The following is a 72089-nucleotide window of genomic DNA, read 5'->3' as shown; positions in this document are numbered from 1 at the left end:
GGCCATCATCGCATCACCATCCCTGGGTTTAATGCATGCACGTTGCTTAGACAACACAGCCAAGACTCAATCTTGGCTTCAGTACTTAAAGCCGTGAGAAGAGACACCATCACTGTATTGCTCTCAACCTTCTGAAGGGACTAAGGCCATGTCAGCACGTTGCAACGTGTTACCTCATCACATGTGCACGACTCTGCCATCTCCAAAGGTGCCATGACAACATCCCTATTGCCACTTGCTACGAGCGTGCAACTCACCACAGTGCTACGATAGCCACCCCGTTGCCGCCTCACAGCAAGCACGCGACTTGACAAATCACCATGTTATAGGCCTCCTTGAGTAACAGGATTTGACGTCCTCATTGAGTCTAAGTAAGCCTTTACCTCAGCTTCAAACTGCTACAACGTGCTATCACGCCCCCAACTCTATTCATTGTCTGGAAAATCCTTTGTTTAGCCTATGTGTGGCTTGCATGTCCAACCCTGGTCATGCAACAACCTATCCCTCTTAGTATACCCCAAGAACTTAAGGAACACTCACCCAACAACCCCACATACCGCAACTATAAATGAGGAAAGGACTCACTGGTCCAATTTATTGGTTAGCATTTCATGCAACTCTCCCTTAATTTTCTCTCTCAGCCCCTTAACGTAGGAAAAGGTTTGAAGGGGTCCTTTATGCAAGACCGATATACACTTTGTATAAGTAATCCTTAACAGGTGGCCTAAGCCTTACAACAGGTAGCACCCTAGCCACCCGCTTAGCCCACACTGGTGCAGTAACTTCCCGCACATACTAAGGTCACTGGACCTATCTTGGTCACAAACCAACTTCCAACACGGACTGCCACCTCCAAGCAGCCCTTTGCATGTCACCCCCAACCTGTCAGCCTCAGGCTTGGCCTGTGCACGCAGCTTCCAAGTGTTGCAGGCCATCATCACATCATTGTCCCTAGGTCCACTGCATGTGTGTTGCTTGGGCAACACAACGTCGCAGGACATCATTGCATCACCGTCCCTGGGTTTAATGCATGCACATTGCTTAGACAACACGACCAAGTCCCAACCTTGGCTTCAATACTTAAGCCGTGAGAAGAAACAACATCATTGTACTGCTCTCGACCTTTCGAAGAGTCTAGGGCCATGTCAGCATGTTGCAGCATGCTACCTCATCACAAGCATATGACTCCTTCATCTCCGAAGGTGCCATGACAACATCCTTGTTGCCACTTGCTACAGGCGCCCAGCTCACCACATTGCTACAACAACCACCCTGTTGTTGCCCTACTACAAGTGTGCGGCTAACTGAATTACCATGTTATAGGCCTCCTTGACTAACAAAACTTGACATCCTCGTCTAATCTAAGTAAGCCCTTACCTCAACTTTGAACTGCCACAATGTGATATAACGCTCCCAACTATGCTTGTTGTTTGGCAAATCCTTTCACTTAACTAAAAATTCATGATAAAATCTAGGCTTATTGTGCCCACACAATCGATGATCCAAGATTCTCTCTACTTGCTTATTGAACTGCACTTGCACGTTCGGGGGCGTTCGAACAGGCCTCGCCCGCCCATGGTCCAGTAAGTCCTCATTATACAATTTAAGAAAATTTACATGTAATACTGGATGGGACTTAATTTGAGGGGGCAACACCAATTGGTAGGCCATGTTGCCCACTCTATGCACCACTTGGAAGTGCCCATCATACCTAGGCACCAACCCTCGATGTGCCATCTTCGCCCAGATCTTCTTTCAGATCTGAGGCATTAGCTTCAACATCACCTGATCTCCAAGAGCAAACTCGAGGGACCTCTGGTGTTGATCAGCCATCTTTTTTGTACGCTTGATGGAATAAGCTAGATGGTCTCTAGCCTTGCTTCTCTTCTTATGTTGTCTCTTGCAACTCACATCGCATCGGGACACCGTCCACCAATCACAAGTGCCATATCAAGCGGGGTGATAGGTTGTTGGCCTATGGCCAACTAAAAGGGACTGCTCCCAATATAATTGATGCATTGTAAATTATAGCAAAACTACGTCGTGTCCATCAAGTCTAGCCAATTTTTTGGTTGGCTGTGATAAAATGCTGCAAGTACTCCTCCATCTGTGGCTAGTAATAGGTTCAAAACAGGAGTGCCTGCATTCTGTCCTAGCCCAGATGACCCGCCCATTCACTATCATGCATATCTCACAACAATTCCTTTCTCAGACTTCCATTGAGAGGAACATAGACGCATTCCCCTTTGGCATAAAGAACATCCCTTAGCCAAAAACATCTGCATACACCTTCTTGCACTAACTGAACCAACCATTGAGTTATAGGGTCAGTCTATGTGTCCTCCCAAATGCGATGTAGCATCTCCTGCTACTCGCATAATTACAACAATATGTGATGCCTGATCGAGTGCATCGATCATTGTATTGGTCTTTCCCGCACCATGCACCAGAGTAAACTCACCTATTTGGGTGACAGGCATTTCTGTGTGGCAGAGTAGTTGTTTGCTACATTATCCATTTTTACTATGAACGGCTGCCCCCAACAAGTAGTGTCGCCATAAGCACATGCAATGCACTACATCAGTCCTTCTCATGGGTCAGGTACCTCCACTCTGTGTCACTGAGTTTTTTGCTCTCATATGTGATAAGTTGCCCTTCTTGTAACAACACTCCTCCAAGTGTTGTGTTTGAGGCATTAGTTTCCACCACCAAGGGCTTGGTGAAGTCAGGTAATTACAATACTGATTCCTCCATCAACACCCTTTTGAGGCTCTGAAAGGCCTTATTACAATGAGACGTCCACTTCCAGGATGATCCTTCCGCAACAAGTTCATCAATGGGTTGGCTATACAGGAGTATCCTTCTACAAACTGCTGTTAATAATTAGCCAGGCCCAAGAATGATCTTAACTCTGTAACTTTTGCCAGGACCGGCCATTCACTAATGGCCTGAACCTTCTGCATGTCCATCTCTATGCTCCCTTTACTCATGAAATGCCCCAAGAAAGGCACCCATTTTTGGGCAAACAAGCACTTTGTCTACTTTGGGAACAACCCATATTCCTTTAACTTTTTGAACGCAATCTGCAAATGCCTGCAATGTTCCCCTAGGGACTAACTATAGACAACTATGTCGTCTAAGTATACCACCATGAAGTCATCGATGTAGGATCAAAATATGCTATTCATCAAAGTGCAAAAGGTTGCCGAGGCGTTGGTTAGCCCAAACAACACTATAAAGAATTCATATCGCTCATACCGAGTAATACATGCAGTCTTTGGCTCATCACCCTCTGCGATATGCACTTGATAGTAACCTGAGATCAAGTCAAGCTTTGTGAAGTACCTTGTACCTCCCAACTGATCAAACTAATCTTTAATGTGATAAAGAGAATACTTGTTCTTCACTGTGAGCTTGTTCAAAGCTTGGTAGTCCATACACATCCACAATGTGCCATCCTTCTTCCTCTGAAACAACATCGGGGCACCAAAAGGGCTTTCGAAGGTCAGATGTCAGATGTATCCTGTGCGCAACAGTTCATCCAACTGCCTCCTGAGTTCCACCAACTCTGGAGGGGCCATTTAGTATGGGGCTTGGGCAGGGAGCCTCACACTGAGGACCAACTCAATGACATAGTTCACGTCTCTCCGAGGGGGCAGCACCTTAGGTAGTTCTGTAGGCATTATATTTGTGTATGCCTGCAACAACTCTTGCATCGGGGTAGGGACTTCGTCAGCCACCTCCTCCATACCAAGTTCTTGAATAGAGGCAAGGTACGCGACCTCACATTTTTATAGCCCGTCACGCAACTGAAGGCAGGATATCATGGGCATCTCCGGAATGGCACCACACACCAACTAGATCGAGTAGGGACATGTCTCCTCATTGAGCACCATCAACTTTAAGTGAGGATACATAATAGCCTTTGCCTGCAACAAGAACTCCATGCCTAAAATAACATCGAAGTCATCTAGGAGAGTGACAGTGAATTCGCGGAGTCCCATCCATGTGCCTATTGTCACATGCACATCATCTGCAAGCCCACTCAAAGTTGTTGTCTCTGCATTCACAGACTTGATCTGATTAGGGTGCTCCATCAGTTGCTTCCCCAATATCCGTATGGCCGTTTCTGCCACAAAATTGTGGGTTGCCCCACTATCCAACAAGTCCATTATAGGCTGATTATTGATGTGGGCTTCTACGAAGAACAACAACCTTGGGCAAATGCCAAGATTGTTGCTACCAAGCTACAACATGTTCACTAACTGCAGCGGGGCCATCCAACCCATGTTTGAGGGCAAGAATTGGTGCTTCAGTTCTTATTTCATCTCTGCCCATGAACCAATCAGAGGACGCAATGTTGTGACATCCTCTTTAAGCTTGGTCCTCCACCAAAGCTTTGCATTGCCATGCTTGCAACAATGACTTGATCTGGCTCGGGGGTATGGACAACTTTAAAATATTGTTTTGTATCCCATAAGTAGTTCTTCAACTCCTACGAGCTCCTTGCCTTGTGAAATCCCTTAGACCTCGAGACTTTCTGGCGTTGATCCATCCCGCCACCACTATCGGCCAATTGCTTTGACCTTCAAGATCCTCCTTGTTGGCCACCAAAAGGGACTCCATTGCAGCTACAAGACTAAGAGCATCAGTTATACGTTGGGTCGTTTCTAAGAATTGAGAAAGGAGAACAGCCATTGTTCCCTCCATCCGCTCAATCTAGGTCTTTACTTCTCTTAGTTCTGACATGTGCAACACTACAACCTGGTTCTAATACCAACTGCCACACGACTAATTTCTCTCTTAGCCTATATATGTGTGGCATGCACGTCCAACTCTGGTCATGTAGCAGCCTATCCCTCTTAGTATACCCCAAGAACTTAAGGAACACTTGCCCAAAAACCCCACAACACACAGTCACAAATGGGGAAAGGACTTACTGGTCCACTTTATTGCTTAGTACTTGGTGCAACTCACTCTCAATTTTTTCTCTCAGACCCCTTAACCCAGGAAAGGGTTTGAAAGTGTCTTTTATGCAAGGCTGATATATATACACTTTGTACATGCAATCCCCAACAGGTGGCCTAAGCCTTGCAACAGGTAAAACCCCATCAACCCGCTCAATCCACCCTTGTGCAGTAACTTTCGGCACAGGCTAAGGTCACTGGACCTACCTTAGCCATGAACCAGCTTCTAGCACAGACTGCCACCTCCAAGCAGCCACGTGCATGTCGCCCCCAGCCTGTTACCCTCAGGCTTGGCTTGTGCACGCAGCTTCCTTGTGCTACTGAACCAAGTGCCGTAGGCCATCATCGCATCATCGTCCTTGGGTCCATTGCATGGGCGTTGCTTGGGCAACACGACATCGTAGACCATCATTGCATCACCGTCCCTGGGTATGATGCATGTGCATTGCTTAGGCAACATGGCCGAGTCCCGACCTTGGCTTCAATACTTAGGCCGTGAGATGAAACACCATCATTGTAGTGCTCTCAACCTTTCAAAGGGAATAGGGCCATGTCAGAACATCACAGGGTGCTACCTCGTCACGGTTACACGACTCTGCCATCTCCGAAGGTGCGATGACAATGTCCTTGTTGCCACTTGCTGCAGGCGTGAAGCTCGCCAGAGTGCTACAATAGTCACCCCGCTGTTGACTCACCGCGGGTGCGCGGCTCACCCAATCACCACGTTACAGTTAGCTTATGGCATAAATGAGGTGACCCAGGGGTTTTAAGGGCGTCAATCTCTTCAGGGCCCCACCACATGAACCAAGGTTTTCCTCGATAAATATAAAAACTAAAAAACTTTTTTGTGGAACGAATTGGTTTGATGTGAAAGATTGTGGAGTGCAAAATGCAGATGTTGTTGTTCTTAACTTTATTTTAATGTACTTAGGAGGCCAAACTTACAAGTCATATAACAACATTTTGGGATGCAAATTGAGTATTTACCTAATCCTAATCCAACAAAACCAGAAATTGGCAAAAGAGGTGCTAGCTGGACATCAAAGATTAGGTTGTAATACTAGCTAGTAGCCAAACGAAGGCGAACACTAAAACCACAATGCGGGATGGGGTGACGAGAAAATCATATTTTCCCTTTTAAAGAAAGACATGAAAGGCATAAAGTTCCAACATGCTTACCAAAACAGGGTCTCATGAGTGGCTGAGAGGGTACAGTTAAAAAAAAGGGAAAAAGAAAAAGCCAAGACACGTTTGACGGCACACAATAAAGCAACACCTTATATTTTCGAAAATATAAATTGCAAATAGCCAGAAATGTCACACTCATGCACCATGTTCAGTCTATTGTATTTTTCAATTGGAAGGGCACAGTCCACACAATGTATCACCGTATTAGTTGGAGAAATTAAAGACGCCGATCAATTTGGAAGCTCGAAATTTTATGCTGCCTCTCACTTCTCGTCCATCTACAATTAATGCACCTTCGGTTGTTTAAAGCAGCAGATTCAGTTAAAAAGAAGAAGATATAGTAGCTTAGGTGACATCGGATTCTGTTAAAAATAAGAACGTAATTATCACAAAGCCCATATCTCTTGCAACTCAAGCACCTGTCATCACAGTCTTACAAAACAAGCAACATTATCGACCGACCCCCCTTTGGTCTCGAAAAATACAAAGTTCCGGGCTTTACCATGTCCCGTCTAGCGATACTTACACGAAACGTGGGCCGTGTTCATCCCGAATGCCTATGTACGGCTTATGCATCAACTCCAGAAAGAATCTCTGCATCATATTTTAGAATATCACACAACCCAATATATATATATATAAAAGAGAGAAGGGTGGGGACTCCAAAGGAGCCGTCCAGAAGGAGAAGGAAGGTAAGAGGGAGCAAGTGGGCGTAGGTGTCATAAGTAACTCCAAGCTCTAACATCCATCCGTCAACGTTCAAAATTAATTTTCAAAGACGAGATGATATTTTTTTTTATAAATTTAGTGGAAGCCTTAACAAAAAGAAAACTATCCATTTTCCCTCCATTTTAATATTGATTTCTTAAGATTTGATGGAGCGAAGTACGAAGATGATGCCCAAGTTCCACCATGCCCGCGAATGCCAAACGTCGGAGGAATTCGACAGCCGCAGCAGTGGCGCCATCACCACCACCACCACCAACAACAACAAGAGGAGGAAGCCCACTGTCGCAGATATCGGGCCTCCAGCCACCACCACTACCAACGATGGAGCAACGATCGAGGTGGCGCGAAAGCCCCGGGGCCGACCCGCAGGGTCGAAGAATAAGCCGAAGCCGCCCATCATCATCAGCCGGGACAGCGACAACGCCATGAGGCCGCACGTCCTCGAGGTCTCCAGCGGCTGCGACGTCGTCGAGGCAGTGGCGCAGCTCGTCGCCTCTGCGTCATGAGCGGCGCCGGCACCGTCGCAAACGTCACCATCCGCCAGCCCACCACCCTGGGCGGCACCGTCACTTTCCACGGCCGTTTCGACATCCACTCACTCTCCGCCACCTACCTCCCATCCACCTCCACTTCCTCCGCTGTTAAGTTTGTCTTTCCTTGTGCAACCTGAGTTGCTTTCCTTTTCTCCTTTTTGGAAAGATTAGCTTTCCTTTTCTTTATGCTTATCGCCTCTTATGGCTGGGCTATATTAAACCCTTTGTATTTGTTGTTCTTGATATGAAAAAGGATGCTCTCTGGTTGTACCGTGGATGTAAGCCATACTGGCTGAACCATGTAAAGTCTTCTTCTTTGCTTCTTTGCTGTGTTCTTTTATTTTACATGGTATCAGAGCTCTCAGGATTCCTGCACGTTTGGGTGATCTGCTGCTGTTCCAGATCATCATTGTGGAGACCTTCCAGCACCCGGATCTGATAGCAGACACTTCTGCGGATTCTTTTTTGTTGATTGCTGATGCCTTCCAGCACCCAGATCTGATTACAGGTTGCTGAATGAGAGAAGGCAGTCACGCTTCTTTTGTGTTTCAAAAGATCTCTGCAGATTTCTGATCGATGCTTCCAGCCAGAGTTGCTGCTGCATTCCCTGTTTGTGTTTGCCTCTTCGGAGTTCGCTGCTGCATATCCAAGAATAGTCGCCTGTTTTTTTTGCTACCAGTATTGTCCGAATAGTGGGTTCATATTGCTGAAATTTATCAGATCAGTTAGAAGGGCTGAAGCTTGTCAGATTAGTTAGAGGGGTTGTCATTTTTTTTATCATGGCGGATCGACACTATGAAAATCCTAGTCAGTCTTCATCCAGCACAATTGTTTTTGTGCACGAACAGGTCAGCCCTAGCTCCAAAATCACTTCTATATTATTAAATGGGACAAACTACATTGCTTGGTCTAAAGCCGTTTCACTCTATTTGAGTGGCAAATCTAAACTTGGCTTTATAAACGGGAAGATCACTAATACCGGTACCTTAGATTCAAAATATGATGAATGGAAATCCAATAATGACTTAGTTATGTCATGGTTACTTAACTTTATGGAACCAAAAATTGCTGAAGGTTTTTTGTTTCTTAATACTGCTGAAGATGTTTGGCGGTCAGCTAGTGAATTGTATGGAGAACAATATAATATTGGCCGAATATATCAATTATCTCAAGACATACATGATTTAAAAAAGGGTGATCTTCTTCTTAGTGAGTACTTTAGTAAAATGCGTATGATGTGGGATGAATTGGACTCCTATTCTCCCACTATCACTGATCTTAGGCTTCTCCATAAAGCCAAAGAGCAAGAACGCATTTTTCAATTACTCGCTGGCCTTGGATCTGATTTTGAACAAATGAGAAGCCAGATCCTTATGAATTTTGAGCTTCCTTCATTAAACTCTGTCTTTGCTACTCTTATGAGAGAAGAATCAAGAAGGAAGGTTATGAACCATGTCAGCAGGATTGAAACTCCTGATAAAACTGCCTTCAGTGTTAAAACAGAAGCCTTGAAAACTCTTGATGATCGTGGAAAGGCTAAAAACAAGAAATGGTTTTGCACTCATTGCAAAAAAGAGGGACACTCTCGTGAGAGATGTTGGGTTCTTCATGGTCGACCTGGCACTGAAAAGCAAAAATTGGTGCATGCTGCTATAGAACAAAGATCTGATAACACTCGGTCTTTAGACAAGATCTTTGATATTCTCCAATCTCTAAAAGATGGTCAGACCGGAACTGCTTTCTCCCATTCTGCCATAAGCTCTACAAATAAAGGTATGCCTTCTAACTCTTATGACACATGGATAATTGATAGTGGAGCTTCAGAACATATTGCAAAAAATGTTTCTCTTCTTGAAGATTTCAGTTATGATCATGGAAAGAGACTTGTTACTGTTGCCAATGGAAAAGTCGTTCAAGTGGAAGGGATTGGAAAAATCCATTTTTTTAACAATCAGACTATTTCCAAAGTTCTTTACATTCCTCAGTTTGCATCAAACTTGTTGTCTGTTGCCAGAATAGTTGAAGACTTCGATTGTACTGTCACCTTTTCTTCAACTAATGTTTTATTTCAGGACTGCAAGACGAGGAGGACGATTGGTGAAGGAAAAAAAGTTCATGGGCTTTATATTCTTGAGCAAAACTGTAGAGCGTTCATGTCAAGGGGAGAAGAGAGTAAATTATGGCATCTTCGTCTTGGACATCCATCCAATTATGCTCTTGAAAGCTTATTTTTTGGTCATAAGTTTGATTGCAATAATTGTGATATTTGTAGACTTGCAAAATTATCACGTCGTCCTTTTTCTACTTCAGAGACTGTTTCTTCTTGCATGTTTGAATTGATTCATTCTGATGTGTGGGGACCAGCCCCTATTGATTCATATTCTGGTTTTCGATACTACGTCACTTTTATAGATGATTTCTCCAAACTTACTTGGATTTTCTTGTTGAAAACAAAAAATGAAGTGCTTTCTAAATTCAGGGAGTTTTACAGGTTTGTTGAGACTCAATATGGGGCCAAGATTAAAGCTATTCGGTTTGATAATGGAACTGAATTTAAAAATCAGTTCTTTGAGTTTTTTGCAAAAGAAAATGGTATTGACCATCAATTTTCTGGTGTTGGGACACCTCAACAAAATGGAGTCGCCGAACGGAAAAATAGGCATTTGTTGGAAAAAACTCGAGCCTTACTTTTTCAAATGAATGTTCCTAAATACTACTGGAGTGATGATGTTCTTACTGCATGTTATCTAATCAACAGACTCCCTAGTAAACGTCTTAATGGAAAATCTCCGATGGAAATTCTCAAAGGAAGGAAATTGAGTCTTAGTCATCTTAAGACTTTTGGTTGTTCTGTGTTTGTATCTACCAGCCCATATAAAAATGACAAATTGACTCCCCGTGCTATTAAGTGCCTGTTTTTAGGATATTCTTCGTCCAAGAAAGGATATAAATGCTATGATGTTACTCATAGTCGTTTATATATCTCTAGAGATGTTAGTTTTGATGAAGTTGCTCCCTATTTTTCAGAAAACTTTGATGAAACCAAAAAACTTCATCAGGGGGAGAAAAATATATTTGATTCTATTGTCCTTCCTAATGTTAGCTCTTTTGATGATGTGATACCTGTTGAAGATAGCAACACTGAAGCTATAACTCACACTTAGCCACATACTCAGCCAAACCCTTTTGATGATGTGATACCTGTTGAAGCTAGCAACACTGAAGCTATAACTCATACTCAGCTAAGTGATATCCAAGCCACCCAGCCAAGTAACTCATTAAATCAGTCGGAGGAGCAATCTATAAGAAGATCTGAGAGGACTATTAGGCCACCAAGCTATCTTAGAGATTTTGTCACTTACATGACAACTGAGCATCCTATTGAAAAATGCATTGGCTACAACAATCTCTCAAAAAGGTATGTTGCTTTTCTTAGTTCTATTGTGCAAGAACCTAGCACTTTTAATGAGGCAAAAAGTCAAGATGTTTGGATTAAAGCTATGATGGAAGAATTATATGCCTTGAATAAAAATGAAACTTGGGAAATCTGCAAGCTACCCAAAGATAAAAAGGCTGTAGGATGTCGATGGGTATATAAAACAAAATATAAGAGTGATGGTACTATAAAGCGCTTTAAGGCTCGCCTAGTAGCCAAGGGATTTACTCAAACTTATGGTGTTGATTATGAAGAAACGTTTGCTCCAGTGGCCAAAATGAATAGTCTTCGGATTCTTTTGTCTGTGGCTTGCAATTATAATTGGAAAATGTTTCAGCTTGATGTTAAAAATGCTTTTCTTCAAGGAGATCTAGAAGAAGAAGTTTATATGCAGTTACCTCCTGGACACCCCCAAGAAGGAAATCCAGAACTTGCTTGCAAATTAAAAAAGGCTATCTATGGGTTAAAACAATCTCCACGAGCTTGGTATCTTAAACTCAATCTTGCTCTTGAGAAAAAAGGTTTCAAAAGGTATATTTCTGATAATTCTCTCTTTGTTCTTAAAAATCATCACAATCTCACTGTTGTATTGGTATATGTTGATGATATTATAATAACAGGAAATGATGAGGATGAAATTCTCAATACCAAGAGGTACCTTCATGAAGCCTTTGATATTAAAGACTTAGGAAAATTGAGGTACTTTCTTGGAATAGAAGTTGCCTACTCAAAAAGGGGAATCTTTCTATCTCAAAGAAAATATGCCTTGGATCTTCTCAAAGAAACAGGTAAAACTGGATCTAAGCCTGCCGATACTCCTATTGAGACTAATGTTAGGTTCGATACTGATGAAGAAAGTCTTTCAAAAAGAGATGTTGAACAATTTCAGAGGCTGGTAGGAAAGCTTATATATCTTACTATGACAAGACCTGATCTTGCTTATGCTGTCAGCGTTATTAGCCAATACATGCATGATCCAAAGCCATGCCATGTCAACGCTATTGATCGTATTCTCAGATACATCAAAAGTAGTCCTGGGCAAGGTATCCTCTATACCAAAAATAACCATCATAAAATTGAAGGCTATTCTAATGCCGACTGGGCAGGATCTTCAGACAGAAAGTCTACCACAGGATATTGTATTTTTGTTGGAGGAAATATTACTTGTTGGAAAAGCAAAAAACAAAACACGGTTTCAAGATCCAGCGCTGAGTCCGAATATCGTGCAATGGCCTCTACTACTTGTGAATTGATATGGACCAAGTCTCTTCTCACTGAATTAGGAGTTAGCATTGAATTGCCAATAAATATGTATTGTGATAACAAGTCTGCTATTCATATTGCTGCCAATCCAGTTTTTCATGAAAGAACGAAGCACATCGAGATTGACTGCCACTACATTAGAGAAAAAGTTCAAAAAGGAGAAATATGTACTCCATTTACCAAGAGTCAAGATCAGCTTGACGATGCTCTCACTAAGGGATTAAGTTGTGCTCAATTTAAAATCATGTTGAACAAGTGGGGTTGTTTTGATATATATTCCCCACTTGAGGGGGAGTGTTAAGTTTGTCTTTCCTTGTGCAACTTGAGTTGCTTTCCTTTTCTCTTTTTTGGAAAGATTAGCTTTCCTTTTCTTTATGCTTATCGCCTCTTATGGTTGGGCTATATTAAGCCCTTTGTATTTGTTGTTCTTGATATGAAAAAAGATTCTCTCTGGTTGTACCGTGGATGTAAGCCATACTGGCTGAACCACGTAAAGTCTTCTTCTTTGTTGTGTTCTTTTATTTTACATCCGCCCTCGCCAACAACGGCGGGTTCATGATATCTCTCGCCGGAGCTCATGGCCAGGTCGTCGGGGGCTCGGTTGTGGGGGCCTTGCTGGCCGCCGGTACGGTCGTGATCGTCGCTGCATCCTTCGCCAGCCCTTCTTATCACCATCTTCCGGTGGAGGACGAGATCTCCGAGCAGCGGATGCAAACGCCACCGACGAACAGTGGCGGTGGTAGCGCCACTGTGTCGGACACGCGTGCCATGCCGGTGTACACCGTTTCTCCGACACCCATGAGTTGCCATCTGACGTCTGACGTCTTGTGGGCACCTTCTGTTCGGCCACCACCACCTCCTTACTAGAGGACGACAGGAGAGAGAAAAAAAAAGGATTTTGGTGTTTGTAATATGTTTTTTTTTTTTCGTTTTTTCTTCCAAAATGCACAGAAATTGTGATTTTTTTTCTTTCAATACAGAAATTGTGACTTTTTTTTCCTTCCAAAATGCACAGAAATTGTGATTGATGATGATGATTATGCTTTTAATTGGTGTCAGGGTCGTAAGTGTGCAAGGGGAAGGGATCACGGGTTCATTGCCGTTTCTGTCTGAGGAATTCTGAGTGGATAAGAAGGCAATGAGGGAGTGAGTGGGTGTCAGGTTTCCGGTCGACGGAATTCAGAGCCCGAGCGTGGTTTCACGTCGCCGGAGAGCATGCCTCATTTGCTTCTTTTTTTCCCTCTCTCTCTCTCTCTCTCTCTCTCTCGGGAGTTTATTGAATAAGATGTACGATAGCTCCTGCAGACCCATGGACGGCTAGGATTTTGCAGAGATGCGCACGCGGGCACACTCGCTCTATCTCTCTTTTCCGTCTCACCTCTCTTTCTTTAGTGAGACGCATACTATCCAAATTCCAAAGACCGTACGTCTCTATCTGTCTGCATATGCATCGAAATGCATGCATTTTCCTTTTCCTCTCTCTCCCCTTTTCTTTTTATCCGTTTGTGGTGTACTTGAGATGTGAGTGTACAGTCTTCTGGTGGGAAATGGAATTGGATTCGTGACATTCTGCCATGTGTGTGTTAGTATACTGCAGCTTGCGGAGAATCGATGTGTTCACTATCTCGGTTTCTGCACCGTTGCCTGGTCTCGTTACCTCTTCTTTTTCATAAGAAAGTGAATTGAAGTACGCACGAGTTGGTGATTAAGGAGATCAAGGAAAGATAAAGGTAGTGATTAGTTTTGAACTTATTGCAATCTGATCCATTCTACTACTAGGATGGACGTCGATGCGATTGGTGTTGTACTTGGATATGGTTTGTTTTCGTTTGGTACTTGCATTCGCGATGTTATGGAACCAACAGCAATGGTTGATCAATTTGGGGGAATGGAAAGGGAAAGGCGGGGGTAAGTGATGAAGTGCAACCATGCCAACCAAGATTGTGAAGGCATTGATTATTAGTATGAGTCTAGTTGCTTTAGGTGACCACGGAAAAGATTATAACGACTGCATTTTGGTCCAAGACAGGGGGGAAACACTCGTTAAAATTGAAATTGCAAAAGTATGATTTGGTAATATTGATTCTTGCACCGAAGTAGTTCCAATGTCGTTCTTGGCGCATTCTTGCTTTTCCTCACGTGTTCTTTTTTTATAAGCAAAGTTGGGGTTTAGTCAGACCCCCACCAGTTATACAATGTAGCATTGGGTTTTGAACTTGCAATGTCCCATCACAAGGTGACACGCATTAAGAGCTCTTACCTAACAAGTGGAGCCCCCAGCTGGTTTTTCCTGGTGTGTTTGCGATAAAGTAAAAGATCATCTCGAGGGAAGGTGGATATAGAATACAATGTACCATTGGGTTTTGAACTTGCAATGTCCCATCACAAGGTGACATGCACTAATTAACAGCTCCGCTCCTACCAAACAAGCTGAGCCCCCCGCTTGTTTTTCCTCCGGTGTTTACGATAAAGTAAAAGATCATCTTGAGTGAAGGTGGATATAGAATACAAGCAATTCCTCTTTTTTTCTTTTGCTTCATCTTTTTTGTCAAGGCAACTGTCAGAGCGGTTCGTTACTGACTACTCGCAGGGCAGCTTTCGCCTCTTTCTAAGACTAGATGAAACATGGTCAAAAGAAGCTTTTAACTCTAGTTTTTCGAAGATGTAGAGAAGCTGGAAGATTTCAGTCATGGGGAGTTTAATGATGTTCTTAATGCATTACACTAAAACTTGTTTGTCATAGCTACAACAACCAAGCGATCAACCGCGAAGAAATTCTATCTGGTAATTCCTTGTTTTCGTTTACAAGAAATGAAAACATGATCAGCAGAACAACATGATCGAAAGGAACCAACTTTCACCCCTTACTGACACAAACAAACCGTATGCTATTGATATTGTGGATTACTGTCGTGCACGTGAGCGTATAGTGATCGAAACCACGATTATTGAAATAGCGCCTAGTTTGTTTGTTTGTTTGTTTGGAAAAACAGTAGCGCCTACTTAGTTACTACGCCATTCTTCCGAAAAACTATTGAACCGGTTGGTTATAAAAGTTTATTAAAAACGTTCTAGGAACCTACAGAAACATGAGAAAATGTTTTTAGAATCTCCATTAGCACTATTACCTTTTGACTGTGTAAATAAGAAACCAACTTTTTTTGGATTTCTCACCGGTTTTGAATTGGTTTATATGCTGCTATAGTGCCACTGCGTTATGGTATGTGATCAGTCACTCTGCACGAGAGAGAGAGAGAGAGAGAGAGAGAGAGAGAGAGAGAGAGAGAGAGAGAGAGAGAGAGAGAGAGAGAGAGAGAGATTCACCTTAAGTTGAACCAGTTATGAAACTGGCGTGGAACCGACCACGATTCAATGATGTCGTAACATTCTACTAATTGGTTTGACTTTATATCAACACTAAAATCCTGCAGCTGAATTGTTAGAACATAATCTTGAAACGGGTTTAAGATTAAAATTGCGAACAAGTTTTAGGCTCTTTTCGATAGCCTAGCATTGAGTTGGAAACAACATTTAGGCTCTGTTTGGGAGCCAGACATGGGAGGAGATGTGAGTGAAGACGATATTTAACGAGTGTAATTGATACCAAAGGTGTTTGGGGAGAGATGAGAATGGTATTGGGAGTGGAGGGCCATTCTCAACTACATATGCTACAAGGATATGTTGTTGACAACTCCAACCTCATCTCCCAAACACCTTCAATCAAGTGTTGCAGTTTATTTGACAAAGCTCAAAGGGATGTAGGATGAACTCGCTTTGTACGTCACACACTCAACGTGCTCTTGTGGCACTATGAAACAAGTTAATGACCTGCAACAACAATAAGGGCTGAATGATATTTATAGCTCAATTCGAAACCAACTCCTTATAAATTTGTTTCCATCGGTTGCTAGAGTATATGCTCTTGTCACTCGAGAAAAAAGGCAAAGGGGTCTGTGTGTACTACCACCCTCATTGAGTGAGCCTGTGATAATGGCTATTGTCATTGAGACCAGTCATGATGCAAACCACCCCGGGGATGGAAAAGGTGTAAATCAGCCCACAAATCAGAAAGATGGCTACATGAAACAACGATATCCTTGCCCTATGGCAAAGTATGAGCATTGAGGCAAGCTACGCCACATTAAAGCTTGACAAACAAGTTGTTTTGGATCCAAAACAGAGTAGAATTGAAATTTTGACCTGGCATTTTGACTTTTTCTTCCAAAAGCTCGAAAGTTTTAGAAGGTGTTATCTTCCAAATAAAATAAATTTGGGTCCAATTGTATGCTCATGGAAGGATTTTTGGCCAAAATAGTTATCTATCCAAGAGAGACCTTGATTTTTAGTTGAACCCTACTTAGAATGCATTTTTGACCTATTAAATTAGGTTTTTATGACTTGAGCTTAAAAAAACAGTTGAAGATAAAGTTATTGTTTTTCAAAAAACAAAACTTTACATTAAAAAAAGTTACATTTTGGGTGTTATGATAAAAAAACAAGAAAAGTTATCCAAAGCTTGCCATTTTGACCTATTTTGCCCAGGGAAATGTGTCTTGATACAAAACAAGTTACTTAAATCATAGAATTTTGAGTTTAAGCCTTCCAAAACCTTGGGATAAGCCTATTAGTCCTGTCAAAATTTATTTTCTTCTTCCCTAAGCATACCCCTTAAGATAAGCCTTATAGTTTCAGCTAATCACAAGTTGACATGCAGAAGGCCTAGCCAATCAGATTCAAGTTATTGTGCAACAATAGATCTGAGCATTTAAACCCATAATCCCATAAATTGATGATCCAACCCCACCAAAAAACTATAAATAGTGTCACTTCCTCTCATTTTATCCATCTAGAACTGAAGTGGGGAACCCTTATCACATTGAGAGTCTGGCTTAGCCTAGGTGCCCCCACTATATTGAGTTGTCTAGCCTACCTATTAGTTCTAGGTCCAGCCCTCGGGTCCACTCTATTGGACCTGAACCACCCAAAACATGTGCCTTGCAGATTGTGCGGTTGTCAAAACCAATCTTGAGAGGGCTACCTAAGCCCGTGAGTGTTGGTGGTGCCCTACACCATCAACCTCACCTCTTTTTAGGAGTCCAAGTTGAGGTACGTCATGATGCATGCCAAGAATTAGGGATGCACACGAGTCTTGTTCGAGCCAAGCTTGGCATGTATAAACTCAACTCACCCAAGCAAATATGTGTACAGGCTCGGTTCAAGCTCGACCCGAGCCTGAACCACTGGTGTTCAGAATCTGCTCGAGCTCATCCTAGGTTAGTGTTTTGCAGGATACACATAGGTCAGGCTCGAGCCAGGCCAAGCTGAGCTTGTACATGCTAAGCTCGAGTCAGTGTTTCACACTAAGCAAAACATATCAAACTAGCACAGGCTCGATCTAGGCTTAGCAAGGCACACACACACACAACATACCCATTGCCATCGACGGTGGCTTTCTTTTTCTTCTTCTTCCTTCTCCCTCTCTTTCTCCTTATTCTTTATCTTCCTCATCCTCCTTCCCGAGCGAGAAAGGGGAAAGGGGAAGAGAGAGTGCAACAAATGGGAGAGAAAGGAGGAGAGAGAGAGCAAGAAAGAGGAGAGAAAGGGAAAGAGAGAGAGAGAGAGGTAGGTAAGTGCGGCGGGTTAGGGTGGGGCGAGACAGGTTCAAAATGCCCAAAAAAACTTAATCAAGTTTTATTGAGCTCAGTACATCGATCGAGCTCAACTTGTTTGCTCGATCCGAGCCTTAGAACTAGTACAAGCTCGTCTCATTTACGCCACAAGCCTAGCTTGAGCCTGCTTGGCTAGTTGTGCATCTCTACCAAAAATTATAAGACAGAAATTTGCACCCTCTGAATCAATTTATCCTTACTCAGCATATAAGGAAATGTTGTATTCTTGAAAAATGGAACCCTTGTTTCTAGAGTCCAAGCCTAGATCCATTTTTAAATAACCACTCTTAAAGTCTATTTTAAAATTCTTTTAAAAAATATGGATCCACACTTATATGACAACTGATTACAATTCGCACAACAAAAATACAATTGCTATAAAGCAATTTACTCCTGATCAATTCAAGCAATTCATGTCCTTCATATCTCAAGGTAAACCCAAACCACAAGCCAATCTTGTAGGTAAACCTTCTGCCATTCTTTTTGCAATGTCATATGGGGTCGTCCACATAGGAGTGACTGACCACATGACCTTATTATCGACCTCCTTGACTCGAGTTCTACTTTTACTTGTTTGCTGGTAGGTCTGCTTGATGGTTTGTCTGCTCTTGTTACCCATGTTGGTAGTGTCTCATTAACCCCTATTATCCACCTGTCCCAAGTTTTATGCATTTCTAGTTTCAACTATAACTTGATTTTAGTTAGCAAACACACAAGAATTGAAATGCAATGTTATATTTAGCCAAGATTCTTGTGAAATTTAGGATCCACACAAAGCTGATGATTGGAATGGGTAAGATGCATCATAGCTTTTATATTCTTGAGACAAAGAATAAAGTTGACATCTTGTTGTCTAGTTCTGCTCATGCTTGGCATTTTCATCATGGCTATATATCGAACTCCAAACTTTGATTGATTTCAATAAAATTAATTCTAGTTTGTTTAATTTTCATTGTTTTATTTATCCTCTTGCCTGATAGTAATATTAGCACCATTGCAACTTTTCAACTCATACATTTTGACCTATGGAGAGGCTATCAAACACCATCATTGTCTAGTGAATACTGTTTTCTTACAATTGTTGGTGATTTTATTAGGTCAACTTGGGTATATTAACGTGATACAAATCCAAGACCAGTTCATTACTTTAAGGATTCATTGTCATAGTCAAAACACAGTTTCAAACCTAAATCCAAAAAATGAGGAGCAACAATGGTAGTGAATTCTTTTCTAATGAAATGCAGCTATAGTTTTGTAGTCACCAACATAGTTGTGTAAACTCCTCAACAAAATGGGGTAGTTGAACACAAACACCAGGACTTATGGCTCGTGCTCTTTGATTTGAAGCCAATGTTCCTATAAATTTTTAGAGATACTTTTCCTTGTGCATAGAATAACGTTACGTGGTTGTCTTTCCTTTACCCATAGATGAACCATCCCAAAGTATTGATCCAAATCTTGTTCAATCGTCCAATACCCACGACCATTTGGAAAATTGTGAGGACCAAATATATGATACTCATTCAACCCTTCTTGATCATTTTGAAAGTGGTGTACCTACCTCTCAAACTCCACCTGATGTTCAACTCAGACGATCAACGAGGCAACGATCTCAATCCACGTCTTAAAGAATATCAATATTACGTTACAGTTTGCTCACCGACATCGGCAAGTGAGAGTGTTGTGTTGGACATTTTGGGTTTTACGGGTCCAACCCGCAGTCTGACCCGGTTTGACACCCCTTTAGTGGGTCACGTAAGTGGCATGTTAATGGAGGTAGTGGGTGGGAGTTACGTGAATGTGGAGAGACCACATTCACGTAACTGCCCAATTCTCCATTATAAATATGGGATTAGGGGCTATGAAGATGATGAGAGTTCATAGCCATATCCTGCCCAAACTCACTTCTGCATTCAAGCTTAAGCAGAACAGGGTCCTGCTCACCGTCGACATAAGGCCTGGGCTCATTGTAGGCGTCGACCGGCTGAGGAGAACGCTGAATCACCTACACGATCAATGGCGAATCCATGTACGCTCCCTGTCTATTTATTTACACAGGGTATCGCCAACATTGGGTTATGGGCCCACAGTGCCGCGCATTCCTGCTGCGCGTGGCCGTGTAGGAAGTAACGGCGTTTTGGCGTCGGTGGAGTTGCCGTGTGGCGACAACCACCGATTAGCCGAAGACTGTCGCTATGAGGCGACAGTCATCACCGGCAAATGTCACCGGAAAAAGGGCGACATTACTTTCTCGTATTCACGGTTTCAGGCAAAACTTAAAAAAAAAAATGTTTTATACATGTGGCTGTTGGGCTGCAGGCCAGTTTTGTCGTCGCCGGGGCGTCTGCCGGTGATTCCAGCCGGTGCCAGCAAATAGGGCGTCGCCGTTGGGCGCCGTCAGTCGCCGGTGTGCTTTCGCCGGAAGATGTCGTCGACCGATGGCGAAAAGGGGTTTAAAACCCCATTTTTGATCTGCCCTGCTCCTTCAACCATCGGGCTGGGTTGATCGCCGTGGGGCGATTCGCCGTGGAGGGGCAGCCACTGGCCGGCGGCATCCTTGCTGATGTCGCCGGGGCTGCCGCCGGACTGGCAGGCGCTCCCATGCATTTCAGACATCGGACGACAACACCGTGGATCGTCGCCGTCGGGCGACGTCTTCTGTCGGGAGGGTTGTCGCCGGACCGACGTCACCGTGGGGTGACGCCGGTCGCCGGCAACCGGCTTCAGTCGCCATTACGGCGACGTGGGTCGCCGTGGAACCGAAAAGGGCGGAAACCCTTTTAGGTTTCCCTGAAATCTCAAACAGAAACCCATCGGGTTTCTGTTTAATTTCAATGTGGGGACCGGATCGGGTCCCGTGTGAAGACCCGATATCAGGCCCGATCCAAACCAGAAATGGATCGGGCCTGCTATTTTTTTTAGATCTAACCCGGACCCATAATGGGACCGGGTCTGGGTTTGATCCGAAAAAAGGTCGGGTCTCCATTTAATATCGGGTCCGGTCCGGATCCATTCTGGAATGGGTCCGATCCGGACCCTTTAAGAACCGGGTCGACCCAGGGTCCATAATGGACCGGGTCGAACCCGGAGTCCGTTATAGGACCGGGTCATACCCGGGTCCATGTTGGACCGGGTCATACCCGGGTCCATGTTGGACCGGGTCGAACCCGGTATTTGGTTTGAACCGGGTCATACCCGGGTCCATGTTGGACCGGGTCGAACCCGGTATCCGGTCTGAACCGGGCCGTACCCGGGTCCATGATGGACCGGGTCGAACCCGGTATCCATTTTGGACCGGGTCTAACCCGATATCTGTTTTGAACCGGGTCCGACCCGGGCCTGTTTCGGACCGGGTCTAACCTGGGTTTTGGTTCGGGCCGGGTCCGACCCGTATTAAGTATGGGTCGGGTCAGACCCGGATCCCATTTTAAACTGGGTTGGATCCATAAAAACAGGATCCAAACACTATTGAGACTGAATCGGATCAGGAACCTGATCCGACCCCTTTCGGAACCGGTTCGGAGCCATTTTTGACCGGTTCTTTCCAGTTTTTCACCGGTTCCGGGACGCTGAGACCCTGTTTTCATAGATTTAAAGAAATATAGGGATTTTGGCATACGGTTATAGGGTTTTATGAACTTTTGTTCATATTATGTATCGGTTTATAAGGTTCAGAACCGGTTCGGACCCTTAGATGACCGGTTCGGGGCGGTTTCTGACTGGTTCAGAGTGTTTTAAGACCGGTTCCTACATGAGGACCCTGGGTTTTACCCATATAAGCATGATTTTGTTATTTTTCATGCTTTATAAAGTATTTATTTTAAATAATGCATGACTTATGCATGTTAATTCATGTATTTTGCGTTGGTTAAGTTATGCATGATGATTTTAAGCATGAATTATGACTAAATTTATGACAATTAGTTTATGCATTTTTGTTGTAGTATAAACTGATATTAGGTCATGAATATACATGCATTAAAATGTGTGCATAGGTGTGCTCCATAATACGAATAAATTTTTCGGTAAAAGATTTTGATTAACCGATTCATTTAATCACCAAAGTGATCTGAGTCGTGTTAATTGCGGATTCTTTGAACCGTATTAAGATTCGTAATTATGATTGTGTGTGAATTTATGAAACATCGATTCTACCCAAAGGTAGGTCATTGTGTTCCAAATTTACACAAGGTGTGATAGTAGATATGCATTCCAGCCCATGAAGCATGTTCGTACCCAAATGTACAGTGTTGAATTGCCTCTGGATTCATGATCTACTAGTTTCACCAACTGAAGTCAATTCCTTGGGAATTGAAGAGACGGAGCAACCATGAGTATTATCGTTTTCACCAAAGTGAAACGATAATGGCTCAACTATGCTTGTCTCAGAAAAGGTGAAAATAAAGGGTCTCACTTTTACCTTTTCAACACGAGTCTCGTTTGAGCAATAATAGTAACATCTTTCCGTTTTTCGTTTCTTTTATCAGGTTCCTTCCATATCGACAGTTCTAGTAGTATCCCTATCTTAGACGGATCGAATTTTTTTGATTGGAAAGAAATTGTGTTGTTCACTTTGGGCTATATGGATTTAGATCTGGCCCTTAGAATTGATGAACCTCCCACTCTTACAGAGCAGAGTACAACTGATCAGAAGGCTGCCTCTGAGAAGTGGGAGCGCTCGAACAGACTTAGCCTGTTGCTTTTGCAATCTCGGGTGGCTAAGAACATTCGAGGCGCAATTCCTCACTGTAGGACTGTGAAGGAATTTCTGGGAGCCATTGAGGCTCAATTCGTCACTTCTAATAAGGCAAGGGCCAGTACCCTTATGTCCAAATTAGTGTCTATGAAATATGCTGGTGACAGTCACATCCGACAGCATATTTTGGAAATGAGGAATATTGCGACTCAACTGAATGACATGAAGTTCGTCATCTCTGACTCATTTTTAGTCCATTTGATCTTAACCTCGTTACCTACTGAGTATGGACCCTTCAAAATCTCCTACAACACACATAATGATGAGTGGTCTTTTAATGACCTCTTGAGTAAGTGTGTTGAGGAAGAGGAGAGATTGAAGGGTGAGAGGGTGCCAAGTGCACATATGACCTCTCATAAGGATAAACAGAGGTCGAGGCCAAAGAAAAGCTCATTAAAAAAGAAGAATCAGAAGAGGGCCACTGGGGAGAGTTTAAACTCTCAGGCGAAAGCCAAATCCCAGTTTGGTGGCCCTTCTATAAAGTGTTTCTTCTGCAAAAAGAAAGGGCATAAGAAGGTGGACTGTTTGAAGTTCAAGAAGTGGCTCGAAAATAAAGGTAATAAGTCATTCGTTTCTCATGAGTGCAATTTAATTCATGTTCCATTGCATAGTTGGTGGATTGATTCTGGTGCCACGGTGCACATTGCCAACTCTTTGCAGGCATTTCTGAACAAAAGGGAACCAACGGAGCATGAAAGAAGCATCTTCTCAGGAAATAAGATGCGTTCGCATGTCAAAAGCGTTGGGACCTGCAGAATTGTGTTGGAGTCAGGATTCATGTTGGATTTGGTCGATACATTTTATGTTCCATCTTATAGTCGAAGCCTAATTTCAATTTCAAAACTTGATAAGTTTGATTTTGTATTTAAATTTGAAAATTCTGAACTTATTATTATAAAAAAATTCAATGAATATAGGTTCTGCATATATGTGTGATGGTTTGTATCGATTAAGAACCAAACTCCAAATTCAAGAATCTCACTCTATTGAGAACACAATGATTGACAATAAACGTGGTCTAAAGGATGATCAATCCTATTTGCTTTGGCATCGGAGGTTAGGACATATCTCGAAAGAGAGAGTCCAAAGACTCGTAAAAGAGGGAATCCTTGGATCCCTTGATTTTACGAATATAGAGCCATGTGTTGACTGCATAAAGGCTAAGCAGTCTAACACATATAAGAAAGATGCCAAACGCAACAATGAAAAGTTAGAAATAGTGCATACGGATGTTTGCGGCCCTTTTTCACTGTGTTATACGGGTGAAAAGTATTTTGTCACCTTTATAGACGATTACTCACGGTATATGTATCTCTACTTATTATCTGAAAAATCAGAAGTCTTTCAGGTTTTTAAGGACTTCAAGAAAGAAGTAGAGAAACAAACCGGTGAAGTTATTAAGGTTGTCAGGTCAGATAGATGTGGCGAATATTATGGTCGTTTCACTGAGATGGGACAAAAGGAAGGTCCATTAGCGCGGTTTCTAAAAGAGGAAGGCATTGTACCTCAGTATACCATGTCTGGTAGTGCTTATCAGAATAGTGTAGCTGAGAGGAGAAACCGTACGCTTAAAGAAATGGTTCGAGCGATGTTGAATCACTCAAACCTTCCTTTAACCTTGTTGGGTGAAGCTCTTAGGACTGCAGTGCATATTTTGAATAAGGTTTCTACAAAAGCTGTTCAAAAGACTCCTTATGAGTTATGGTCAGGTAGAAAACCTTCTTTGTCATATATGCACATATGGGGATGTCCAGCAGAAGCTAAATTGTATAACCCACATATAAAAGCTTTTGATCCTAGGACAACTAGTGGTTTTTTCATTGGTTATCCAGAAAGATCGAAAGGCTTTAGGTTTTATTGTCCATCTCATACACCACAGATAGTGAAAACAGATAAAGCAAGATTTCTTGAAAATGGTTCTGTTGGGATAGATGCATCTCAAAATATTAATTTTGAGGAAATGCAGGATTCAGGTTTCTCACCTGCTAAGGATAATGACTCGACTTTCTCTATCATTGTTCCTTCGAGTAATGTAAGAGAAAGTCCAGTCAATGAACATCAATCCCAACTAGATCCGGTTGTTGATGAGGATATACAACAACAACAGGATACAGAAGCTCATTTTGAACCACCTGTAGCACCTGTATGAAGGTCCACCAGAATTAGGAAATCTGCTATCCATCCGGACTATGTGGTGTATTTACAAGAGTCAAATGATTTCATAGACATTGATGAAGATCCCTTCACATTTGCAGAAGCCATTGAAAGTGAAAGATCAACACATTCGATTAATGCCATGAAAGAAGAGCTTGACTCTATGGCAAAGAACCAAGTGTGGGATCTTATACCTCGACCTGATGGAGTTAGACCTGTTGGTTGTAAATGGGTTTACAAAACCAAAACAGACTCTAAAGGTCATGTGGAGAGGTACAAGGTTAGGCTTGTTGCAAAAGGTTTCACACAGATAGAGGGCATTGATTATAATGAGACTTTTTCTCCTGTCTCAACTAAAGATTCATTAAGAATAATCATGGCCCTCGTAGCTCATTTTGATTTAGAGCTGCATCAGATGAATGTGAAAACCGCCTTTCTGAATGGGGATCTGGATGAGGAGGTATACATGCAACAACCTCCTGGTTTCAGTATAGATGACTCAAATAACTTAGTTTGCAAATTGAATAAGTCAATTTATAGACTTAAACAGGCCTCCCGCCAGTGGTATAAGAAGTTCAATTAGGTAATAATGAACTTTGGATTCACTGAAAACATTGTTGATCAGTGTATTTACATTAAGACTAGTGGGAGTAAGTTCATAATTTTGGTTTTATATGTTGACGATATTCTTCTTACAACTGATGATTTGAGTCTTTTACATGAAACAAAAGATTTTCTTTCCTCTCATTTCGATATGAAAGACATGGGTGAGGCCACTTATGTCCTTGGAATCAAGATCCGTCGTAACAGAACTAAGGGTGTCCTTGGCCTATCTCATAAATCCTATATCCTTAAGGTTCTTAAAAGATATGGGATGGAGAATTGTTCTCCTAGTTCGGCACCTATAGTGAAAGAGGATAAATTGAGCTTAAAGGACTGTCCTCAGGATGATATTGCGAAAGCTCAGATGGATGTTGTCCCATATGCTAAAGCAGTTGGGAGTTTACAGTACGCGCAGACCTGCACTCGACCTGATATAGCATTTGTTGTGGGAATGCTTGGTAGATATCAGTCAAATCCAGGCATTGCGCACTGGAAGGCAGCAAAGAAGGTCATGCGTTATTTACAAGGAACGAAAGACTATATGTTGATCTACAGGGAAGCTGACCACCTAGAGGTCTTTGGATACTCTGATGCAGACTTAGGAGGGTGTATTGACAGTAGAAAATCCACTACTGGATATATTTTCCTTCTAGCGGGTGGTGTTGTCTCATGGAAAAGCGGAAAACAGTCTACCACTGCTGCTCATACCATGGAGGCGGAATTTATTGCTCTATACGAGACTTCGTCACAGGCCATTTGGATAAGGAACTTCATTATGGGTCTTGGTATAGTGGACTCTATTGAGAGACCACTAAAGATCTTTTGTGATAATGAAGCAGCCGTGTCTTTTTCAAATAACAACAAGAGCTCAACATCGTGTCGACACATGGAGTTAAAATATTTTGTTGTTAAGGAAAGGACTGAGAATCATCTGGTATGTATTGATACAATTGGGACGAAGGAAATGACTGCGGATCCCCTTACTAAAGGGCTAGCACCAGGATTGTATTCCCAACATGTAAAGGGGATGGGTCTTTTTGATTCCTTCTGATGTATGACAATACATTATGTAATCACATTTGTGTTTATGTTTTGATTCTCTAAAGTTTTGTGTTATTGTTGATTTTGCATAAAGAATCTCTCATATGGGTTAGAGAGAATAGCAGAATAACAATATTAAAGGACCAATAGAATAGGTGAGAGACCAACCTATTCATAAAGGTAATTTCTTTACATGCCTAAGCACTGAAGGTGAATTGTAGTGTAGTACAAGAAAATATGACATTTCATAAAGGGGTGTTCATATCCTTGACTCATACGATTCATCCTTGTGATAAAGGGTGGCATGTGAACCCACATGAAGAATTAAATCGAGATAACGGTATACACCTCGATTTAGTACACTTTTGGTGTCAATGGGTCAAGTGGGAGAATGTTGGACATTTTGGGTTTTACGGGTCCAACCCGCAGTCTGACCCGGTTTGACACCCCTTTAGTGGGTCACGTAAGTGGCTTGTTAATGGAGGTAGTGGGTGGGAGTTACGTGAATGTGGAGAGACCACATTCACGTAACTGCCCAATTCTCCATTATAAATATGGGATTAGGGGCTATGAAGATGATGAGAGTTCATAGTCATATCCTGCCCAAACTCACTTCTGCATTCAAGCTTAAGCAGAACAGGGTCCTGCTCACCGTCGACATAAGGCATGGGCTCATTGTAGGCGTCGACCGGCTGAGGAGAACGCCGAATCACCTACACGATCAATGGCGAATCCAGGTACGCTCCCTGTCTATTTATTTACACAGGGTATCGCCAACATGTTGTCCATAAAGGCACGAGATATCCTCTTGCATCAGTTATTAAAAAAAAAATCCGTCCCATCAAGCCTTCCTTGTAGCCATTACATTTACCTCTGAGCCACAATCCTGTAACCAAGCCATGAAACATTTGCATTGGAGGAAGGCTATGGCAACCAAAATTTGAGCCTTGGAAGAAAACAGAACTTGGATCATGACTAGGTTTCCCCCATGGAAATAACCTTTAGGTTGTAAACGGATATACAAGATCAAATACAGAGCTGATGGCTCCATAAAATGCCATAAAGCCCGATTGGCGACCAACGGGTATACACAAGTGGAGGGACTCAACTATCACAAGACTTTCATGAGAGTGTCTAAGCTGATTACCATTAGACGTCTTCTAGTTATTGTTGCCAAACAAAATTGGAGGTTACATCAATTCAAAATCAACAATGTTTTTCTTCATGGGACCTCAATGAAGAGGTTTACTTGAACGTACCCCTGGGTTTTCACGATAGAGGGAGCAATGGTTATGTCATCTAAATAAATCTCTTTATAGGCTAAAAAAATTACCATGTAATTGGTTCACAAAGTTCTCCAAAATTCTAAAAAGGGTTAGATTTATCAAGGCAGATTATTCATTGTTTTCAAAAAATCAACAAGGGATGCATCTTCATTTAGTATATATATGTATATGACATCATAATTGCTGGAAACAACTCTTCACAGATTGATCATTTGAAAGAATTTCTCACTGATGCATTCTGTATCGAAGATCATAGGGAGTTAAAATATTTTCTTGTGATAGAAGTGGCTGTTGGACATTTTGGGTTACGGGTTAAACCCACAGTCTGACCCGGTTTGACACCCTCTTAGTGGGTCACGTAAGTGGCTGAGTAATGGAGATAGTGGGTGGGATCCGGAGTTACGTGAATGTGGAGAGACCACATTCACGTAACTGCCCAATTCCTCTATTATATAAGGGGTTAGGGGTTACGAAGTTGATGAGTATTCGTAACATATCCCTGCCCAAATTCAGTTCTGCATTCAGGCTTAGCAGAACAGGGTCCTGCTCACCGTCAACATTAGGCCTGGGCTCATTGTGGGCGTCGACCGGCTGAGGAGAACGTCGAACCTCCTACACGATCAATGGCGAATCCAGTTACACTCCCTGTCATGTTGTTTTTACAGGGTTTCACCCAACATTGGGTTATGGGCCCACTGCTACCACGCATTCCCACTGCGTGTGGCTGTGTAGGCCATTTCGGCAATTTGGCATCGATGGAGTCGCCGTGGGGCGACAACCACCAATTAGCAGCAGACTTTCGCCATGGGGCGACAGTCTTCACCGGCAAATGTCACCGTAAAGGGCGACATTATATTCCCGGTTCAGGCAAACCTAAAAAAAAAAAAGAGGACCGGATCGGGTCCGGCGATGAGACCCGATGACAGACCTGATCCAAACCCTTTTGGGTGGATTGGGTCTGCTCTTCTACTTTTTGGATCTGACCCGGACCCATAAAGGTACCGGGTCTGGGTCTGATCCGGAAAGGATCGGGTCTTTCTATTGGATGGGGTTTGACCCGGGTCTATTTGGGACAGGGCCTAACCTGGGTCTGATTTTGGATCGGGTCCGATCCGAAACCATTAAGGACCGGGTCGGACCCAGGTCCGGTTTGGACCGGGTTGAACCGGGGATCCGGTTTGGACCGGGTCGAACCCAGATCCATTAAGAACCAAGTCTTACCCAGTTTTGTTATGGTCCGGGTCCGACCCGTATTAAGTATGGGTCGGGTCAGACCCGGATCCCATTTAAACCGAATTGGATCCATAAAAACAGGATCCAAACACTATTGAGACTGAATCGGATCAGGAACCTGATCCGACCCCTTCCGGAACTGGTTCAGAGTCGTTTTTGACAGGTTATTTCCAGTTTTTCACCGATTTCGAGATGCTGAGACCCTGTTTTCATAAATATAAAGAAATACAGGGATTTTGGCATACGGTTATAGGGTTTTATGAACTTTTTTTCATATTAAGTATTGGTTTATAAGGTTCAAAACTGGTTCAGACCCTTAGATGACCGGTTCAGTGCGATTTCAGACCGGTTCAGAGTGTTTTTAGATCGGTTCTTACATGAGGACCCTGAGTTTTACCCATATGAGCATGCTTTTGTTATTTTTCATGCTTTATAAAGTATTTATTTTGAATAATGCATGACTTATGCATGTTAATTCATGTATTTAGCGTTGGTTAAGTTATGCATGATGATTTTAAGCATGAATTATAACTAAATTTATGACAATTAGTTTATGCATTTTTTATTGAAGTATGAACTGATATTAAGTCATGAATATACATGCATTAAAATGTGTGCATGGCCGTGCTCCATAATACAAATAGGTTTTTCGGTAAAAGATTTTGATTGACTGATTCATGTAATCAACAAAGTGATCTGAATCGTGTTAATTAAGGTTTCTTTGGACCGTACTAAGATTCATAATTATGATTGTGTGTGAATTTATGAAACATTGATTCTACTCAAAGGTAGGTCGTTGTGTTCCAAATTTACACATGGTGTGATAGTAGATGTGCATTCCAGCCCATGAAGCATATTTGTACCCAAAGGTACAATGTTGAATTGCATCTGGATTCATGATCTACTAGTTTCACCAACTGAAGTCAATTCCTTGAGAATTGAAGAGTCGGAGCAATTATGAGTATTGTCGTTTTCACCAAAGTGAAACGTTAATGGCTCAACTAAGCTTGTCTCAGAAAAGATGAATAATAAAGGGTCTCATATTTACCTTTTCAATATAAATCTCGTATAGAGCGATTTATCCCCCACTCATACGGAGAATAGAACAACTATTTTGAAGGTTATCTATGAGAAGTGGGAGCGCTCAAAATGATGTCTATGAGAAGTGGGAGTATTCAATTAATCTTAGCCTGTTGCTTTTGCAATCTTGAGTGGCTTAGAATATTTGAGGTGTTATCTCTTACTGCAAGACAGTGAAAGAATTTCTGAAATTCATTGGGATAGAAATTATTAATTTTATACGAGATTTTATCTCAGGCCATTTGGATAAAGAACTTCATTATGGGTCTTGGTGTAGTGGACTCTATTGAGAGACCACTAAAGATCTTTTGTGACAATGAAGCAGTCGTGTCCTTTTCAAATAACAACAAGAGCTCAACATCGTGTCGACACATGGAGTTAAAATATTTTGTTGTTAAAGAAAGGACTGAGAATCATCTCGTATGTATTGATACAATTGGGACGAAGGAAATGACTGTGGATCCCCTTACTAAAGGGCTAGCACCGGAATTGTATTCCCAACATGTAAAGGGGATGGGTCTTTTTGATTCCTTCTGATGTATGACAATACATTATGTAATCACATTTGTGTTTATGTTTTGATTCTCTAAGGTTTTGAGTTATTGTTGATTTTGCATAAAGAATCTTTCATATGGGTTAGAGAGAATAGCAGAATAACAATATTAAAGGACCAATAGAATAGGTGTGAGACCAACCTATTCATAAAGGTAATTTCTTTACATGCCTAAGCACTGAAGGTGAATTGTTGAGTAGTACAAGAAAATATGACATTTCATAAAGGGGTGTTCATATCCTTGACTCATACGATTCATCCTTGTGATAAAGGGTGGCATGTGAACCCACATAAAGAATTAAATCGAGATAACGATATACACCTCGATTTAGTACCCTTTTGGTGTCAATGGGTCAAGTGGGAGAATGTTGGACATTTTGGGTTACGGGTCCAACCCACAGTCTGACCCGGTTTGACACCCTCTTAGTGGGTCACGTAAGTGGCTGAGTAATGGAGATAGTGGGTGGGAGTTACGTGAATGTGGAGAGACCACATTCACGTAACTGCCCAATTCCTCCATTATATAAGGGGTTAGGGGTTACGAAGTTGATGAGTATTCGTAACATATCCCTGCCCAAATTCAGTTATGCATTCAGGCTTAGCAGAACAGGGTCCTGCTCACCGTCGACATTAGGCCTGGGCTCATTGTGGGCGTCGACCGGCTGAGGAGAACGCCGAACCTCCTACACGATCAATGGCGAATCCAGGTACACTTCCTGTCATGTTGTTTTTACAGGGTTTCGCCCAACAGTGGCAAGATTGGCCAAAGGTATATTTTTGTTCCAATGCAAATATACTTTGGATATTTTGAATGAGCATGGATATTTAAGAGCACGCCTGTCAGAATTCTCCATCTAGCAGCACTTGAAATTGAACACTAAAGATGGTTAAACTTTTAATAGAATTTCCATATTCTACACCACAATTACCACAAGTATTCAAAGGAGATCATTAACTCAAAGTCAAATGAGTAACGCGCCAATCTGATACGTGCATCTCAATCTTTGGGATCCTTGGGATCTCATTTTCTAGTAGATTAGATATTTGGATTTATTCTCTGGTTGTCCTCCCTAAATTAAAGGGATTGTGAAGACGTGTATGTATATATGTGTCGTACCATTTGAATATAAAGCAATGAAGTCATTCCTTGTTTTCTCATTCTCTTGTTTCCGCGTGCTTGATATCTATTCTAACAGCTTCCCCTGACGATCATTCTCACTTGAGATTTTCAGCATTTATCTTCCTCGGTAGCCTTCCTTATTGATGGTGGTTCATCGTTCAGAAACTCACCGTTCAAATTTATAGTGAAACTGGTTTAGAGGGGAAAAATGTTAAGTATAAATGTAATTTTGACAACCAAGTGACGATTTCTGTTAGTTGCCTTGTTGCGCACATTGTGACCAACCTTAGCAGTAGCACGTGTCTGCCACATCGTAGCTAGGTCATTTTGCTTTTGTTTAGCCCATGTATAAGCCTTACTGAAAATCCTGCGTGGCTCAATGGGTCATTGTGGCCTTGTAATTAGCTTGGGAGGAGATGTGGTGCCATGAGCCCCTTACCAATGTGTGTCATGCTCTCACCCATGGATTGGGAGAACTTTTCATGAAAACTTTATGATTCTTTAGGTATTTTTCGGGTTCCTTTTATCCATGGGGGGGGGGGGGGTGTTAGCACCGTTAATACCTATAGAGGAGAACTCATTAGTAGGTAGAGCTCCCCTTGAAGGCTCACTTTCCAAGGCCGTCTCATCCTCATGCCATCTCACTGTGCCAACATGCCATGGCTTATAAGTGCTGCTTGGCTTGCTTATCAATAGAACTTGTTTCTTGGACATTATGTCTTCATCCCTTTCAGATTGTGTTGTACCTCGTGTGTGCTTCCTTGTATTGCTTATAGGTTGCACGTGCCTCGTTGGTTATTGCCTGCCACACTTGTGGCATCATGTGTGATCGTCCCTCTCGGGTTGTTGCTTTTCCATGAGCCTCACGCCTTGTTGGGCCTTCCAAGTGTTGCAGCATTGATTGGGTTCTCCGCTTCTACATGGTTGCCTTCGATAGTTGCTCCTTCAAGTCACTTCTGCTCAACGATGGTCGCTCATCGTCTGGCATTACTCCTGGAATTGCTCTAGCGTGCCACGCCTCCTCAAGGCTTGCCTAGCGCTCATCCTAGGCACCACGCGGTCTTCAGATAAAACCCATGGGTTACGATTACTACATCTTCTCACCCTTCCATGTCGCCATGTCAAATGATGAAGGATTTTAGCCTTTTAGGCAAAGCAAAAAGAAGAGAATCTCTAGCTCCTCCTCCTCTAGAGTGACTTCTCAAGGTTCCTAGCTCCCTCTGGTCCCCAAACTCTCTTTGCTATGTTCACGACATAGGCCTTGCTTGAAGGTTGCTTAATTTGGGTAAAAGCAGTCATTGCTCATATCAATGGCATTCTCAATGTGGTTGGAAAGACCATTGCCGACATCAAATTTTGGATGGTGACGTTCGACCTAGTGTCAATGCCTTTCGGACATGCAAGCTAGTACCCATTCGAGACCAAGTAAAGGAGTTGCTCTCCTTGCTCACTGTTCGGGCCTAATTGAGCGACCTCATGCCTCTCCTTGAAAAAGTGCCACAGTTTTGTGATCGTGTGGCCGAGTTGGAAGAAAATAACATTTCACTCTTTGCTACAACGGGTGCATTTGAATGTCTCCTCCAAGGTGGCCTTGCCAATAGAGGAGTTGTCATCCACCAAAAAGGTCACAGAAGAAAGTTTCGCCAACCCCAAAAGTATGCTAGGACTCAAAACACCAAGGAACTAGAGAAATTTATCTGGGAAGTGGAGCACTAGATCAAGGTCACTCAAATTCATGATGATGAACTTAAGATCGACACTGCCATGTCATTCTTCATGAGAGATGCCACTCTCTGGGTTGATTGAGATTGATACATGGGATGACTTCAAAGCCTAGTTGTGAGGTCACTTCCTACCCATGAATGTCAAAGCATGTACAAAGCTTATGTGCCTTCGTCACACTGGATCCATGCATGACTATGTGAAGGCATAATCCAGCCTTATGTTGGATATCCCTAACATGTCAGAGAAGGATCACTTATTTTACTTCATGCATGGTCTCCAACCTTGAGCGAGACAAGAAGTCCATAAACAACGCTCACCTAACATGGCAAGTGCCGTCACTGTCGCTGAACAACTCATTGACTACCACAAAAATGAATGTCAGAATTACAACCACAGTAGGTCTAGTGTGCCCTAGCATCATCATCATGACAAGCGTCTCCATGAGCGCGAAGGACCCAAACAAGAGGATGCCAAGCAAGATACCTACAACCCTCTTCATAGACATGATGACATTCATTGCCACAAGGGCAAGCACCACCACACAGGACATTTGCAACACCCTCCTTCCATGCCTTGACACATTTGTGATGCGATGCATTGGATAAGTCATTGACCCAATCATCTCGACCGCCGTGCTAATGTCAATGCAACTCAAATTAAAGAAGGAAATTGAGATGAAGAGTTGAAGATGGGAGCTCTTTAGATGCTCAATGCCATTAGGGGAGTCAAGCCTAACCCTCCTCTTGTAAGTATGTAGCTTATGTACCTTGATGTCTATATCAATGGCAAAACCACTATGGCTATGGTGGATACAACTGCTACCCACAATTTTGTCTCTCCCAACAAAGTTACATGCTTCGGCCCTAGGGCCAAAAGGAAGGAAAGTTGCATAAAAGCAATGAATTCAGAAGCCAAACCCATCCTCGATCATGCAAGGGATGTGGTGTAAGAATCATAAATTTTTTATCATTATTTAGATAAATAAAAGAGGATTCTACTACAATTTTTGAATTGTTAATTGCTTAGAACCGAATAAGAATCTAAAATATCAATTCAAGCAAAATTAAAGGCTTCGAGGAATTTAAAACTTGAAATTTAAGTTCGTAATTTAAAATCCATTTGGATTTGGATTTTTGGCTCTGGATCTTAGAAAGATTCGGAATCCATTATTAAATGTAGGTGGTTCCAGTATCTGGATTTGGATCATGAGAAGATTCAAAATCTATTAGAGAAAATAATTGGGTTTGGCATTTGGATCTGGATCTTAAGAGGATAAAAAATCCACTTTGGATTTGGATAAGGTATGGGTTTGATCCAAATAGAATTGGATCCAATATGGATCCAGAATCTAATAGGAATTATAGATTTTAGTTTTAATTAAATATTTTAACATTTAATATTAGATAATATATTTATTTCATATATCACTTAAGAACTAACAAACTATCTTAATGAATTTTATTTCTAAAGTTAATCTAAACTATTTAATACTAAAATTTTCAAATGACAAGGTAATAAACAAAGAAAAGAGAGCATAGTTGGTCGCCCCTCACTAGTGGGCCTCACTTTTAATAAATGATGACCCACGATTTTGGGGAGTAATGAGAAAAGGAGCAATTAAATAAAGGGGAAAAAAAGAGAAGAGACCCCATATGTGATGGGGCTCTCCCTCTCTCTTTTTCTCGATTTAATGAGCTCCTATAAATAGGGAGACTCATACTGATTATAATTCTCTCATTTCCCTCTAATTTCATCTCTCAATTCTCTCTCTTTATCATCTCTCTCTCTATCTCCAAACGACTGAGGAGATTTTGTTGGTTGGAGCTCAAAGGTTTGGAACCGTACACATGTCCGATCATTTGCTGGTTCGACCAACACTCGAGGTAGGATTCTTGGACCAAGGGATGTAGGCATTGGGCCAACATGTAAGTTCATACTGGTTCCATCCTCATATGCATATTGATATTGACTCCCATGTTGTGGGAAGCTGATGGCATATTAGGTACGAAAACCAAATCATGAGTATGTGATTCGAGTGTATGAAGGAGAACCTGATTGAGGGTCTCATAATATATTTTTATATATAATCCCTCTTCATGACCTCGTACTTGATACATTCTGTCATTCAGGAGAAGAGGCACCATACCCATACATACATATGTATTTTCCTCGTTTTGATTCAATCATTATTTGAGGAAAAAATCATATGTACGGATGTCTGGGATAAATGAATGAAAATCCTTAAAAAGCATTGTTCATGTGTTGCGGTTTATTTTTATTATGCATTTAGGTAATATTTCTTGTAGGATCCCCCCCCTTAATCAGTGAGTTCAATGGCATAATGCGTGGGTAAATTGAAGCCTCACTGAGTGCGTGTGATTCGATTTAAATAAAGGAACCAAATGAAAAAGGTTTTACTATTTGTGAACTGTCAATGTTGTATAATGTTATTGAGATTCGAAAATTGAAATAAAGTTTGATGCATGACTGTTATTTCAATATGTTAAATTTTGCATATTTGATTGGATTATTTTCTTGCTATGGTATCGAATTTAATCCAATCCCTTGATGGATTTATTTTTGTGTGTTTGAGTTCAAGAAAAAAAGCAGACAGACACTACAAGAAAAACTCTAATTAGCGACGAAAATTTGCGACGAATTTTTTTCGTCGCAAATTTGTGACAGATTAGCTAGAGAAAACTATCTGTCGCTAACATTCGAATTATTTGTGGAATTAGCAACAGACCAAATTCCGTCGTGCATTCATCGCGCATCCGTCGTGACTTAGCGATGGATTCGCGACGAAAACATTCTGTCTCAAACTTTGTCGCAACTTCGCGGTAGATCATCAGCATAATTTTTTTGTCGCTACTCAGTCATAAATTTGTGACGGATGCACGATGAAATTTTACAGTCGCTAATCCATCGCTAAATTTCTCGTAAATCCCTAATGCGAGCCCTTTTCCCCTTTTTGTTTCATTTGTCGTCCGCCCGCTACCCGTCGACCTTCTGTCGCTAATTGGCGACTAGAATTTTGCGATGAAAGTTAACCATCGGTAATCCATCGCTAAACTCTACAACGACAGATTGGCGACGGATTAAGGTCGTCGCTAATCCACAGATTTCTTGTAGTGAGACTAGGGTTTGTCGACCACCAGTCGGTTGCCTCTCATTGGTTGAGCAGCATGGCGCTGTACCCTGCTCAACCTAACAGACCCAGGCTGCTGCATTGAGTAGGGGCGGCAGCTGCTGCACCAGAATATGTGCAGCAAGCTAGGTTCAGGTTGAACCGGTCCACTTGCCTTGAAACTGGAGTGACTAGCAAGGTGAGCCACCTTGCTGGTGCCCCATATTTGGCTACAGTAGTCAACATGTCTGCCACAAGTCTGTCACAGACCCAACTGCAGTACAAGGGCAATGTAATATATATATATATATTACATTCGGGTTGAACTCAAAGAGAGAAATATAAGGGAAAAAGTCATTATTGGTTGTATTTGAATGGCAAAATACTTGAATAAGCATAAGTTTGATTAGATTCAAGTCCTGAATATTGGTTTTGGATGATAGTTATAATTCTAATAAGTTTGATCATCATTTCATGAGAGAATGTGCACATGGGTGTATTTTTGCAAACATGGCTCCATCAATGCTTTATGCTTAAATGAATGCATTATTTACATAAAAGGTTTGCGAAATACATATTTTGATAATTGTGATGTTTGAGTTGTCTGCAAATGCTCTGTGGTTTAAAGGACATGAATGGATTTCATTCACGGACTCTGTCCTATCAAATGTATGATTTACAGATGTGTCCTATTAAATGTATGATTTACAAATGTGTTCCATTGCAACGAATGTTTGCAAAGTCATGCTAAGACCCAAAGATGAGCATAACCTTTAGGGTGCCACACAAGCACTTGTGATAAATTTTTGGTAGACGTTTGAACATGACCAATGGGGTACAAATCATACGCCCAAGTTATTACATTAAATAACTACATACACACTATCACAAGCCTATTTCTTCAATAGGCCAATGCAGCGTGACGATCATTCCTTGCCATCGCAAGCCTTTTGGTCGTTGGATTGATGCTTGCGGAAGCTTAGATAACTCAGAGTGCAAGAGAGCGAAAGAAGAGAGAGAGAGAGAGAGAGAGAGAGAGAGAGAGAGAGAGAGAGAGAGAGAGAGAGAGAGAGAAATTGCAATCACTTGAAAGTAATCACACCAAGTAGTTTTTCACTTGGAACAAAAAGTTCTTTATGGCCTTGCTATCCCTTGAACCATTGAACTTTGTTGGCCTCGACACATCTATCTTTGATGTCCTATCATCATTTCTTTCATTTAGGGTTATTGTTTGTTGTAGAGTGTGGTTCTTCAACTGAAGCTCCCCTACTTCAGTCTGCAGGATGGTCACTATCGTAGTCAGTGAAGTAAATTATCCAATCAGCAAGTTCACCTGCTCTCGCATGCTCGACACCTCATTGTTCAGTCCTCCAAATGACTCAACTACGCGTGAAATCACTTTCTCATACAAAGTCACATCAGCCAGCAGTCTATTGACAGTCTCTGCCAACTGCTCATGGCCCTGAGGTGAACCCATCTCCTCAGCTTCGACAACTGCCTTACCTTTGGTGCTATGCAAGTTGTATTGAGGCGCCACGATGTCTTGCTCACAAATCACAACCTGTTGGTGCATCTCTCGACACCGACTCCAGAGTCCCTTCCTCAGCTCGAGAACGAACTCTGATACCACTTGTCATAAGCTTATTTGTTCAATAGGCCAGTGCAACGCGATGGTCCTTTCTTACAGTTACAAGCCTTTCGGTCGCTCGCTTGCCGCTTACAGAAGCTTAGATAACTCAGAGTGCAAGAGAGCGAAAGAAGAGAGAGGGATAAAAATTGCAATCACTTGACAACGAGAGTGAACAAAAGAAACCTCAACGCATTTGTATTCATTCATAATTTTGCTCACAGACTCATTACAGTTCAGATCCACGAGCTAACCCTTCAGGGTATTGATCAACCTGAACCAAAGTGCAAGGGTGGCCCAGAGAAAGTTACAAGTGACTCAACACTTACATCAAGACTCAACTAAAGCAAAATAGACTCTAGACACAACTGTACAAAGTAGGTCACAGAGGAACGCACACAAACCTATGTAAATGTTTGGCCACTTTAAACTTATTGGGGCATTCTCCCTTCACTCGTTGGTAAATACACCATGAGCTGACTTGATGGGTGATCTGAATATACCAAAAATAAATATAACATTATCAATTATACTCTTGGTATAGTCTGCATTATGACATTATATGCTATTATGTTGGTATTCTAGTATGGTACTAGGGTTCTCAAAACCTTGGTTTGCCCAAAAGAGGCTGGTACAAATAACCTGAATGAATTAAATTAAAAAAAAAGAAATTGATACCCATCCAGCAAAGGGCTACCTTAGAAAGGGTAGATGGTATAAACTTTGTTGGGTTATTATTGTTGAAATATACAATGTTTGTTATTATGCTACAAGTGACGATGACTCGATGGTCCTTCGCCCACAGAGTTAGGGTATCCACACTACTCAATCTTTGTCCTAAGCGAGTAAGTCTTGTAACTTCTACAGAAGTCTGATGTATCTTGTTTATTTCAGACTTTAGGGGGTTATCTCTCGGTCATTATATCGCCCATTTAAGAATCTAATTTAGATAGTCATTCAGGGTATTAAAACACTCATGCATAATAAACCCTCAAATGGTCTCATTTGTCTCGATGTATTTAAACTGCACATACCCACATGAAGTTAATAAAGTGAAACATAAATTTTAACTGTATAACTTTACCTTTCTGTAATTAATTGTTTGTGCATGTGCTTAATTATTTTGATGCACTATGATTGATTTAAATATGCTTTAAGACATGTTTTGATATTAATTATATTTGTCTTGTTATACTAAAATATTAAATTTAGTGTGCTCTTATATGCCTGGTACTTTTCTTATAGACTTTGAGAAGAGATTCTCTACTGAGACTCATGAAGTCTGACCCCCAATATTAACAATTTTACAGATCAGGATGAATGATCAAAAAGAATTGTTGCGGAAGGCTTGGCTGGAGTTGCAAAGATCACATATTTTCTTGTCGATCTGAGATTTTGTCTTGATTGTTCCAAACATTTACACTTAGTTTTGTTTTAATGGATGTAATAACGCTTTAAATTTCAATTGAATATTATTTATATCAGTACTTTTGTCAAATGCAAATTTATCTGTAATTGCTCAAGATTTTTCAACTTCACTTTGAATATTTTCACTGTGTTAAAAAAAATTGGCTTGAAAATTTGGATCAATTTTGGGGCATTACATGTGGTCATCCATATTGGCTCATAAAAAGACTCCACCAACTTCTCTGTGGTGCCCCTCGATGATTTTAAAGACATTTTTGGCATGGAATTCATACATGCCCATAAATTTGTTCTCAGGCTGCACTTGAATTCAGTGAGCATAATGGTTGAGACATCCCCATGCATGGTTCATCCTTACTCCTCGAGCAATTTCAAGTTGCCAATGATGTTGGCCATACAATTAAGGAAAGACCTCAAGAAAAGAGATAAGACCTTAGTGGCCATCAAAGAAGAAGATCAGTCTGTGCTAGAGGTTGATGTCCTTCCAAAACTCGCTCCCATCTTGAAGCGATTTCGCGATGTCATGCCCGTTGAACTTCCAAAGCAACTACCTCTGCGTCATGAAGTATACCATCATATTGAGTTGGCCCTTGGTTCCAAACCACTGGTTGTGATACCCTACCACATGACACTTCTAAAACTTAAAGAATTGCATTGCCAACTCAACAAAATGATTGAATTAGGTATCATTCTCCCCTCTAAAGCTCTTTTAAGTGCCCTCATGCTCTTTCACTTAAGCATGATGGGTCGAAGCATCTTTGCATGGATTACTAGACTCTTAACAAAATTACTGTGAAGAATAAATATTCCCTGTAACTTATCATAGACTTTTTTTACTAGCTTTTGAGTGTCCATATGTTCTCTAAACTCAGCCTTCAGTTCGGGTACTGGCAGGTCCGAATCACTGAAGGAGATGAAGCAAAGACCATATGCATTACTCGATACAATGCATACAAATTCTTGGTGATACCTTTTGGCCTAACGAATACGCCAACCACTTTATCAACTTTGATGAATAAGATCTTTTACTCGTATCTACAACAACAGTTTGGAGGAGCATGTTGAGCACTTGCGCATTGTCTTCCAGACCCTCCAAGATAATGACTTGTATATGAAGAAGAAAAAATGTTTGTTCGACATAAAAGATATTGGATTTTGAGGGATTTTGTTGGCAATGGTCAATTTCTTATAGACCCTCAAAAAATCAAAGACATCCAAGATTGTGAGGCCCCTACCAAGTTGAATGATATGCAGTCCTTCCTTGGTTTGACTAACTACTAGCATAGCTACTCCTCTCATCAATCTCACTAGAAAGGATCGAAAGTATGTTTGAACAACATATTGCTAGGCCACCATTAACAAACTCAAGGTTGTCTTCATGAGCGAGCCAATTTTTTATTGTTGAACCACTCAAAACCATTCGAGATGCATATTAATGCCTTAGACTTTACCACAGGTGGCATCCATATGACCCCATTGTGTTCGAAAGTCGAAAGTTGAATGACATAGAGTGTTGCTATTCCATGCACAAACGATATATGATAGATATAGTCTGCTACCTAAGTATTTGATGTCACTATCTATTGGGCTCAACCTTCGTGGTCCACACTGACAATGTGGCCACCCGTTACTTTCAGGCTTAGAGAAAGTTGAGCCCTAAGCAAGCGCAATGCAAGAGTTCCTTGCTGAATTTGATATCACTTTGCTTTACAAGCCAGAAGTACCAACTATCTTGTTGATGCACTCAATCGAAGGATCGAGCTACGACCCTATGTGAAGGAGTGCCCTCTCTTGTTCAAGAGAGGACTGAGCTACGACCCTATATGAAGGGGTGCCCTCTCTTGTTCCACTGAATCTGCGAGGATATGTGGTTTGGCTCCATGGTCCCTCAGCTGCACAAACTGATCTAGGTCGACAAAACCATGAAGGACATACTAGAGGATAGAGATCTTGAAGAATATGTGAATCTTTATCTCCAACTGGAGCTCATTGCAAAAGATCCTCATTAAAGAGTGTCATGACACCAAGTGGCTTGAGCACAATGGTCAACAACACACCCTCGCTCTCCTCAAAAGGGCTTATTACTGGTCCCACATGCACAACATTGAGAAGTATGTGAGGACTTGTCTCATTTGTCAACAAGACAATCCAACAATAAAAAATCTGGGGATCTCCTTCAGCCTCTATCAATCCCCATCATCAATGGCAAAGCATTTTCATAGACTTTATCCTTGCGCTCTCACTCATCGATGGATTCAATTTTATCTTCGTAGTGGTGGACATTTTCTCAAAGTATGCTATCTTCACTCATGCTCTACCTACATGCATGAGAGACCACACCACACACTTTTTCATAAAAAATGTGATCAAATATTCGTGATTACTAGAAAATATTGTCAGTGATTGCGACCCTTGCTTCATTCACTGATTTTGAATCAAGGTATTCAAGTTATTGGGGTCAAAACTCCATTTTCTCTATTGCATTCCACCCCGAGACAGATGGGCAAACCGAAAGAATCAACGCACTGTTGGAAGACTATTTGAAGCAACTTGTCAGCACCAACCAAAGAGATTGGATGCAACTGTTAGACATCGCTTAGTTCAGTTACAACTTGCAAAGAAGTGAGTCGACAAGCCATAACCCCTTTGAGTTCACTATCAGTTAGCAGCCATTGATGCCTCACACCTTGGTTGTCCGCTACTCAGACAAGACCTCCTTGCCCACCAATTTGTATGTAATTGGCAGGAGAGAGAACATAACTTACAAAAGAATTCTTGTAAAAAGTAGTCACGTGCATGAAGAAGTGGGCAGATACAAAGCCTCAACCTATGACTTTCGATGTTGGTGACCAAGTGATGGTGAAACTCAATGCAAAATGAATTTGTGCCTATCGTAAGCTACATAAGGGCCTCGTACGCAAGTGTGAAGGCCTTTTTGTTGTTGTGAAGAAGGTAGGCAACCTTGCCTACAAGTTAGATCTCCCCAGACACCTCAACTTGCATCCAATCTTTCATGCCAATCAACTCAAGCTTTATCGTGATGATGATGAGGACCCCAGCAGAAGCTAGTCGACACGCCCCCTAGCATCGCTCCGAACTACAAATGCATGATAAGTCAACTATATCCTCAACCATTACAAGAATTCATGTAGCGACTACAAAGAATTCCTTGTCAAGTGGAAAGACCTCCTTGAAGTAAAAAAAAAAAAAACTATGGAGAACAAAAAGAAGCTCTCCCAATTTTAGGTAAAGCTCGATGAGTTACCTCGATTAGCTGCAATAGTCATCGAGGGTGGCAAGGGAGAATGATGTGTACATTGTGCCCTATCATGGCACGTGTGTGCCACACTGTAGCTAGGTCATTTTGCTTTTCTTTAGCTCATGTATTAGCCTTACCGAAAGCCTTGCATGGTTCAATGGAACATTGTGACCTTGTAATTAGCATAGAGAGAGTTGTGGTGCCACGAGTCCCTTACCAATATGTGTCATGCTCTTACCATTGCCAGGGGAACCTCTCATAAAAAATTTATGGTTCTTCGAGTGTTTTTCGGGTTCCTTCGATCTATCAAGGAATAACACCTTTGATACTTATAGAGGGAACTCGTTGATAGGTATAGCTCTCCTCAAAGGCCCACTCTTCAAGACCGTCCCATCCTCGCACCATCTCATTGTGCCAACGTGCCATGTTTTATAAGTGTCTCTTGGCTTCTTTATCAATAGAACTTATTTCTTGGATATTGTGTCATCATCCCTTTCAGATTACATTGCTTGTTGGTGCCGCCTTGCACCTCATGTATAGTTGCTTGCAAGTTGCTTGTATCTTGTTGGTGATTGTCTGTCACATTGCTCGCCTTTGTGGCATTGCGTGTTGTCGTTCTTCCTAAGTTATTGCTTATCAATGAGCTTCACACTTCGTTGGGCCTCTCAAGTGTTATGGCACTGATTGGGCTTTTTGCTCTTATGAAGGAGCCTTCGATTGTCCTGGGCCGATCTTTCATAATAGGATATATGCAGTGCAGAGCTTTAATGAATGAAAAATGCATCGAGTGTAGGAATGTGTGGTATGTGTTTGTGTGATCGGTGACGTGCAGTGGTAGCACAACATGCGATATGCATCAGTATCATCGTTAGTGTATCGCTATGTGGCAGCACAAACGTGGAATATTGTTTGGTTATGCAGTGTCAACAGATTAGAGAATATTGTCTTTGGAGATTTAGTTAAAGACCTTTCGGCTTGCAAGAGACATCACACGCATAGCAGTCGGATGCACGAGGGTGCGTGTGGGTTATGGCTAATTCTTTCAGGAATCACCTTAAGTAGTTTAAATCGAGTATGGTGACTCAGGGCTAGGCAAGTGAATGTCTAGATGTCGGTGAATGAGTATGGGTGATGCTTTTCGCTATGGTGTTTAATCATCAATTGGTCTTTGAACTGAGGGCCGCAAGGTCTCGTTCTTTCGATGGTGAGGTTTTGCTATATCGTGTGCATGTAGCTACAAAATGCTTCATGGCATGTAAGGCTAATGCAAAGTTTGTGCCACTTTCGAAAGTGATAACTTGTATAGGACAATGCATTAAGCGGCATGAATATGAAATGCATATTTGAAAATTAGCTTGATGAGCTTTCGCTAGTTAGCTGTGCACAAGGTGATGCTTAGGACCAACGAAAATTATTCAGCACGTGAAAACATGTTGATACGTGTCCTTGATGCATCGCGGGTTTGCAAACATTCTATGACTGATGGTAAATTTGTTCTGAAAATATATGCTATATTTCTATTTAGCGGACCTTTTCCCTTTTCCTTTCTGTATCGATCTCCGTGGCGTTGCCTCTTTCCTTTCCCCTGCCCTCCTTACCCACAAACTCACCACCACCATAACAACCGCTGCCGGAGCTGTGGACCAAACGACCGTCGAGAACTGCTCTGACAGGACAGGTACATGTCAATTTCCACCTGCCCTTCGTTTTCTCCCTCTTTCTCTTTCTCTGCCATGACCGATCAAAACTCTCTCACGACCTCCTCTTTTTCCACCCGTATTCCTCCCTCTCACCCTTTACTTTCTCCTTCCTCTTCTACTACCGGAAACCGGCGCACTCTTGCCGGGAAACTGTGTTGGCCGTCGGATTCCTTCTCTTCCACGTCTATGGCCTCGACCTCAGCTGTTGGAAATGGAGGACGGTGTGCACTTTTTCGGAAAAATGCTTTTACAGCCATAAACAAACTTTTTGTTTATTTTTACTATATCTTTATAAATGTTATTTATGTTTATCGTTTATTAACAATAAAACTTAAATGCATCCAAACAGGACCCATCTCCTGGCTTCCACCGAAAAAGGGAAAGGATAAAAAAGGAAGAAGAAGAAGAAGAAGAAGAAGAAGAAGAAGAAGAAGAAGAAGAAGAAGAAGAAGAAGAAGAAGAAGAAGAAACGAGGGAGGCCGGCCGAGCCGTGGTGATGGCAGAAGAGGGGCGGGTGCACCCTGACTGCAGAAACGCTTCGAATCCCTACCACGAGTGCGTCGAATTCTGCTTCAGAATCATCGCCGAAGCCAAACAGCGCCAGGAGAGAGAGCGATTAGGTTTTTCTTTCTCCCCATCTTCTCTTTGCATCAGGATATTAGGTTTTCCTTATCGTCGATTTGTCTTACTCTTCTTACTATTCCTCTTCTTATTCTTATCATTATTATTAACATGTTATCAATCCCAATTATTCGACATAGAAGAAATTTAGTTCACCTTAGAAACCCCAGATTATCTGTTTATATGTGATTGTTCTGATTTTTTTAATTACGATTTTTTATGACGTTTTCCCTAATTTCTTAGAAATGCCATGAAATATGTGTAAAGAAGAATATGATTGACGCTTGAAACAAGGGAAATAGTTTGAGATTACAAGCCGGTATCGTGTTTTCTTTGTTTCTTGGCGGGATCATCTTTCAGTCTGTTGGTGTCGACATTGAAACAGAAACTTTTTCTCTCAATTGTCATGGTTAATAAATCTAGACTCGTCATGTCATGGCTGGTTGCTTTATTATGGTGGCGTACATATGGTTCTAACGCGTGCTTCTTTTGCACAATACTGCACTATGCTGTCACTGGAAAATGAGAACAATGTATTCCTTGCTCGCATTTGTCATCAAAACCATTTAAAGTCCACCGTTAATTTGAGCTAATTATGAAATTTTACAATGCCTAACTTGCCCATTCTCGCATTTGTCATCAAAAAACATTTAGAAGCCTTGAGATCCCAATGGGATGCAGTTGATGAGTTTCTTGGTTTTTAGGGCCTTATCCACACATCTTTCATTTGATAGTGTCTATCTTCTTGTAGAGAGGAGACGTGGAGTGGGTGCCTTTTTTCCTTGTCTTGGATTAAGATTTGTTGAGGGCTTTTTGTCTCTTTTAGAAGATGTCATCAATCTTAGAGTTCGATTTGTTTGAGCTCCCTTGTGGCCTTCCAACGGCCGGGTCTGTACGGTTTTATTATTCTGTGTTTAGTGACATCGAAGACCAGTTTCAGTTCATTTAACATAGTCCTGTTTTATAAGGCTCCTTATTAGCTCAATGAATTAATAATGGTCCAAATATGGTTATTATATAATCTTGGATACATATTTTATATACTATCCTACAAGAAATTGTGCTGTTGGCTATAGTGTGTTGATTGATGCTTGTTATGCATCATCGTTAGAGGTTGCAGGTGCACATATGTTCATGATCATAGCTTCACTAGACTGAAGCTGGTTTGCACTAAATTGTAAGAGTTTGCAAGAATTGGTAGAAGGCATCTCAATAGTCAATATTAGTGACTAGCGTTCCATTTCTTGTTAATTTTTTATCCTTTTTTTAAGGGCACTCTTGGTTTTGAAATTGAGAGTTTGATGAAATTGGTATTTTTTTCTAGCTCATAGCATCCACATTCTGGAGAAAAGGAGGAGCTAGGATTTCTAGTTAATGCTTAAGCCTGCATTTTTCCCCTTTTGGCAATCTGCATCTGCAATTTGTGTTATTCACAAAGCAAAATTCTTGATCTCATAGAATGGTATTTCATTTGAGCTGTAACAAGGGAAATACTAGCGTTCTAGAAATTTTATGAAAGATAAATGCGTTGGAGTGTTGGAGTGGAGGTTAACACACATTCAAAATCGCTCTAGCTAACATATGCGGAACATAGTCTTGCTCAAATTTAGACATAACTTTCGAGCATGCCTACTTGCTCTTCACTCCTTTCATGAACCATCTCATTACAATGATGCTAAACAATATGCTCATTGGAATGAAGCTATGAAACTAGAACTTAATGCTCTTAAAAGGACGCAAACTTGGGAAATCATTGATCCTCCCAATGGCAAGAAACCCATTGGATGTAGATGGGTTTTTAAAGTAAAAACTAAGAGTGATGGTTCATTGGAAAGATATAAGGCTAGGTTGGTAGCCAAAGGAAATTACACATTCATAACATTCATGTAAGCATAATATGTATCTCATAGCATCGGTTCATATTCCATGCATAAAAACATTAATTAACAGAAAATACACTTCTGTTCCAGGCTCTGCTATGTTGTACACAGAGCACTGCAGATCTGTCAAAAATTCCAAGTGACAATTACATGTGTCCCCTAACATCTCCAATTGACGGATCCAAAAAATCTATTATATTTTTACTGTAGAAATTCCTGGACCGAAACTGGTTTTTCTATCGAATTATACAGGTGTAGAATTTTGTTCCTAGAAAAAACAATGATTCAACACCCTTTATGAAGGCTTATAATTTTATCCATTTTTCTGATAATAGCCTTATTTGTTAGCTTTCACTAGAGTCCACTCTTGCTGCAAAACTCCATACCCTTATTTTTAAAAATATTCTACATCATACCCCTGTCATGAGATTGGACATGTCCTGATTTTCTGCAGTTAACAGAATTTCACCATCTGGGATGAAGTTCTGGTACTTACAGGCAAGACTTATAAATTTTCAATTATTTTTCATGGATTTTACAAGTTGTCTCACGACACATATCAAAAAACAAGCCGAAAAATCTATAAAACTGATTTATTGGAGAAGTTCTGCTCACGGGTCAGATTCCCTAGCTTATGTTGCAGAAGCTACAACCCTCAAACGAACGAATGACTTTCTGATCAAGACCTATTTACTGGGACACCATGTACATGTCTATACAACCCTCATAAAAGGGTTTTGTCAGACACCGAATCGTTTGAGCATTATGATTTTTCTAAAAAATACAAACATGTAGTAAATTTTTAGATTTCGTTCTATACATAAAAGCACTCATACAAACACATCTATCATGGATTTCTAAGCATGATACATACATAATAAAGCAAACATCATGTTGTAACATGGAAAATAAATCTATACATATACTAAATCATAACTCATTACATGTTTTTGCCAAGATCTCAAAATGTTTTTGGAAAAACATGTTTTTCATTCACAAACGTAGGATTTAATAAAATTGATTTTCAACATGTACACAAATCAGTAAATATACATTTTTGAAACCAATTTGCATCTATTCTACAAGATTACATGATTTTTTCAATCGTATTTTTGAAACCCTTAGGTACGAGGCATGTCCATTATAAACATTTTGAACCTCTCTTATGCTGGTTCTATGACTGATCCACCATGGATCACTTTAGAACTCAATATTGCATTCTCTACGTTCCTGAAATCTCTTTTCAAGCCTATACGATAGAGGTACCTACCTCAATAACTCTTCTGAACGGATCACAAGCCTTCTTCCCTTGATGTAGCACTTTGTAGCAGCTCTAATGGCTGCTGGACCTTCCTCCAAAGCTTGAAGAAGAAGAGAGGCTAAGGGAGAGAGAAAGAGAGATTGATGTTTGATAAAGAGAAAGGAATAGGGTGGGACACCCCCCTCTTTTTTAATAGGGTTTGGGTCTAGCTAAGGCAAGATCTTGGGCTTGCCTTAGCAGCCCAATTAGCTAAGGAAAGATGGCTGGTCGACCTGTCCCCTTCCTTCCTCTTTCCAAAAATCCAACACAAGTTGGAATTCAAAAGTTTCTATATTTTTTTTTCTTCTTTTCTTCTTTTTTTCTTTGTTTGATATTTTTTTTTTCTTTATTCCCAAGTAGGTAGGGACGTCCCATATAGGTTCCCTCCTTGCTTGGTTGCCACTTGGCATCCAATTTGGACTCAAGGCTTCCTTTCCCAAGTCTTGATTCCAAATTGGTAAGTTTTGACTTTCTTACCTTTTCTCTTTTTTTTCCAAGTGGATTTGATTTTAGGAAACCAAATTTCAGCCAAGAGGTGTGGGCTCACCTAGGGGGACATCCCACCCTCTTGGATTGACCTTCCACATTAATTAAATTAATGTGTTATTATTAATTTTAATAAATTCCAAAATTTTCAATTTGGATCTTGGATCCATTTTAGGTTTTGGATTTCATACCTAATCCGGACCCAATTAGTTTCTAAACCTAATTTGAATCCAAACCCACACACTAAATCCAAATCTAATTGAAATTAAATCCAAACCTAATTGAAATTAAATCCAAACCCAAATTCATGATAAATTTTATTTTAATTCTATTTTACATGAAATTAACCCTGAGTTAAATTTGAATTCCATTTTAACTTTAGTTAAAATTTCAATTCACTTGGAATTAAATTTTGAATTAATGTACACAATTAATTCTAACTCACATGCATATTTAAATAAATAAAAATCCATATTCAAAACATAAATCTTTATTTAAATAATTGCTGAAAATTTATGTGTTTTACATGGATTTTCTGCAGAAAAAGGAGAAAATAGCAGGGATGTTGTCTCCAACACTGATGGATTAACTGGAAATCATGTGGATATTGCTCTTGATCAGCTTGGGGCTCCTCCTGAACCAGCTGTGAGCCAAGCAGATGATGATGCCAGTGATGACCACGTTTCTCAGGATGCAGGAGTAGATCCCTCAACCCTCACAGGAAGGCAGAAAAAGTTGTTTGAGTTGAGGCTTAAGATGGTGAATCCCAAAATTCATTTAACAGAAAAAGAGATATTTGGTTAATATTGTGACTTGAAGGTTGCTCTTGTATGTTTTCTCCTTTAAGTGGATTACTTGTATCTCAGTATGCTTTTCCATTTGCAGAATGAGGCAAGGAAGTCCAATCAGAGTGACATATTAGCAGAAAAGAAGAGGTTGGAAGCACCACCTGAGTCAAGGGGCATTTCCAAACAAAAATGGTTGGAGGAGAGGAAGAAAAAATTGGGAAAACTGCTAGATGCCAATAATCTAGATATTTCAAAATCATATATGCTGGATACACAAGAGATGGCAGAGGCAAAATATAAGAAATGGGAAAAAGAGCCTGCACCTTTTGGATGGGATGGTACTGTTCTCACTTCCTTTCCCCCTTTTTTAATTGCCACCAAGTCTACTGTTTTTGTTGAAGTATTTGTTTATGTTGTTTAGAGTAAATTTCTTTGGTTTCTTATAACATTCTATTGAATCCGTTAATTTGTTTATTAGATTCCTGTTGGCTTAATTTTTTTATCATAATGAAACACATGGGAAATGAGCACCTGTTGTATAATCAAGTTTGGAATAGACAAAACATCAAGTGTCTGATGAAAGTGAAATTGATTTTCGTTTTTCTAATATCGTGGTGCCACCATTTAGCACTTTTCCAAGAATCAATTCAGTTCAGAGAGCTAGGCATGTTGGAATCCGGTAATTAGTATGGAATACATTCTCTTTCAAATCAGAATGATGGTGGAGACCTAAGAAGGTTTGGAGACTTCACTCTGGATCATAGCCTGTGATTAGTCACGAAGCTAAAAGCCACCAAATACTCCCCTTAACTATTAAGTGGATCCAGAAATGGAAAGGATGCTGAACGTTTATTTTTGAATTGAAACCTGTGTGCAAGCTGCTCATCAGGTGTCTCATACTTGTTTCTGCAAATGCTGTGGAAAGTTCCAGTGAGTTGAGGTGGACAACATAATATCTTGGGCAGCCAAATGCTTACCCTTAAGTAGTATCCTGGTAACACTAACTTCTGTGCTCCTTTCCAACAGGCCTATCTACTATTATACACTTAAGAAAGTGGAACTCACAAATGAATAGAAAATCTGGACAAAGTTGTGGGCTCTTCAAAAATCTTGGTATGTGCCTCTTGTAAATTGCAGATAGTTATGCTCTATTTTATAGGATTTGGCCAATGAAAATGAGAAGATTTTGTTCAATGGGCATTGCAGCATGTGGTGGCCAAGGATAGCCAGTGGCCCCTTTGTCTTACAAGTTTATGTAAAAATGGCATTCAGCTTCCTGGACAGTTGAACCAAAATTTGGAGTTAGGACAGGGCAAGCAAACATTTCTTTCCTGATGAAAATATATATTCTGTTTAAGACAAGGAATTTTAAGTTTTTGTAAAGATCCTTAATAAGTGGGTTTACCACTGGTCAAAAGATTTGGAAGTCAGTTTGTTGATATCCTGAGTTTATTTGATTTGTTAGAACTTGTAACGATTATTGATGGGCTTAGAGACTTTGTCCTAGCAAAATAGATGTAATATCATGGAAGAGCTTTGCTTTGGTTGTCTTACTAATGGATTACCTTTCCTATGTTGAACCTCCAGGGGTCCCATTTGCTTGGTTGGTTACTTCAGAATGGGGGAGTATCTGGAAGGGCTACTTTTGAAAGATATTTATTCTTGCTTCACATCTGGCGTGCAGCAATTTTAGAGATCCAAATATGTTCATGTTTGCAGGCGCTTTGACTAGATAATTTGCATGATTCCTCTGTTCCAGATCTTATTTTTGCTAAGTGGAGTGTTGAGAGCGTAAGATCGGCTGCAGTCTGCAGATATGTTGATGGTGTTGTTGGTGGGAGTGCAATAAGATTCCAGCTAGGAGCATACATGTACTGTAATGTGCCTCTCCACGGGTATTTGACAACCATGTATATAATGGTATCACCGGTGATTTGACAGCATAAGCAATAAGGAAGTCAAAATAAAATATTATTTCACATGCCACAGGATATGACATCATCAAGGGTGTGAGTGCTTAAGTCTTGGATGATGTAGTTGTGAAGACAGAACCTTATCCAGATCCAGACCGTGGTCCAGATCCTTAACGTGTTTTGGGTCCTCACATAGGTCCACACGTTAAAGCCAAGGTGGACCCACATGCTGTAGAGGATAGGTTTAATGCTGGATTGTTAAGTCCTAATCGGGACTTTTACCTAGGTGGATGTACAAGGGATGAACTCCTGTTGTGTAAGGAGTTTGGATGTATTTGGAACTCTCCTCTTCATGTACCTCTTGAGAATCTATATAAGGGAGATGCCTCCTCCCTTGGGTGTGAATGCCAAAAAGAGGGAGAGGTTTCCTACATTGGATGTAGGTCATAGTTTAGACCGAACCACAATAAAACTGTGTTTCTGTGTGCGTGTTGTGTTTTTCATGTCCTCACATGAGCTATGCGATTTTACATGGTATCAGTGCCTGTTGGCTCCCTCAAGTTTGTGTGCTAGTTGTGCCTATGGCGTCAAGCTTGTCCTCCTTGGTTTCCAATTCGGCCATTCAATGGAATGTGTTTTCTTCATTGATGTCCATCAAGTTAGACCAAAACTACTTACTGTGGCGCTCTTAAATAGTCTGTCATGTACATCAAGGATCTCATCAAATATGTGGATGAATCGTTCCCGACGCCATGTCAATATGTGATAGAAGGTGAGCAACTTAAAATTAATCCTGTGTTTGCTATTTGGAAGCGGGCAGACCAACTTGCGTTGAGTTGGATCAAAGCCGCTGTCATTGAAGCTGTTTTGGGGAAGATTATTTGAATTCCCTTTGCTTGGGGCACATGGATTGCATTAGAACAATCCTATTCATCTTACTCAAGTCTCAGAGTTCTCCAATTAAAATGTGATCTTCAAAACGTTAAAAAGGACAAGAATATGTTGGAATATCTTAATCATATCAAGTTCCTTGCGGACTCCCTGTGTGCTATCGAGGAACCAATTTTTGATGGATATCTGGTTCAATATACTTTAAATGATTTGACTCAAGAGTACGAGAGTTTCATCACTACGGTTACTACCTCTGCTCTTAAGAAGTTTCCCAAGTTCAGTGAAAATTTTGATCTCTTACTCAATTAAGAGAAGAGACTGCAAATGTTGAGTAAAAAACCTCCATAGCAAGCTGAGATGTTCATGACAACCTTCTTCTCTCAGAGAGGGCGTGGTGGCCATGGTGATCGTGGAAGAGGAGCTGGTCATTTTAACTAAGGTTGTAAGTATCGTATTGTTACCCATATTGGTTGGGCCCAAAGTACCACCATATTGTATCATATCGTATCGTAAACGTATCCTAAATTTTTCATAAAATTTCTTCAAAAAATCTAAAAAAATCAAGAAAAATGAAAAAATAGCAATAATTCTAAAAAAATCATATCACATGAAACAATGATGAATTGCACAATATACAACCATAAAATCACATATGAAGCATTTATGTCTCTATGAGTCGCATAAGACATCATCAAACATGAACTAATATAGAATCATAGTTAATATTGCATGCATATCTCACAAGAACAATGCAAAATATTAAATATCTTGCAATTAAGAACATGCCACACGACTCATACTTTCATTTTACTTGAACAAAAATATTATGGCAATAGTTGCACTCGATTTTCAATCGGTTTAACCCCTTTTAGAATTATCAAAACATTGGCACAAGAGAAAATTAGGGTCAACTAAGGTGTCCCAATGCGATGGTAGTCAAAGGGATGGCCAGGTAGTGTGCCAATTTTGTGGTCGAAGGAATACACTACTCGTACTCGCTATGTCACCCAAAAGCCTTTGCAACTATAGCCTTAAATAGTATGCAGGACAACTCGTGGTACCTAGACACAGGAGTCACACTATGTGGCAACCGACAATCAAAGTATGGTGAACAAATAAGAATATCAAGGTCGGGACGGGATTATGGTAGGTAATGGTGCAAATTTTGCCGATTGCAAATATAGGTAATATTTCTCTATCTTCTCATGAAAATCAGTTTACTCTTTTAGATATGCTTGATGTTCCTATCATAAAGAAAAATATTCTATCTGTTACCAAGTTTACTCGAGACAATAATTGTGTCATTGAATTTGATGTTGACAATTTTTATGTTAAGGATCAGAGGAACTAATAGGTTCGAGTTGAGGAGGACCGCAACCCTAACCAAGCCGCCCACACAGTGGAAAGAAGAATCATGATGTTGCCTTCGGTGAAGTTAATTTTGCCTGAGTCTCTTATAAGTTTTCTAAGGATGTCTAGCATTGTCATTTGGGTCATGTTAATTTTAGAACTTTAAATATGCTTGGTCGGAGTGGTCTAATAGCATGTGATGACCAGTTATGTTCTAGTTGCATTGTGAACAAAATTCATAAACTTTTGTTTGAAAATGCTGAATTTTTTGTTAGTTCACCATTAGAATTTGTGCATGGCCGACCTTTGGGGTCCCACTTTTTCTCCTTTAAGAGAAGGATACATTTATTGTTAAAATATGTGTACTCGTACACATATATTTTGAAATATAATCCTTAAATGTACATATATATATTTATATATATATATATATATATATATATAGAGAGAGAGAGAGAGAGAGAGAGAGAGAGAGAGATACGTATACATATATATATATATGTATACGTATCTCTATTTATATATATAAATATATATATATATATATATATATATATATATATTATCTTCCTAAAATACCCTCAAGGGTATTCTTGTAATTTGACATTTTACGCATATTCCAATTGGAATATGCATTGTAATTTTCCCTTTAAATTTTCTGTTTTTATTTTTTTATTTTTTGTTTTTATAAACCATTGGGGGTCTCCCAATAGAGACGTTGGGGGCTCTCCAACGTCTCCTTTGGGAGCCCCCAAGGTGGCTCCTTTTTGTGCTTATAAATAGGGGATTTCTCCTTTGTATTTCCTAAGATTGGGAGGAGCTCTTGCTCCATTGTAAGGGGTTTTTACCCTCTTTTTCCTCTTCTTCAATAATATTAAACTTATGACTTTATGTCATATTTTTGCCCCTTGTGTGGGTTTATGTGTTAGCACATTATGTGCTTGTGTTGTTCCCTTTAATGGGTTTATTCGCACTTCATGTGCATGTGTATGGGTTCATTATTGAACCTAATGTATTCAAAGCCACTTTCTAACATGGTATCAAAGCCCGATTATGATGGGGTTGTCTCTTGGTGCAACGGAAAGCGTGGTGCTCAAGAAATGGTGAAATATTCGTTGTTACTCTCTTTTTTTAGAAGGCTTCGGTATGTATCTCTTTTCTTAACATATTATGCATTATGAAACTATTTTTCTTGCACATTTAGTGTTTTTGATAGTTGAATCATTTCCTTTCACATTTTGCGTGTTTGTATATTTTAAAATATCTACTTTTAAATTTGGTAAATTTGTTTATTGTTCAAATATATAATTCTTGGTTATATAGTTATTGATTTCTCATCACATATAATAGTAATTTATGTTTTGCAAAATTGATTTTCAATTATGTGAGATTTATGATTTTTCATAAAGATTTTCGTGATTAACCTATAAGTTAACTTTTTAAATACGATTTCTTGCTAGATTAATGATCTTTGTTTAAAAACTCTTTAATCTCATATAAAGTCTAATTTGTTTTGAGTTCCTCTCTTGTTTATGGATTTTAGTGCATTTTTTGGAAAAATCTTGATATAATTCTTGTATAAGAATCTCTCACATCTAAATCCTTGTTATGAATCCTAAGTAGTTCTAGTTAATAATAACTATTTATGAGAACTCCTAAAGATGTTTCAATGATTTTGGTTTATTTAAAGGTTTTTTGAAACATTGTTTGTGATAAATAGGTTGTTCAAACCGTTGTAAAAGATCTTTTAAAAGAATTTCTCACACTATATAGAATGCATAGTGTATCTATTACATCTTTTTGGTATAAAAGATTTCATTAAATTTATTGATGCAACTTTACAAACTTGTTGGTTTGTATTTTTCACACAAGATTTCAAAACCTCTTGATTGTATCTCTAAGGATGCCTACATTGGCCATAATATGGTCTTCTTTTAAATTGCATTTATCAAGCATAAAATTGCATAATTGAAGCTTGAGAGTTTCAAGCATTTGCATCTTTTATGAAATACATGCATGTTTGATATTATTACGCTTTTTGCGTATTCTTTGTTCAAGTGTTGTGAGAGTGCCTTCGTGCACATCTTTTTTAAAGTATTTGTACTCATATACGTATTGTCTCTTCGTAGACATTTTTACATTGTGGAGCTTTTGTGCACATTTCTTTTGGTGAAAGTGTAATGAATTTAGATATTGATTCTTTTGTTGAATCATTATAAAACATTGTAAGTGCTTATAGCACTTTGTACGTTTCCGCATATCTCAATCAAAGAATATTAAAACTTGTTGTATGGGATTTAATCCCAATTCTATAAATTTTCAAGTATTTTTGAATATCTTTTCTTGGGTATTGTGTTAAAGCTCTCCTTGCGAATCATTACGGTTCTTGTGATTTCTTTGTTAAAAGCTTGATTTTCTTTTCTTGATTATCCCAAGATGATTTCTTTATGTCATTATGTTCTTTGAAAAAGTTTTTTTATGGTACTTATCTTATCCATCACAAGTTATATGATGCATCAATTCTTTTATGGCCCTATTGTTATATTAGAGATATTTGAGGTGAGTTATGAGCACCTTGTGTTATATCATTTTAGATTGTCCACTTGCCATATTATAGATGGTGGTTGAGGTGAGTTATGGGCACCTTGGGACTCTAGAATGATTTGGTATATGATCTCTAATTATGAGTGTGTCACTCGTTGTTATGTCACTTTAGATTGTCCACTTACCATATTATAGATGGTGGTTGAGGTGAGTTATGGGCACCTTGGGACTCTAGAATGATTTGGTATATGAGTGTGTCACTAGTTTGATGTTGGCCATTGATCTTATGGATGCTCTTATTTATATATAAATGTGATAGATATATGATGTTTGAAACCTTAAAATGTTTTAAGGTATATTAAAATCAAGGTTTTAGGGATTATTGCCCAACCTTTTATTGTTTATGAAAAATTATGAGTGCATTTGCATATTTGTGATTTCGTGCTTTTGTGCACAAGTGTTCCATATGTTCTTGGTGTGCGTATGTTCACACATTTATTTTCAAGAATATTGTTCTATCGGTTGTTGTATCTTGTTGAAGATACTTTTACATAGTTTATTCCAAAATGTTATTTTTATGGGTATTCTTTTTGAAGAATATTGTTCTATTGATTCAAGGTTTGATTTATATATATGTTTGTTATTACAAGTTTTATTACCTCAAAAGTCTTTCTCCTTTTATAACTCTTATCTAAGTGTCATCATATGTAGACAAAAATTTTATTACACCTTTGTGTGTTGATAGTCCTTTGTTGGCTTTGTTTCTCTTGTTCTAGTAGCTAAACACACTTGTCTTGAGTGTTATCATATGTAGACAAGGCACGTTGATTTACACCATGGTGTGTGATCTTTAGTCCATGTTGGCATTTGTGTCCTTGTTCTAGTCGCTGAGTTATATGCCCATGGTTGGCTTCTTTCACTCAATTCAAGTGTCATTTTATGTAGACAAGAGATGTATTGTGTTTTTAGCCCATGATTGGCTTAATACTCTTGTTCTAGTTGATGAACATACTTGATCTTGAGTGTATTTTTACGTAGACAAGAGATGTTTTTTGTCCATGTTGGCGTGTATTCTCTTGTTCTTTTCGTTGATGCACTCATTTCAAGTATTATTATATGTAGACAAGAGGTATTTTTACACACATTGGTGTGTGTCATTTGGCCTTTAATGACATTATATTTATATTCTTGATCTAGTAGCTTATACACTTGATTTACGGGTTTTGGAGGACTAATGAAGTAGTTGCTTATAGTGGATAAACTATTTTTGAAAATTACAAAATTTATTGTGTTTTTTTTATACAAGTGAATCATATCTATGATATGTTTTTAAAATTGATATTTTAGCATTTAATCTATATATTAAGTGCTTACAGTTCTTCGACGACTTTTGTATTTGATATGCAAAATAAGTCTTTTGTCTCAAATGATATTCTTTTTTGAATCTTGGGTGGATGCTTTAACATATTTAGTCAAATCATGCTTCATATTTATGACATTTGTTTGACATAAATCTTCTTCCTAAAGATGTGAAAAACTCTATTGTTGATCTATGCATGTTAAATATACCTTTATAAAGCCTCTCTTATTGAAGAAAATATTCGACATGCCTTTGGACATTAGTATCCATGTTCATTTAAAACTTTTTGGACTCTTGTGTTCATTTTGACTAAAGTATGTTTGGAGCATGTTCATTGATGATTTTTTAAGCGTTAATTCATTTTGATAGTATATGCATATGCTCATTATGGCATTTTGGGCCATCATTCAATAAAGCATATGTAGCTTATGCCTCTTCGTAGGCTTATTGTGGTGTCCTTTAGTGAACTTTTTTGTTATTTCCCATTATGGGGTTGTGTGTGTCCAATGTTGGACCTTATGAATGCATTATGCATTCTTGCAATTCGTTTCCGCTCACTCTTTAACATGATATTTGTTTCTTTTTAATTTTTGGTTTTCTTTTCTAGAGTAATTATCCTATTATGCATAAATTTTGCACCTTGTTAGGAATGTTCCATTTCAGTAAAGTGCAAAGATATTTTTTACTTGTTCTTTGTTGTTATTCCACAGGATCTTGGAGATAGGACAAAGAGAAGTACCCTGAATGGTTCGGGAAATGTGTTCCCTTTAGAAGACAATTGGAGGAAGGCATTTTCAAGTTTCAATTGCATCCTTACCGAAGCCTCTTGGAGTCTTCCCCTTTTTTCAATCTTTTCGTTTCCCCGCAAAGATTGAGGGGGGGTGTTAAAATATGTGTAGTCGTACACATATTTTGAAATATAATCCTTAAATGTACATATATATATATATATATATAAAAAGATACGTATACATATATATGTATACGTATCTCTATTTATATATATAAATATATAAATATATATATTTTATCCTCCTAAAATACCCTCAAGGGTATTTTTGTAATTTGACATTGTAATTTTCCCTTTAAATTTTCTGTTTTTATTTTTTTATTTTTTGTTTTTATAAACCATTGGGGGTCTCCCAATAGAGACGTTGGGAGCCCCCAACGGTCACAAATGTGACCGTTGGGGGCTCTCCAACATCTCCTTTGGGAGCCCCAAGGTGGCTCCTTTTTGTGCTTATAAATAGGGGATTTCCTCTTTGTATTTCCTAAGATTGGGAGGAGCTCTTGCTCCATTGTAAGGGGTTTTTACCCTCTTCTTCCTCTTCTTCAATAATATTCAACTTATGACTTTATGTCATATTTTTGCCCCTTGTGTGGGTTTATGTGTTAGCACATTATGTGCTTGTGTTGTTCCCTTTAATGGGTTTATTCGCACTTCATGTGCATGTGTATGGGTTCATTATTGAACCTAATGTATTCAAAGCCACTTTCTAACATTTATTACTTACTTCTGGTGTATAATTTGCGTTCTAAATTTCCCCCTCATGTAGAAAATCAAATGCTTTATCATGCTTTGAGAATTTTAAAGCTATAGTTGAAAAGAAAATTATGATTTTTCATACTGATGAAGGTAGATAATTTGTTAATGGTGCTTTCTCTGATTTTTTGAATAAGCATGAGATAAAGAAATGGCTTTTTTTCTTGCACTCCTTAACAAAACGGTATTGTTGAGCGTAAGCTTGGACATGTTCGTGAGACATGAATGAGTCTCTTGGTACATGCCTGTTTGGATGCCAAATTTTGGGTTGATGCATTTCGTACAGTTTTTTACTTGATTAATCGTCTTCCGAGTCCAAACTTGGGTGATAAGTCTCCGTATAAATTGTTATTAAATCGTGTGCCAGGGTACGAGCATCTAAAATTTTTTGGGTGCATGTGTTATCCTTATTTGAGGTCATATGTCAATTCCAAATTATTACAGAGATCTAAAGCTTGTGTGTTTGTTGGATATGGGACCGACTACAAAGGTTATGTTTGTTATGATCTTATTTCGAGACATGTTATTTTTTATGAATCCAAGCTTTGACATTATGGATCAAATAATAAAAATCATGCCCTGCGGGTTAAGACACCTAACCAGACTCAAACATCTTTGGACGTCCATAGTAGTGATTCTCCTAAAAACCCATAATGTGTCATACTACCTGGTTCTCGTTGTGCTCTTTCTCAAGAACCTGAACACCAAAACCAAGATAATCTGGTCTCTGATGTTAGCCCAGTTTCGTCTCCGGTAAAGTCCCATATTGAGCCTCCCATTGCATCCAGTAATCATCCTATAGAAGGAAGTCATATAATTAATCTCAGTCTCATTTGAACCCATCATATGATAACCAGGTCTGGTGATGGAACATTAAATCCAAGACTCTTTTCTGCTGTGAAGTATCATGTTCCTATCGGTCTCTTGACTGAAGTCCTACAGGAAGAAAAAAACCTCATGACTTCAACCAAGCCATTTTGGAATCAAAATGGCAACACGCCATGGAGGATTAGATAAATACTCTTAATAGAAATCAAACTTGGTCCTTTGTTTAAATGGATATATAAAATAAAACGGCATGCTAATGGGTCCATTGTCGGGTATAAGGCTTGGTTAGTTGCCAAGGCGTATAGTCAACAGGAGGGTGTTGATTATTTTGAGACTTTTAGTCTAGGCATTAAACTCACGTTTGTCAGAATTGTTCTTTCTATTGCAGTCAACAGTGGTTGGCAGATCCACTAGTTAGACATTAACAATGCCTTCTATGGTTTTTTGAATGAAGTCTATATGATGCAACCTTCAGGTTTCAAGGACAAATACTATCCTGATTATATATGTAAACTCAGTCGGACTATATGGTTTAAAACAAGTTCCCCATGCATGGTTTATACTTAGAGTGACTAAATTTTGTTGAGTCTCATGCAGATTCATCCTTGTTCATCCATCATGAGAAAGAAATAAAGATGTATATTTTGATGTATGTGGATGACATAATTGTAACAGGGAGTTTATATCAGGAAGTCAAAAATATTATTCGTGCCTTTAGGAGGGTTTTCCATCAAAGACTTAGGCCCACTACATTATTTTTTTGGGCATTGAAGTGTTCCAAGACTCATAAAGCATTGTCTTGACCAAGCGAAAATATATTACAGATCTCTTGCTCAAGGTATGATAGACTCCAAAAGTGTTGTCACCCTTGCAGCTCCTAATGTTTCCCTTTCAAGGTTCACTGGAGAATTATTAGAAAATCCTACTTAGTACCGAAGTATAGTTGGAGCTTTGCAATATGCCACGTTCACTTGGCCAGACATTGCTTTTGTTGTGAATAACGCCTGTCAATTTATGGATGAGCCCATTCTTGATCATTGAACACATGTAAAACGTATTCTGAGATATCTCAATGGGACCCTAAATTATGGTCTTCATATTAAGAAGTCTATCAGTCTCACGTTGGTAGCGTATTTTGATGCAGATTGAGCAGGCTGCCCCAATGCGTCTCTGATGTTAGCCCAGTTTCGTCTCCGATAAAGTCCCATATCGAGCCTCCCATTGCGTCCAGTAATGATCCTATAGAAGGAAGTCATATAATTAATCTCGGTCTCATCTGAACCCATTATATGATAACCAGGTCTCATGATGTAACATTAAATCCAAGACTCTTTTCTGCTGTGAAGTATCATGTTCCTATCGGTCTCTTGACTGAAGTCCTAAAGGAAGTGCCTAGGCAAAAGGGGAAGCACCCTTCCCCGTTGCGCGCTTCGGAAGCGCGAAACGTCGCGCTTCCGAAGCGTCCCCCTTTTTTGGGAAGCGCACTTCCCTTTTATGGGAAGCACGTTTCCTTTTTATGGGAAACGCGCTTCCCATAAATGGGAAGCACGCTTCCCCTTCGCTTCTCCATTTTTTTCATTTTTTTTTGCTTCCCCTTCGCTTTCGGTTCGCTTTCTAGGTCGATTTCGAGACGGTTCAGAATTTTCTTCTAAGTGGTCCCACGCTTTCCCGCTTCCTAAATTTTTGAAAGTGCCTCGCTTCCCGCTTCCCGTATCGCTTTCCGCTCCCGCTTCCTCGACTGGTAACTCTGGTTAGTACCTTGGTAGCCCTTGCCTCTCTTAAGAGATGACATATATATTTATATATATCAAATGGATGCTAAGTGTCACGAGCTTACTTTTTCAATAAGCCAGTGCGGCGTGACGGTCCTTCCTTACCGCCGCAAGCCTTTCTATCACTCTCTCACGGGCATAGAATGCTTCGCAAACTCGCGATGCGCCAAACTGCCCAATATGACCAGCCTAACGGTCAAAGGCCGCATACCAACACCTTTCCATGTGCTGAATCATTTTCATTGGCCCTGTGCACTACCCTGTGTGCAGCTGCCTAGCGGAAGTTGATCAAGCGCATTTCCAAATGCGCATTCCATGTAGTCCATGCCGCTTAGTGTATAGCCGTTCCATACCAACTATCACTTCTGAAAGGGGCACAAACTTGCCTTAGCCTTGCGTGCTATAGAGAGTATTGCAACTCCATGCGCACGCTATAGCAAAACCTTGCTACTGAATGAATAAGACCTTGTGGCCTCCAGTCTGATGACCAGTTGATGATTGAACACCATAGCAAAGAACACCACTCAGACTCATTCGCCGGCGCCTAGGCATTCACTTGCCTAGCCCCGAGTCCCCATATTCGGTTGAAATCACCTAATGTTATCTATGGGAGAATTAGCCCTAACCCACATGCACCCCCGTGCGTCCAACCGCTACACGTGGGAAACTCTTGCAAGTCGAGAGGTCCTTAACCAAATCTCCAAAGGCAATATCCTTTGATCTGCTTAAGCATTGCTTAATCAAACAAGGCTCTACGTTTGAGTCGCCACATAGCGATGCACTAATGCCGATATCATTGGTTATCGCGTGTGGGGCTATCACCGCAGGTCACCGATCAAGCCAACGCATACCGCACGTTCCTACACGATGCGTTTTTCACTCAGTAGAGCTCCGCACTGCATATGCCCCATTTCGAAGGCTCGGTCCGGAACATTCCCCCCTACCCAGACCATTGTCGTCATCGACAATGTCGGTGCAAGTAAGAACACAGTCTTAACTGATATGCCAATTTTCCTTTAGATTCATCTTTGATTTACTTCTTTTCTTTACCCTATTCAACTTGTTATGGTTTTCATCCACAATCACCACAACCTTTAACACGCAAAGTCTCATTCCTTAACACGCTTTCGATCACTTAGACAGCGGTCTTTCGCTCCATCAACATCGAGCATCATTTGCTCGTGGGACCCCAGTGCAGTCCCAAACATAAGCAGGTCATCCTCGCCCGCACGACAAACCTGTTGTCTTTATGCTCATGGCTAGGGTGCCTTCCAACCCTAGCAAGGGCAATTCGAAGCCCTTCGTGGTCCTCATAGAGAAAGACGACCACCAATGCGTGCCACAGGGGATTCAACTCCTTTAAGCACCAACTTGCGATTTTCCAACAATCCACTAGTCCTCAAGTGGCGGACTCCTTGCGTATCACCCCAAAGTGGTCCTTCAAAGAGTCTTCCTAGGAACTCGTTCTTAAATGAGCACCTTTGGCCCAATGTTGCAATTCCCCTCCCGGAGCCAGCATGCTGTAACTCTCTCTCAGAGTCAGCAAAATTTCTCGTAGGAATTGACGAGCCACGAATGACAACTTTTTCCGCACATACAATTCATTAGAGGATCTGCCAACTCAAGGAACCAAAACAGTGAGCATTCTGCTCAATATGGGCACTCCGCTAACCCACAATCTTGGAAGATAATCTAAAAGTTTAGTTGAGTCTCCCATACCCAAAGGTGCAAATCTATCCAGCCGAATCCAACATGCATTCTCTGCATGCACAAGGCAAACGTCATGCTCCACCTGTGAGCCTAATGCACAACTGGTAGGAATCTTTGACTTATCTACGTTCTCTTAGCCAACTGAATAGCAACCTTACACTTTTGCTTATCATCGACAAGATGACCCGTACCATCCTGCCAACATTTTGCTTCTATGCTCGGTCAACAATACTTCGGTTGCGCAAAATTTGCATAACCAAGATAAACCATCATTGTCTTCTTCAGTGTCACACACAATGAACAACAAGGTCTTCATGAATCTTTCTGCTCTGATACCAATTTGTCATGGGCTTACTTTTTCAATAAGCCAGTATGGCGCGACAGTACTTCCTTACTGCCGCAAGCCTTTCTATCGCTCTGTCACGGGCATAGAATGCTTCGCAAAATTGCGATGCGCCAAGCTGCCCAATCTAGCCAGTCTAACGGCCAAAGGCCGTGTACCAACACCTTTTCATGTGTTGAATCATTTTCATTGGCCTTGCGCCCCATCCCGTGCGCAACTGCCTAGCAGAAGCTAATCAAGCACATTTCCAAATGCGCATTCCTTGTAGTCCATGCTGCTTAGTGCATAACCGTCTCATACAAACTATCACTTTCAAAATGGGCATAAACTTGCCTTAGCCTTGCGTGCCATGGAGAGTATTGCAACTCCGTGCGCACGCTACAGCAAAACCTCGCCATTGAAGGAACAAGACCTTGCGGCCCCCAGTTCGAAGACCAGTTGATGATTGAACGTCATAGCGAAGAACACCACCCAGACTCATTCGCCGGCGCCTAGGCATTCGCTCGCCTAGCCTCGAGTCACCATACTCGATTGGAATCACCTAATGTGATAACTGGGGGAATTAGCCCTAACCCACACGCATTCTCGTGCGTCCAACCGCTACACGTGGGAAACTCTTGCAAGCCGAGAGGTCCTTAACCAAATCTCCAAAGGCCACATCCTCTAATCCGCTGACACTGCTTAATCAAACAAGGCTCTATGTTTGAGCTGCCACACAACGATGCACTAACGCCGATATCATTGATTATCGCGTGTGGTGCTATCACCGCGCATCACCGATCAAGCCAACGCATACCGCACGTTCCTACACTCGATGCATTTTTCACTCAGTAGAGCTCTGCACTGCATATGCCCCATTTCGAAGGCTCGGTTTAGGACACTAATAATGTCTTTCTTAATAAAAACTTGGTTGAAGAAGTCTATATGAAAACACCGTTTGGTATAGTTATTCTTAAAGGAAAGACTCTTTGTTTAGATAAGGCCCTATATGGCTTTAAGCAAACACCAAAGACTTGGTACGACATGTTTAATCAAGTTATGCTTGATGTTGGATTCTTGTCTGATTGGCACAACTTTGTTTGTTAAGATTTCTGATATAAGTATTATTATCTTTCTCTACGTGGATAATACGATCATCACAGAAAGTGATAAATAGGGAGTTGAACATTAAAAGGCTTCTCAAAACACATTTTGAAATGATTGATTTGAGGTTTTTAAAATATTTTCTTGGTATAAAAGTTGTTTATTCTTCTAGATATTATCTTCTGACTCAATCTAAATTTGCCTTACATATTATTGTCAGGTCTGGTATCTTGGATGATAAAAATGTTACACTCTCGAAGTTGTCATTGTCAAAATGAAGATTGATGATAGAGAACCACTTGAAAATCCAACACCCTATATGGCTTTAAGCAAACACCAAAGACTTGGTACGACAGGTTTAATCAAGTTATGTTTGATGTTGGATTCTTGTCTGATTGACACAACTTTGTTTGTTAAGATTTCTGATATAAGTATTATTATCTTTCTCTACGTGGATAATACGATCATCACAGAAAGTGATAAATAGGGAGTTGAACATTAAAAGGCTTCTCAAAACACATTTTGAAATGATTGATTTGAGGTTTTTAAAATATTTTCTTGGTATAAAAGTTGTTTATTCTTCTAGATATTATCTTCTGACTCAATCTAAATTTGCCTTACATATTATTGTCAGGTCTGGTATCTTGGATGATAAAAAGGTTACACTCTCGACGTTGTCATTGTCAAAATGAAGATTGATGATAGAGAACCACTTGAAAATCCAACACCATACAGACAACTTATTAGGTCACTGTCACATCTCTCAATTATGAGACCTGGCATTGCACATGCAGTTCACACAACGAACCAATTTTATCCTGCTCTCACCACTGTCCATATGGGAACAGTGTTGTGTATTATTAGATATGTCAAAACTTTTATTTTTCGAGGACGTTTCGTATCTGCTTCTTCATCCTTAGATTTAATTGCTTATACTGATGGTGACTGGAAGAGTAATCCAAAACACTCAACCACTGGTTTTTGTGTGTTTTAGGTGAGTCGTTGATTTTATAGCGATATAAGAAGCAGTAGAAAGTTTTTCTCTTTTCAATTGAAGCAGAATACCGAGTTATGACTACAACCACTATGGAGGTAGTTTGAATAAGAAGATTCTTGGCTGACATGGGCATTCAGAGTAAAAGAGCATCACGACTTTGTTGTGACAATAAAAGTTTCATCTACGTTACCAGCAATCGGACCTTTCACGAACAAACCAAACACATTGAGATGGACTGTCATTATGTAGGAGAGGAATACCTACGTGACAGTATCGATCTAACCTATGTTACTTTAGAATATCAATTGGCGGACTTCTTGACTAAACCTCTCGTTGCTCCTAGATTTCACTTTCTCTTGGATAAACTTTTGGTTATCCAACCGTAAGTTTGAGGGGTGTTAAAAATGTAAATATATGTACAATGAATTTGTGTATATATATATATATATATGTGTGTGTGTGTGTGTGTAAACAATAACTCGGTTAATACCTAACTAGGTTAGTTTTAGTTTTAGTTTTACTTTTACTTTTTCTTTTAGTTAAAAGTCAACAATGTTGATTAAAGTCAAGAGACATTGGAGAGTACCCAATGGCTCTATTTGGAGCCGTTGGGGTCTCTCCCAACGTCTCTTTTGGAGACTTTGTTTTGTATTTTTATAAATAGGGCTGAATCCCCTTCTCATTTGTATGCTTCTTGCATGAGTTGTGATCAATAAAATTATTATTTTATCCTTTGTTCTTTCCCCTTTAGTGGGTGTTTGTGAGTGAACCCATTTGTGGTTCTTTGTGTGTTCATTTGGTATTTTGGTGGAACTCTTTTGAGTATCCATTTTTTGTGATTTAGTGAACATCTTCGGAGTAACACATTTCCTTTCAACGTCACCTTCTTAGGGTCTAATCTCCTTTCGTAGAGTTCTTTCAAGTAACACTGTTGCTAGGTCTAGTAAGGAAGCTGAGTACAAGGCCATTGCTGGGGCAGCTTCTGAACTGATGTGGCTAATCAACTTTTGAAGGATCTGGGTTTCAAACCATCTCTCCATTTCTTTGGTGTGATAATTTAGGGGCTACATGTCTGACAGCCAATCATGTATTTCATGCCAGAAAATTGACTATCACTTTGTTAGAGAGAAGGTTGTGCATGGTGACATTGAAGTTCGGTTTATACGGTCCTAAGATTAGATAGCCGACATCCTCACCATGGCTCTTCCGGGGACCAAAATTCTATTATTTCAGAAACAGGCTTAATCTGTGGGAGATTAGCTTGAGGGGATGTGTTAAGACAGATCCAGATCCAAAACGTGTTTTGGGTCCTCACATAGGTCCACACGTTAAAGCCAAGGTGGACCCACATGCTGTAGAGGATAGGTCTAATGCTGGATTGTTAAGTCCTAATCAAGACTCTTGCCTAGGTGGATGTACAAAGCATGAACTGCACATGGAATCTGGATGCATTTGGAACTCTCCTCGTACCTCTTGAGAATCTATATAAGCAAGGGAGGGGCCTCCTCTCTTGTGCGTGAAAGCCAAAGAAAGGGAGAGGTTTCCTACAGTGGAAGTAGGTCATGGTTTAGACCGAACCACTATAAAACTGTGTTTCTGTGTGTGCGTGTTCTTGTGTTTCCCCTGTCCTCACGTGAGCTGTGTGATTTTACAGTAGTGGCACAAGGGAGATTATTTGTTTAATACCCGTGAAAAAGTTTGTATGGGGACCTTTTACAATGTAGATGCTGGACAGGTAAGAAGTCACTGCATCTTTTGGTTATTTTTGGAGTAGGGCTGTAAGGGAAGGGAGCAGGATGGGACATGGCTATCGTTTGGGTTGAAGATTTCAACATTAAATATCTCCCACTGCCAACCACATTTTGTCTCCTAGAAAATGTGTTCCCTCAGCCTTGAATTTGCACCAGAGAGAGAGAGAGAGAGAGAGAGAGAGAGAGAGAGAGAGAGAGAGAGAGAGAGAGAGACTAACTGCAGAGATGATAAAGAAACACTGATTATGGCATTCATGTTTACAATATCTTTGTCTTCCTATTAAAGGAAACCTAGGGTACGTTCGGGTGCCTCAACTGGATGGGATTTATAATCAGAATGATTTGCAGTGATTTCAAATCATTCTGATTCGAAATCATGGGTTGCCTAGAATCTCATGTTCGGTTGAACATGAGATTTCAGGCTATTAGAATTTGCTTTATCAGGTTCCCCTGAGAAAGCGATTCTGAATGATCCAACCGAACGTCCCCTTAATCAGCGGGATATCTGGGGTGTAGCACTAACTGAACATCTGGGTCTTTTGATTTCATTAATTGTGATGTAACCTGTGTTTATTGTTTCTGACTAGCGCTAATGGGGTCTGTTTCTCCTAAAATCATCTATTTCTGATCAGTGTTCAATCAGAAAACGCAAGCGGACAAAGAACATAGAAGTTGATATGGATGAATATAAGAAATTAAGAGAAGCTGATCCAGAGTTCTATCGCAATGCCTCCAGTCTTCAATATGGAAAGGTATGCATGGCCAAATGCTTGCTTGTGATTGGATGGCTTGAGAGGAAGCTTAATTTATCTCATTCTGCTGCTGCTTGTGATGCAGGTTCCAAAAACCTCTGATGAGAAGATTGACGACATGGTCAAGGAGCTTAAGGACAGGGAAGAGAAAAGGAATGCGTTTAGCCGTAGGCGGAAGTTCCATGAAGAGAAGGATATTGATTCGATCAATGACAGGAATGAGCATTTCAATAAGAAGATAGAAAGAGCCTTTGGCAAATACACAGCAGAGATCAAAAACAATCTTGAGCGCGGAACAGCTCTACCGGATTAAAAAACTAGAGCTTGCACAGATCCTCTTCATTATGTTCCTGAAAGCTTCAACATTTAGAGGTCTCTCTGCACTTGTTTATTTGCTTCTACCAGTTTCTTTAAATTTAATCTTGTTCTCATCAGCGCTATATATTGCACGTGTGCTGTAGCAAATTCTCTTCAACATTAAAAGTCCCGGTAAATTGCTGTCATGCCATTATCGCTAATGTATTGTTCTTGCTGAGGGTTGGATCTGTCCTATTAATTCGCCAAACCAAAACGAATTAGTCTTCACATATGCTATATGCTAAAGCTGGTAAAACAACAATTTTAATTTGGTTCCACCGTGAAAGGAAGCGTTGGGTTTTGTTGGTTTTGTTTTGATTTTAATTTAATTTAATTAGTTGGGTAAATTCTGAAAAAGTTGAATCCATAACTGGTCTTGAGAGAAATTAGATCTAGTGCATGATGTTCATGACATTTGAGCTTATTAAGTTCTGGTGATATATATATATATATATATGAGTAGAGCATAGGTGCCTGTGATACGTGCTTGATGGGTTTTTTCAGGTTTTTTTTTTGGTTTTTTTTTAAATTCTGACTGTACAGATGTGATCTATGTACTTGATTTTATAGGGATCAGCTCTTGAAGTGTTCGATTGAGATTTTATAAGGTTAGAAAAAACAATGGTCCAAAATCTTTGTAAAATTTTGAGGCTCCAAATATCATTTTTTCATGGAAAACACATTATCCAGGTGTGAATTCTTCGTAAATCAATCATGCCCAACACATTTATGGGTTCAGAACTGTTAAAAAAAACACAAAAAAAACGGAAAAACCTATCAAGCACGAATCACAATCACATAATGTTTAATCACCTATGCTTTACTCATATATATATACATATTCCGATAGGAATTCTGGGGATTGATGGACCCTGCCCTTTTATTACTCTGGTGAAAGAGAGAGAGAGAGAGTTCTGGAACAGAATCACTTGTGCTCTTTTTCTTTGACAGGGCGATGTGATATGTTACTGTGAGAAGGGAATAGGAGGTTACAAATACGAACTAGTAAGGCACGTTAATTAAATGACTGCAAATATCATTATGAATGGTTCTATTTGAAATATAGCTAGTGGCAAATCCTACTGACTGAAACAACATTCTTAATCCTTCTAAGATGGAAAACGTTAACTGCTACAGTGAGAGGTTTATTTGATTACTTAGCAAATGAATGAGGCAGTATCAAGATTCAAGACCAAAAAACGCGACCTTTTATGTCCTAATCCTTCCTGCCCTTGTATTCAATTTTCCAATTTTCAAAAGTTCAATTAATAAACTCGTAATAGCCTTCGTGGATGCCGTTTGCCTTCCCTCCCTCTTGTGTATCCATGGATTCGTTAGCAGTCTTAGTAGTGACTAATTAATTGATTCGTGGTTTAGAATCCAGAAAGAACCCTTTTAACCTAGAGATCGACCCTTGCAGAAAGTAGAGACTCCAGTGAGACTGGAACCTGCAGCCACAGCGCGGATGCCCAAGCACCTTTTCCATGAACTACCCATTTATCTGAAGCTGCTGGAAACAAGAGTTAAAAGATCTGTTAGAAAACAAACACCAGTGCTTCGTTTTCTTCTGGGGCAAGAAAAATACGATCTACGGAGGATATCTGTAAGATAAACAAAGGAAATCATCAGGAACCATCTATGTCGATGACGATGGGGCTGGTAGCCACCATACAGCTATCAACCTTCTCATGTCGACTAAGCTTTCGGTGGGTAGCAAGGAAATGTATTGACATATCGCTCGAAATAAAGTTGGGAGTTACCTAGAATTTCCTTTATCTTGCATAGACATAAGGGTTGCAATTCGCCAAACATCACATGACGGCACAGCGCACTTGCCCTGGTATTTTGAAATACACGGATGATCTTGGAAGATCAAATAAGACTGACATGTTTTTCAGTGTCTTCCATTAGGTAAAGATCATTATCAAGAATACGCACATCACGCCCATATTTTTGCTTCTACTTCTTTTTATGTCCTTTATATGATTTAAGTGAGAATTTTCACGAATATGGACAAGAAAAACATTAGTTGGATAAGAAAATGAAGCACCTAGTGACCAAGGGGAGAAAGCCAGCCATGCAAGACAAGGCTGTTTCACATTACAGGATTTACTTTGGCCTCTAACAAATAACAACAGACCTCTTTGGGCCGTTGGTTACCTTTTTTCTTATGCATATAAGTTGCAGAAAATGACGGTACTTTACTACAAAAATGAAGCATTTTTCGAAAATGCCCTACAATTTTCGAAATCCACCTGATGTCCAAATTTGCAAATTTCTTGCTTTTAAAAAGACTTTTTTATCCTTAGTACAAGCAAATTTTCTCCCTATATGCAAACTTCCTCCCAAATATGAGAATATGCAATTTTTTGCCTAAATATGTGAATTTTTCTTAAATATGTAAATTTTTCTTAAATATGTAAATTTTGTATCAAATATGAGAATATATACAAATTTCTCCCAAATATGTGAATTTTCTTAAATCTGCATTTTTTCTCCAAATATACTATTTTTCTTCTAGAAATGTGATATTTATCCTAAAAACACAACAAAACATAACATATAAACACATACATGCAAATGTCCTCTTGCATATGCCCCTTATGCAATTTTATTAAAAGAAGGCTTGCACATTTTTGGAACATTTACAACTATGAGTTGCAAAGGTCCCAAAAAATGTGTGTACTTTTTTTAACTAAATACTCACATTTGTGAATGTCCTCACACAATTGTGAGTGTTCTTTTGCATGTTCTCCTTATGCTACTTTAGTAAAAGGAGGTTCACATATTTTGGGGACCTTTGCAACTCATGGTTGTGAATGTCGTAATGTATTTATGAATGTTAGGACATGTCAAGCAAAAGGCCTTCTGCCTGGTATTCGCAAACGTACTGTTAAAGCATTTCAAAAGCACCGCTAAAGACTCTAGTGATGCTTCAAATGTATTGTTAAAGACTTTAACGCCTTTTTCACTGGCATTTTGCCAAGTGAGTGGTAGGCAGCTACCTCTCTCTCTCTCTCTCATATATATATATATATATATATATATATATATATATATATATATATATATATATATATATATATATAAAGGAGGTTCACACATTTTAAAATTTACGAATGTCTAAAATGTGCAAACCTTCATGAAAAAATCACATATTCTCATATTTGAGAGAAAATTATAATATTCTCATATTTGGGAGGAAATTTGCTTGTGCTAAGTATAAAGTAGTTCTTTTAAAGCAAAAAAATTGCTGATTTTGGAATGGGAGATTTCAAAAATTATAGTGCATTTCAGAAAACACATTATTTTTGTTGTACAGTACGGTCATTTTAGTATAAGTGGA

General features: G+C 40.1%; 2 pseudogenes across 1 annotated transcript; both read left to right on the top strand.

The window, feature by feature from the left end:
- The first annotated feature begins 7048 nt into the window (after positions 1 to 7048).
- LOC149812560 (AT-hook motif nuclear-localized protein 17 pseudogene) lies at positions 7049 to 12983 on the top strand (annotated as a pseudogene).
- Positions 12984 to 44325: 31342 nt separating this feature from the next.
- On the top strand, positions 44326 to 68971 carry LOC149812559 (pre-mRNA-splicing factor SYF2-like; annotated as a pseudogene). The gene is made up of 6 exons (XR_016428493.1): positions 44326 to 44452; positions 44824 to 45094; positions 49303 to 49520; positions 49647 to 49887; positions 68267 to 68386; positions 68472 to 68971. The product of XR_016428493.1 is annotated as a pre-mRNA-splicing factor SYF2-like (transcript).
- The last annotated feature ends 3118 nt before the right edge of the window (positions 68972 to 72089 follow it).

This window comes from Nuphar pumila, chromosome 17, assembly GCF_984573655.1.
Source record: "Nuphar pumila chromosome 17, dmNupPumi1.hap1.1, whole genome shotgun sequence".
Taxonomy (NCBI): Eukaryota; Viridiplantae; Streptophyta; class Magnoliopsida; order Nymphaeales; family Nymphaeaceae; genus Nuphar; species Nuphar pumila.
Note: the sequence above shows the minus strand (reverse complement) of the source record. Positions and strands in the feature narration are given on the sequence as shown.